We start from the raw sequence: 72089 nt of genomic DNA on the forward strand, positions 1-72089 counted from the left end.
GGAAACCCTCCTCTTTGAAGGTGCCCCTGGAGGAGAAGGCGCAGGTTAGGGTGCTGGTCGAACGAGTGGTCCAGCTTATCCGTGACGGGGTCACCGGTATGGATCTCTTGGAGGTTTTCCTTCAAGCCTGAGATCATCCGATGTGGATGTATTCGGGTCTTGACAACACCACTCGGATTCACCCGGAGGAGGTCGATGACGACACACTGGAGAAGTGGCTGTCGGGCATCACCGGAAACAAGGACAACCCCAGGGGAGCCAGGAGAGTTCCTCCATTCGACCAGTCCCATGAACCAGAAAAGGTATGATTCTGAGCTTTTGATTGTAATCTGAATTCACTCGCGCAGCTGTCTATACTGCGTTGACTGACTTTATTCTTCCTGCTTTTTTCAGGCCCTTATCGAAATGTATTCAATGCCCAATGGAGAGCAAGAGCAAGACCTGGAAGGAGAGGCGAGCGGCGGCGACAGTGGCGAATGGTATTCTGACGGTGAAGGGGACAAAGAAAGCGACGGCCCAAGTGACAAAGAAGAAGTCGAGTCGCCTCCTCGCAGGGAGAGGCGATCCAAGCTTGACCAAGAACGACAGAGCGCCCGTGAAAAGGTGATTGCTCAGGCTGGTCAGTCTTCAAAGCTTCCTCGGACCTCTTCACCAACCCCAACTGAAAAAGCGTCAAAGCATCCCAAAGTTACAGAGTAGAAGCCTCGGAAGGCGTTGCCGAAGATTAAGATTGACATCCCCGTCGCTTCTGCGTGAGTGTCTCCCTTTGTATTCACTCGACGCCCCGTGCTGTTTGTTTTTTCTTGATTTAACCAGACAAACTTTGGAACTGGCAGCGCTGCTACTTCCGGGACCTCAGCTTACAGGGACGAGGATGAGGTAATGGAGGATGCGGTCACTTCCAATCTGGGTATGATTTCTGACATTCTGTCTTTATTTGGTCGACTCAACTGCAATGTGTACCATTGGGTGATGTGATTTTGGCGATTGATCTTTGAACAGCTCCTAACATTATTGACCTCCCCGATGATGATGATGAAGAGCCTGAGAGGCCTTTGACGAGGAAAAATAGGGAAGCTCCTGCAAGCAAGGTGCCACAGTCGATGCTGAGGGCGGAACCAGTCGTTCAGGACACTGGTGATGCCAATTGGGGTTCTGTTACCTTCTCTGTACCATTGTCGAGTGCCTTGCCTTCTTCGTCGACTGCTCAGGCCCCTGCCGAACCACCTTCAGTTTTTGCGACCCATCATGTCCCAGAGGACGAAGTGAATGCTGCCAAGGAAGCCATACGCCAGGCGGGCATTATGATGGAGAAGATGAAGACGGTGCGGGATGCCAGTCAGGTCGCCTACGACGCCAGCTCGGCTCTCCAAAGCAACATTCAGGTTAGTTGGTCACCGCTTGTTCTGTTAGGATATGCTATCTGAAGACTCTCTTTCCAAAAAATCTTTGCATCTGTACACCCACTGGGTGCGTCGATTGAATTTTTGAACTAGTGGGGGCACGCTGAGTGCACCCACTGGGTGTAGTCCCCGAGACTACGGTGGACTGCTGGCAGTCGACTGTAGTCTTTGTATTTTGATTCTTTCACTCAATCTGGTCTGGCCGCGTCGAGTGTAAACCGAACCGGTAGTTTGTCTCTTCTACTCGGTCTGGGCGAGTGGGATCAGAACCGGCGGGGGCACGCCAAGTGCACCCACTGGGTGTAGTCCCCGAGACCGTGGTCGACTGCTGGCAGTCGACTATGGTCTGAGTTCTATGGTCTGAGTTCTTCTTTCTCTCTTTTTTTACTCCCTGCACTCGACTCCGGCGGGCCGGTCGAGTGGGATCAGAACCGGTGGGGGCACGCTGAGTGCACCCACTGGGTGTAGTCCCCGAGACTATGGTGGACTGGGGGCAGTCGACCGTAGTCTTAGTATTTATTGTCTTTGTCGTTTTTCGCTGTAAAATAACTTCTCCTCCCTGATTGCAGAAATCTTGTGATCTTGGAGCTCGCTTTGCTGACTTGGAGAAACAGCAGATCCAACTAAACCTTGACTTGGAATTGGCCAAGACAGAGCTACAAAAGGCCAAGGACGCCGCCAATGGTAAGACGAGCTTGTCGACTGGTTTGTCTTAGGCTTGAGTACCCTTCCGCTCTTTCTAAATCAAGCACCATTTTTTGCAGAAAAACTGAGAGAAGCTCTGGCGAAGAAGGATCAGGATTTGGCTGCTGCTCAAAAGGAAGCTGACGATAGAACCGCTCTGGCTGAACAGAAACTGGCTTCAGTCAGCCAATTGGAAGAAGAGAACACCAAGATGAAATCTGCTCTGAACGAAGCCAACAAGGAGTGCACGCGCTTGAAGAAGGACAATCTCAACCTGTACGAGAAGATGGAAGGCATCGCTCGTAGGAGGGATGATCTGGAGAGCTATCTGAGGAGCCTTGCCAAGAAGTTGTTCATCAAGCTTGAAGGTATACATTTTGTTCCGACTGATGTTTTTTTTGTCGACTCATCATACGAAAATTGACTTATCCTTGGATCGTGAATGCAGAGTTTTGCTAGAACTTCGAGGAGGAGACTGGGCGGATTGAGCCAGGTTTGGACCCAATCAATTCTCCCGTGAAAGATGAAACTGCCATGAATCTGCTCCGACTGGAATCCCGCATCGACGGTGTTGTGGACTACTTGGCTCGACTGAAGGTCGCTATGTCACGGATCGACACGGCACTTTGGCCAGAGGCCACGTTCCAGAATGATCTTGAGTCCCTGATGACTCGACTTAATGAGATCCCTGATCAAGTGCAGGAGTGGAAGAAATCTTCTGCCCGGTGGCTCTGTCTTTGGTTCGTGTCCACTGCAAGGAGGTGCGACAAGATAAGCTGGCAGCAATCAAGGTCGCCAACACCCAGAGGCATGACTTCTGATCTTTTATGGAGACTTTTATTGCTGCAGCCACTCGGATCGCCGACAGCGTCGGCCTGGACGAGTTCATCAAGCCTGCCAGTCCTCCTCCTGCGGAGTGAACAAACTTTTATGCCGCACCTTAAATTTGCCTCGGAATGCCGAGTGGTTTTTGTAACCGTTAAACTCTTTTGGGCTGAATGCCCGAGCACTTTGATCTGTGGTCTGGAACCTTTAGGATTTATCTGAACTTGGTTTATTGTTGAATATCTTCATGAATCCTCCATCGAGTGGAACTCGTTCTTCACTCGAGACAACTTTTGTATTTGTGGCGCAGCTCCGAAGGAGAAGGTAGCAGTCGACCTGCACCTCGTCGTCCTTGCGGGTCGGTGATGGACCGCACGTTGTGTTTGTGGCGGAGCTTCGAAGGAGAAGGTGGCAGTCGACCTGCACCTCGTCGTCCTTGCGGAGTGGGATGGAGCACACGTTGTATTTGTGGCGAAGCTCCCAAGGAGAAGGTGGCAGTCGACCTGCACCTCGCCGTCCTTGCGGATTGAGATGGAGCGCACGTTGTATTTGTGGCGAAGCTCCCAAGGAGAAGGTGGCAGTCGACCTGCACCTCGTCGTCCTTGCAGATTGAGATGGAGCACACGTTGTATTTGTGGCGAAGCTCCCAAGGAGAAGGTGGCAGTCGACCTGCACCTCGTCGTCCTTGCGGATTGGGATGTGTTTCGTACTTAGGCGAGTACTGGACTGCAGCTAAGCCCCCGAGTGGGAGGGTTGCTCTCCACTCGGTAGGATTTTTCAAACTTAGGCGAGTACTGGACCGCAGCTAAGCCCCCGAGTGGGAGGCTGGCTCACCACTCGGTAGGATTTTCAAATACTTAGGCGAGTACTGGACTGCAGCTAAGCCCCCGTGTGGGAGGGTCGCTCTCCACTCGGTAGGATTTTTAGAACTTAGGCGAGTACTGGACTGCAGCTAAGCCCCCAAGTGGGAGGGTCGCTCACCACTCGGTAGGATTTTCAAATACTTAGGCGAGTACTAGACTGCAGCTAAGCCCCCGAGTGGGAGGGTCGCTCTCCACTCGGTAGGATTTTTCAAACTTAGGCGAGTACTTGGACTGCAGCTAAGCCCCCGAGTGGGAGGGTCTCTCACCACTCGGTAGGATTTTCAAATACTTAGGCGAGTACTGGACTACAGCTAAGCCCCCGAGTGGGAGGGTCGCTCACCACTCGGTAGGATTTTCAAATACTTAGGCGAGTACTCGACTGCAGCTAAGCCCCCGAGTGGGAGGGTCGCTCTCCACTCGGTAGGATTTTTCAAACTTAGGCGAGTTCTGGACTGCAGCTAAGCCCCCGAGTGAGAGGCTGGCTCACCACTTGGTAGGATTTTCTAATACTTAGGCGAGTACTGGACTGCAGCTAAGCCCCCGAGTGGGAGGGTCGCTCACCACTCGGTAGGATTTTCAAATACTTAGGCGAGTATTGGACTGCAGCTAAGCCCCCGAGTGAGAGGCTGGCTCGCCACTCGGTAGGATTTCAAATACTTAGGCGAGTACTGGACTGCAGCTAAGCCCCTGAGTGAGAGGCTGGCTCACCACTCGGTAGGATTTTCAAATACTTAGGTGAGTACTGGACTGCAGCTAAGCCCCCGAGTGGGAGGGTCGCTCACCACTCGGTAGGATTTTCAAATACTTAGGCGAGTACTGGACTGCAGCTAAGCCCCCGAGTGGGAGTGTTGCTCTCCACTCGGTAGGATTTTTCAAACTTAGGCGAGTTCTGGACTGCAGCTAAGCCCCCGAGTGAGAGGCTGGCTCGCCACTCGGTAGGATTTTCAAATACTTAGGCGAGTACTGGACTACAGCTAAGCCCCCGAGTGGGAGGGTCGCTCACCACTCAGTAGGATTTTCAAATACTTAGGCGAGTATTGGACTGCAGCTAAGCCCCCGAGGGAGAGGCTGGCTCGCCACTCGGTAGGATTTTCAAATACTTAGGCGAGTACTGGACTGCAGCTAAGCCCCCGAGTGGGAGGCTGGCTCACCACTCGGTAGGATTTTCAAATACTTAGGCGAGTACTGGACTGCAGCTAAGCCCCCCGAGTGAGAGTCTGGCTCACCACTCGGTAGGATTTTCAAACACTTAGGCGAAACGGGTTCGCAGCTAAGCCCCCGAGTGGGAGGCTAGCTCACTAATCGGTAGGAAATTATTTTACAAACTTAAGCGAAACGGGTTTGCAGCTAAGCCACCCACTGGGGGATTTCTCACGCAAACAAAAACGGTACCAATCACTAGGAAAATTACAACGCTCTTGTCTTTGATAAATAAACTACAGGAGTTTTTCTCATTACATCTCATCCGAGTGAGAATTCAAGTATAAAAGGGGCGGAGCTACTCCACATTCAAGGCTCGTGGCTCATCAATCTGGCGATTGACATTATAAAGGTTATACGCTCCATTGTGGAGGACTCTGGTGACTATGAAGGGACCTTCCCAAGTAGGAGCGAGTTTGTGTGGTTTCTGCTGATCCACTCGGGGGACCAAGTCTCCTTCTTGGAAGGCTCGACTCTTCACATTTCTGGCATGGAATCGACGCAAGTCTTGCTGATAGATGGTCGATCGGATCATGGCCATTTCTCTTTCTTCTTCCAGGAGGTCGACTGCGTCCTGTCGGGCTTGTTCTGCTTCATCTTTAGAGTAGAGCTCGACTCGGGGTGCGTTGTGAAGCAGGTCACTCGGCAAAACTGCTTCGGCTCCGTAGACCAGAAAGAATGGGGTTCTTCCAGTCTATCGGTTCGGGGTTGTCCTCAATCCCCAAAGAACTGATGGAAGCTCGTCGACCCATGCACCTACTGCGTGCTTGAGATCGCGCATCAGTCGGGGTTTTAGTCCTTTGAGAATTAAGCCATTTGATCTTTCCGCTTGTCCATTCGACTGGGGGTGAGCGACTGAAGCGTAGTCGACTCGTGTGCCTTGAGAGGCGCAAAAGGCTCTGAATTTGTCAGAATCGAAGTTTGACCCATTGTCAGTGATGATGCTGTGCGGAACTCCATATCTGAATATCAACTCTCTGATGAAACTGATAGCAGTGCAACCATCAAGATTCTTGATAGGCTTAGCTTCGATCCATTTGGTGAACTTGTCGACTGCCACTAGCACATGAGTGAAACCGCTTCTGCCCGTTCTCAGTGGTCCAACCATGTCCAGTCCCCAAATAGCGAAGGGCCAGACGAGTGGAATGGTTTTCAGGGCTGACGCGGGTTTGTGCGACATATTGGAGTAAACCTGACATCCTTCACATTTGTTGACTATCTCCTTCGCCATTTAATTCGCCCTTGGCCAGTAGAATCCTGCTCGGTATGCTTTAGCCACAATGGTCCGAGAGGACGCATGATGACCACAGGTCCCCGAGTGGATATCATCAAGGATTATCTGACCTTCTTCTGGTGTTATACACTTCTGACTGACTCCAGTCGCACTTTCTCTATACAGCTGTCCCTTTATGAGTGTAAAGGCCTTGGATCGATGGACGATCTGTCGAGCCTCTTCTTCGTCTTCTGGGAGTTCTTTCCTTAGGATGTACGCGATGTACGGTACTGTCCAGTCGGGAGTGATGACCAAAACTTCCATGATCAGGTTGACCACAGCTGGAACTTCAACTTCAATCGGATCCGTGGCACTTTTTGGCTGCGGGGCTTCTTCAGTGAAGGGATCCTCCTGAACTGATGGTGTGTGGTTGTGTTCCAAAAACACATTGCTGGGGATGGCTTCTCTTTTGGAACCTATTTTCGCCAAATCATCAGCTGCTTGATTTTTTAGTAGGGGTATGTGATGAAGTTCTAACCCCTCGAATTTCTTCTCCAGCTTTCTCACTTCATTGCAATAACCAGTCATGGCCGGACTTCTGACGTCCCACTCCTTCATCACTTGATTAACCACCAAATCTGAATCACCATAGACCATGAGGCAACGGACGCCGAGTGAAATGGCCATGCGCAACCCATATAAAAGTGCTTCATATTCTGCTTCGTTATTGGAGGAATCAAAGTGGATTTGAAGAACATATCTGAGCTTATCTCCTCGGGGGGAGACCAATACTACCCCGGCACCAGAACCATTCAGCATTTTGGAACCGTCGAAGAACATGGTCCAATGCTTCGAGTAAACCTGAGCCGGCAGTTGTTGTTCAATCCACTCGGCAACGAAATCTGCTATTGCTTGGGACTTGATAGCTTTCTTTGCCTCAAACTTGATATCTAGAGGAAGGAGTTCAATCGCCCATTTTGCCACTCGACCAGTTGCATCTCCGTTGTGCAGAATCTCTGACAATGGAGCGTCGCTGACGACTATAATGGAATGGTCAGAGAAGTAATGTGCAACCTTCTTCGTGGTCATATAAATCCCATATACAAGCTGATAATGAGGATATCTTTGCTTCGACGGGGTCAAGACTTCAGAAATATAATATACTGGGCGCTGAAATTTGAAGGCTTTTCCTTCTTCTTCCCGCTTGACTGTAAGTACTGTACTGACGACTTGTCCCGTGGCTGTGATGTAAAGCAGCAAAGGCTCTTTGCTGACCGGGGCAGCAAGCATCGGTTGGGTGGAGAGCAGAGCTTTGAGCTCTGCAAACGCTGCATCAGCTTCAGGAGTCCACTCGAACTTGTCTGACTTCTTCATCAATCAGTAAAGAGGCAATGCCTTTTCACCGAGATGAGAGATGAATCGACTTAAAGCGGCCAAGCAACCAGTAAGCTTCTGGACGTCGTGCACTCGCATAGGACCTTTCATTCAGAGTATAGTACCGACTTTTTCTGGATTGGCGTCGATTCCTCGTTCGGAAACGAGAAAACCGAGTAACTTTCCGCAAGGAACTCCGAATGTGCACTTTGATGGATTAAGCTTGATATCATACCTCCTGAGGTTGGCGAAGGTTTCAGCAAGGTCAGTCAGCAGGTTGGAACCTTTCCATGATTTGACCACAATATCATCCATGTATGCTTCCACATTCCGACTGATTTGAGTGAGCAAACACTTCTGAATCATCCTCATGAATGTGGCTCCGACATTCTTGAGGCCGAACGGCATGTTAACATAATAGAAGCACCCGAATGGAGTGATGAAAGCTGTTTTGATCTCGTCAGGTCCATACAGACGGATCTGATGGTACCCGGAATAGGCGTCTAAAAAAGACAGTCGCTCACATCCCGCAGTCGAGTCGACTATCTGGTCGATGTGGGGGAGAGGAAAATGATCTTTTGGGCATGCCCGATTGATATGTTAAAGTCAATGCACATGCGAAGTGACTTGTCCTTCTTGGGGACCATGACAACGTTGGCGAGCCACTCGGAGTGGTAGATCTCTCGGATGAACTCCGCTGCTAAGAGCCGAGCCACCTCCTCACAAATAGCCTTTCTCTTCTGGACGGCGGACCGTCGGAGATGTTCTTTGACAGGTTTTACTTTTGAGTCGACTCGTAGGCGGTGCTCAGCCAGCCCCCTGGGAACACCCGACATGTCAGAAGGCTTCCATGTGAAAATGTCCCAGTTCTCACGGAGGAACTGGATGAGCGCTTCTTCCTATTTGGAGTCGAGTGTTGTTGAGATATGAGTCGGAGCAGCACTGGGATCGGTCGGGTGAATGTGAGCCGGCTTCGTTTCGCTAGACGACTGAAAAGCTGATTCTGTAGCAGGCTTCTTGGCTCGCAACAAATCACTCGGGTCTGCAGTCTTCTAGTATTCCTGCAGCTCCACCACTGCCATCTGAGCGTCAGCGATCTTTGAACCTTTCTGAAAACACTCTTCTGCTTTCTTCCGATTTCCCGTAACAGTGATCACACCTTTGGGACCAGGCATCTTCAATTTGAGATACACATAACATGGTCGAGCCATGAAGCGTGCATAAGCCGGCCTGCCCAAAATAGCGTGATAAGCACTCTGGAAATCCACAACCTCGAACGTCAACTTTTCTTTGCGGTAATTCTTGGAATCACCGAAAACCACATCAAGAGTAATTTGGCCGAGCGACTCAGCCTTCTTCCCAGGAATGACTCCATGGAAACTCATGTTGCTGGTATTGAGTCTGGACATCGGAATGCCCATCCCTTTCAGCGTCTCAGCATATAGTATGTTCAAACCACTGCCACCGTCCATCAAGACTTTGGTCAGTCGAGTGCCTTCAACAACTGGGTCAACCACCAAAGCTTGCCTCCCAGGGGTGGCAATGTGCGTTGGATGATCGGACTAGTCGAATGTGATGGCAGTCTGAGAACACTTCAGATAACTGGGTGTCGCCGGAGCAACCGTATTCACCTCACACTTGATAACTTTCAGTCGACTTTTGCTTTCAACATCAGCAAAAATCATCAAGGTGGAATTGACCTGGGGGTATCCATCATCACTGTCTTCCTTGTCCTCAACTTTGTCCGACTCCTTTTCCTTATCTTTGGGCTGTTTGCCCTGGAACTGCTGGATCAAGAGCCGACACTATCGAGTGGTATGTTTTGGGTAAATGAACTTACCCTCTTCATCTTTCTTGATGTGGATGTGACATGGCAAATCCAACGCATCATTTCCGTCTTGGTCTTTAACTTTCTTGGGGTTCTGTCAGAGTAAATAGCCATGGGTAGCCTAGCCGTCTCCCCCTGGCCCTTGTGAAAAAAGTTATGAGCCCGCCCGGCTCTCAAGAATCAAAGACATGGGGCCGCCTTCCCCTCGCTGGCTGCCACCCAGGCCGGTTCTCGGAAGGCGGTCCGACTTTAGCCCTCATGAGAAGGCCGACTCCAAGAAGCCGGCCATGAGAAGGCCGACTCCAAGAAGCTGGCTCCCCATAAAGCGGTCCAGACCGTACCCACAAAAGTTTGCACCCACCTAACGGCGGTGCGACGGGGCGTGGCTACAAAAGAGCCTGCCACCCCCGAATCCCGGAGCACGCCTGGCACAGTGCGCCGTACGGGGTAGGCATGACCCGTACGGCGCAGCACTGTTGCCATGTTGACCCTGGCATCACCCACGACGGGCCGCCAGCGTGGCCCACAGGCGGTGGGCCCCTTTGAGCAGAGAGACGCCCGAAGGCGGCCACGCCTCCAACCAGTCGGCCCGAGACAGAGCCGGCTCCCCGCAGCCGGCTTGCCACCTCCCTCGAAGAAGACGCCCTATTAAGGAGACAAGACGCGGTAAGGCCACAGCGATCGCCTGATAGGCGGCGGTACTGTAGCCACGCTTACCACGATGAAGCTCACGTCAACAAGATGAAGCCACAGTAAGCAGCCGCCGACCAGGCCCTGGACAGTGGGGCCTGCCTGTCGACCAAGGGGCCGGCAGCCGGCGGGACCCACCAGCCGGTGGGCCCCAGCAGCCGGCGCAGAAGCCGGCGAGCGCAGTCACAGATGGCTGGGCCCCGCGCCCAGTCGGATTACCATTGTACCCCCGGGGGGTAGGCCTATATAAACCCCCCGGAGCACCCATGCAAAGGGTTCGACCCCCGCTAGTTCTAGACACCACACAGGGAGTAGAAGCAGGCTAGCCGTGCCCTTCTTCCTCCTCCCCCCAAACAGCTCAAGGAGCGTTGTGTAGCTACTTGATTCGTCTAGTGAGCATGCGGAGACCCTGCAAAGCAGCAGTAGGGGTGTTATCTCCACGGAGAGCCCCGAAGCTGGCTAAGATCTGCCGGCGTGCATGTCTTCGCCTTATCCCGCTTCCAGGCACCGGCGATGTCTTACTGGTTCCCACAATGATAAGCCACCCGTTGGCATATGTCGCACCTACCACCCCCTACATTTGGCGCCCACCATGGGGCCAGGTGCACCGTCGTCCGGAGACCTGTTCTGGACGGGAATCTTCTTCCTCCCCCGCGAGCGTAGCCAGCCCGGCACGGCCGATGGCGCTTGCCACGACGCGCTGCAAGGCGTCACCAGCGTCTGCGCGGCAAGCGGCCTCGCCGACCTCCTCGACGAAACTCTCATCTCCGACGAGCTCGCCTCCGATGCGGGCACCGACCACCTCGCCAACCTTCTCGGCCAGCTCCATGTCTCCAGCGAGCCCGCTGCGGACCTGGAGTCGGTTGGCTCCACCGACCCGACGCCTGTCAACTCCGACACAGCCTCCTACGACACCTTCCCCAGCAACGTCACGATCTACAACGACCCGCTTCCTCGAGCCGACGGCTGCGATGCTGTCACCACCGAACTGATGGTTGTCAGCCACGACGGCCCGGCCGACGAGAGCGCCCGCGACACCTCGCGCACGGCGGCCCACGACTTGACCGCTCCCCTCCCAGCTGATGCCGACGACGAAGCACTGGAGGCACGCCGCCTCGCCCTCCTCGCAGAGGGCCGGAGGCTGGCTTCCGTAAGACGCCTCACTGAGGCCTATCAGCGCGAAGCTGACCGTGCCGCCTTCGGCACGCCGGCCCCGGGCGGGCCAAGCCGGGCCGGCCTTGTCAAGCAACGCGGCGCTGTCATCGCCGACATGCTGGGAGTCGACCGCCCGGTCTATGCCACTCTGCTCGAGAACTTGCGTGCCGCCCAGGCGGCTGTAGATGAGTTGGACGGCTTGGAGGCCGAAGACCTCCCCCACGTGACCCGGCGCATCCAGCAATTGATTGACGCAGCCGCGCAGCGACACGAAGCCGACACCCGCGCGGAAAGCCCTCCCCCGCGCCGAGAGCACGGTGCGACGTCCCGGACGACGACTACGAGCAACACCTGCGCGCGACGCGAGAAGGAGCCGGTTGCCAGCCGCAGCCGGACCCCGATCTCCATCGAGCGAGACGCGGACGGTCATCCCCGAGCCATGGAATGGCGGGGCGACCCGCCTCCGCCTCCGCCCCGTGGGGAGAGATATCCTGCCCCGCCGCCAGTGGCGCACCCGACTCTCAGCGACCGGCTGGGCCGCCGCGAAGGAATCGGCGAGAACGACGCCCGCCATCGGATCGACCGCCTGGCGCGATCCCTGGCGTTGGAAGAAGAAGATGATGTCGGCCCGCCTTGTTTCGGCCCCCGCATCCGCGACGAGCCCTTTCCCAAAGGGTTCTCACTCCCAAGAGACACTCCCAAGTACAATGGCTCCGTGAAGCCAGAAGATTGGTTGATCGACTACTCCACGGCGGTTAGCATAGCCAACGGCAACCGGCGCGTTGCCGTGAAGTACGTGCCCCTCATGCTGCAAGGCACGGCGCGGACCTGGCTCAATAGCCTCAAGCCGCGTAGCGTCAACAGCTGGCTAGATTTCACAGAAGCCTTCATCCGCAACTTCACCACAACCTACAAGCGGGCTCCCAAGCCCAGACAGCTCTCCTTGTGCGTACAAGGCCCCGCCGAGTCCACTCGTGATTACCTCACACGTTGGGCCGAGCTCCGCAACTCCTGTGAAGGGGTGCACGAGGTGCAAGCCATAGAATACTTCACAGCCGGATGCCGAGAAGGCACCCTCCTCAAGCACAAGCTCCTCTGCGACGAGCCGGCTACCCTCGACGAGCTTCTGGACATAGCGGACAAGTACGCCACCGCCGACTCCTCGATGAAGACCGAGCTTCGGGTAGACGCGTCCGGAAAGGTACTCAACCCGGTACTCAACCCGACGATTCCGGCCGACACCCCAACTCGAACGACCACAAGCGCAAGGGCCCCGCGCCGCCTCCCGCCAGCCGGCAGGTGGCCACAGTCGAAGATGCGCCGCCTGAAGAACGACCGGCGCCCAAGAAGCCCAAGGGCGGCAGGCCGGCTTGGCAGCCCGCCTTCTCCTACGAGCAAACCCTCGACGCCCCTTGCAAGTTCCATAGCGGCGCGAAGCCGTCCAACCACACGACCCGGAAGTGCCATTGGCTCACCCGAATCTCTAAGGGCGAGGGGCTCGTGCCGCCTCCGCCTGCCGGCCCGCCGCCTCCGCCTCCGCCGCCTCCGGCCGCTCGGCCCGCAGTCGGAGCAGTGCATGACGAGTTCCCTGATGAGCAAGCAACCTACATCGTCTTTACAAGCCAGCCCGAAGACCGGCGCAGCAAACACCGAGAGCGCCAGGAAGTTGGCGTGGTCGCTGCCAACCCCGCTGGACACATGCATTGGTCAAAAAATCCCATCAGCTGTAGCCGAGCCGACCATCCGGAGGTGATGCCGTCTCCCGGCTCTTATGCTTTGGTCCTGGAAGCCACCCTTGCAACGGACAGATGCGCCGCCCGCTTCTCCCGTGTGTTGATAGATGGCGGGAGCAGCATCAACATCCTGTATCGTGACACCCTGGAGAAGCTAAACGTCAAGACAAAGCAGCTCACGCCCACTCGGACAGTGTTCCACGGCATCGTACCCGGCTTGTCCTGCGCCCCCATTGGCAAAATCAAGATTGATGTACTTTTTGGGGACAAGGAGCATTTCCGCCAGGAAGCGATCTGGTTTGAAGTGGTGGACCTGGAGAGCCCTTACCATGCATTGCTGGGCCGACCTGCCTTGGCCAAATTCATGGCAGTTCCCCACTATGCATACTTCAAGATGAAGATACCAAGCACCAAAGGCGTCATCACCGTAGCCGGTGATTACAAGAAGTCCTCCGAGTGCGCAGCGGCCAGCAGCCGGCTGGCCGAGTCCCTTGTGATTGCCGAAGAGAAGAAGATGCTGGACCGAGTCGTGGCTATAGCCGGCAAGCAGTCGGCCGTGTCCCCCGACCCCAAGGAGCATGATGCTCAAGGATCTTTCCAGCCGGCCAAGGAGACGAAGAAGATACCTCTTGACCCCGAGCATCCAGAGAGGTTTGCCGTCATCGGGGCAAACCTGAACAGCAAATAGGAAGGCGAGCTCGCCGATTTCCTCCGTGAGAATCGGGACATCTTTGCATGGTCCCCCAAGGACATGCCGGGTGTTCCGAGGAAATTCGCCGAGCACAAACTGCACGTTCGAGAAGACGCAAAGCCAGTCAGACAACCCCTTCGCCGACTGTCGGAGGAGAAACGCAGGATTGTAGGGGAGGAGATAGCCCGGCTCTTGGCGTCCGGCTTCTTCATGGAAGTTTTCTTTCCAGAGTGGCTCGCCAACCCGGTCCTTGTGCTAAAGAAGAACAACAAGTGGCGCATGTGTATAGACTACACAAGTCTCAACAAGGCCTACCCCAAAGATCCCTTTGCCCTGCCAAGGATAGACCAAGTGATAGACTCCACAGCCGGATGCGAGCTGTTGAGTTTTTTGGATGCTTACTCCGGATACCATCAGATAAAGCTGAATCCGGACGACCGCCTGAAGACCGCCTTCATCACGCCGTTCGGAGCCTTCTGCTATCTGACTATGACATTCGGCTTGAGAAATGCCGGTGCCACCTTTCAGCGTTGCATGCAGAAGTGCTTCCTCAAGTAGCTCGGCAGGAATGCTCACGTTTATGTGGACGACATCATGGTGAAGACGGAGAAACGCGGCACCCTGCTGGGAGACCTCAAGGAAACGTTTGAGAACCTACGCCGGTTCCAAATCAAGCTTAACCCCGAGAAATGCGTGTTCGGGGTGCCAGCCGGCCAGCTCCTATGCTTCCTGGTCTCCGAACGGGGCATCGAATGCAACCCGGTGAAGATCAAGGCCATCGAGAGAATGGCGATCCCTACCAAGCTTCGAGACATTCAGAAGTTCACCGGGTGCTTGGCCTCCCTGAACCGCTTCATCAGCCGGCTCGGAGAGAAAGCTCTCCCCCTCTACCGCCTCATGAAGAAGAGCACTCACTTCGAGTGGAACGACCAGGCCGACCAAGATTTTCACGAGCTGAAGAAGATGCTGGCCACGCCGCCTGTCCTCGCGGCGCCGACTGAGAAAGAGCCCATGCTCCTTTACATCGCCGCAACCAGCCGGGTGGTCAGCACCGTCATCGTAGTCCAGCGCCCAGAAGAAGGCCGAGCCTAGCCGGTCCAGAGGCTGGTGTATTATTTGAGCGAGGTGCTGTCCGCCTCAAAGCAGAACTACCCGCACTACCAAAAGATGTGTTACGGCGTGTACTTCACCGCCAAGAAGCTGAAGCCCTACTTTCAAGAGCATCCCGTCACGGTCGTATGCACTGCCCCCTAGCCGAGATCATAGTCAGCCGGGATGCATCCGGCCGGGTGGCAAAATGGGCCATCGAGCTGGCCCCCTACACGATCTTCTACCAACCCCGCACTGCCATCAAGTTCCAAGCACTGGCCGACTTCCTCGTCGACCGGGCCGAGACCCAGTACCTACCGCCGGCTCCCGACTCCACCCATTGGCGCATGCACTTCGACGGGTCCAAGATGCGCACCGGCTTGGGAGCCGGCGTCGTCCTTACCTCTCCCAAAGGCGACAAGCTCAGATACACGCTACAGATCCACTTTGCCGCCTCCAACAACGTGGCTGAGTACGAGGCGCTCATACACGGGCTCCGGCTTGCCAAAGAACTTGGCATTCGCCGGATCCTATGTTATGGCGACTCGGACCTGGTGGTCTAGCAATCATCCGGCGACTGGGACGCCAAGGACGCGAATATGGCGAGCTACCGTTTCCTGGTCCAACAACTCAGCGGATACTTTGAAGGATGCGAGTTCCTCCACGTACCACGAGCCGACAACGAGCCAGCCGATGCCCTGGCTCGAATAGGCTCCACTCGGCAAGCAATTCCAACCGGCGTCGCTCTACAACGCCTCCTCAAGCCGTCTATCAAGCCGTCTCCGGAATCCAATTCCATCTTCGTGCCGCCTGACCCCGATGCGGCCGGGTCCGGCTCGAAGAATCAAGTAGCCGACCCCAAGACCCCCGTAGCCGGCCCGGCGACTTCGGCAGCCGGCTCGGGGACTTCGGCGGCCGGCTCGGGGACTTCGGCAACTGGCTCGGGGACTGCCACGACCGGCTCGGGGACTGCGGTAGCCGGCCCGGGGACTGCACCAGCACTACAGCCGGCGGCCGACTCCAGCACCTCACCGCCCAGCCCGCCCACCCTGGTGGCAGTAGCCACTTTGGTAGTAGAAGAAGTCGCGGCTCCATCATGGGCTCAGTCCATCCTCAACTTCCTAGTAAACCAAGACCTGCCGGCTGACGAAACAGAAGCAAGACAAGTCCAGCGTCGAGCCGGAGCGTACACAATCATCAACAGAGAACTACTCAAGCGCAGCGTCACTGGAATCCTCCAACGGTGCGTCGAGCAAGAGAAGGGCATTGCAATCCTCACAGACATTCACCAAGGAGAATGCGGCCACCATGCGGCCTCAAGATCACTTGTCACCAAAGCCTTCCGCCATGGTTTCTTCTGGCCGACTGCTTTGGATGACACCAAAGAATTAGTCAAACATTGCAAGGGATGCCAACTCTTCAGCTCCAAGCAACACGTGCCGGCTTCGGCACTCAAGACCATTCCCCTCACTTGGTCCTTTGCCGTTTGGGGATTGGACATGGTGGGCCCATTCAAGACGGCGCGCGGTGGCATGACGCATTTGCTCGTCGCCGTGGACAAATTCACCAAGTGGATTGAGGCAAAGCCGATCAAGAAGCTGAATGGGCCGACTACCGTGACGTTCATCACAGACATAACAACTTGGTACGGCGTGCCGCACAGCATCATCACCGACAATGGCACGAATTTTGCCAAAGGAGCCTTGGCATGTTTCTGCGCAGCCCAAGGTATCTGGCTGGACTTAGCATCCGTCGCCCACCCGCAGTCAAACGGCCAGGTCGAGCGAGCCAACGACCTCATCCTCTCCGGTATCAAGCCTCGACTGGTCGTACCTCTGGAGCGCTCAGCCGGCTGTTGGCTCGATGAGCTGCCGGCTGTCCTTTGGAGTCTGCGCACTACACCAAACAAGTCAACCGGCTTCACCCCTTTCTTCCTTGTGTATGGTGCCGAGGCGGTCATCCCAACTGACATCGAGTTCGCCTCGCCTCGGGTAACCATGTACACGGAAGCGGAGGCCAAGGAAGCACGAGAAGACGGCGTCGACCTGCTGGAAGAAAGCTGGCTGTTAGCCCTCAGCTGGTCTGCAATCTACCAGCAGGGTTTGCGCCGCTACCACAGCCGGAAGGTCAGGCCAAGATCTTTCCAAGAGGCCGATCTTGTGCTCCGGCTGATACAGCGAACAGCCGGCCATCACAAGCTCTCAGCCCCTTGGGAAGGCCCCTTCGTCATCAGCAGAGCTCTAGGCAACGACTCCTACTACCTGATCGACGCACAGAAGCCAAAGGCGCGCAAGAGAGACGACTCCAGCAAGGAGTCGGAACGACCATGGAACGCCAACCTCCTCCGAAGATTTTACAGTTGAAATGCAGTATGTACCGCGCTAACTTTTGTATTAAGTACAAGACAATAGGCTTCCCGAGGAGGGCTCGGGGACTGCCATCCCTTATTTATGAATGAACAGTATCATGCTTATGACCTTGTCGTGTCATTTACTTATTCCGTCCAGCACCGAGTTCGACTAGTCGGCTCGGGGACTCACCGACTGGAGTTATGTTAGAAGTCCTACCCGCAGTCAGACAAGTAGTGTGCCGGCTCCCAAGCCTTCTCTTGCCAAAAGTCGCAGTTCGAAGAACCGGCTGTCCGGCTGGCAAGAGTTAAAGGCAGGAACGGGCGCCCACACGAAAAACGGCTAGGGACTAACGGACTAATATAACAAAAGCCGGTTTTTCTCACACTGCCGAATAGCTACCAGAGTAGCCGGCCGGCCGGTTTCCATTCACTTCACTTCAATCCAAGAAAGCTCAAGTACTTGCCTCCCCAAAGAGGGAAGACGACAAAGGAAAAAAGCCTAAGGATAAAAAGCATACGCGAATGGAAACCAAACATGCACATGATAATATTTACATAAAAAGACCTCCGAGAGGCCAGCATTCAACATAGTTTGGATACACCCCCAGTGGGTGGAACTGCAAAAACTTAACAAAGATTGTTCAAAGACAACAAGGCAGGAAAGATAAAGACGGCAGGTCAAGCTGGCGGAGCGGCCGACGAGCCAGATTGGTTGGCGGAGACGGTCGTGCCGGCTGAAGGAGCGGCCGGCTGGCGAACCTCGGCTTTGTCGCCGCCTCCCGCAGAGGGCGCACTTCCACGCGCCTCGTTGCTGGAGGCGCGGTCGGCCTGAGGTCGGCCGGTTGTTCCACCAGCCGGCTCGACGTCTTCGCCGTCCTCCTCTTCGTCATCCTCGCCTTCGTCGCTGGAGGCAATCTCCTCTGCCGAGTCCTCGCCCACCGCCGGGTTCAGCCCGAACCACTCCTCCGGCTGAGCAACACCGTCATCATCGATTTCGGGTGCGAAAACGCTGATGTCGGTGCACTCGGCGATCGTCGAAGCTCGCTGGGCGATAGCCGGCCTCACCTCCTCCAGCTCCGCGTCGGCCTCCATCCGCCAAGTGCACAGCTGGTCCAGGCTCAGCCCAGGGTACCAAGCCCGAATGAACTCCAACGCCCGCCCGGCTCCGAGGCGGGCCGCCGACGCCTTCCAAGCCTCAAAGCGACCAACTGCGACCTCCAGCCAGTCGGCAGTTCGGCTTGGGGTGCGGGGGATCGTCTCGCCGGGCCAGAGGGCGGCCAACACTTGCGCCCCGGCACCTTGGAGCCGGCGAAGCATCCGATGAGCCGGCTGCAACCGCGCCTGGATAGCCAGGAGCTGCTCCTCAAGTGTCCGGTTCGCATCCGGCGCGATGTTGACTCCCGCCTGTCGACGCGCCTCGCGATGGGCCTCAATGCTTTGGGCGGCGAAGGCGGAGTAGCCGGGGAAGTAGTCTGCACCAAAAACAAGCAACAGCTCAAGATAAGTCAAAGAAACCCAAGCGGCAAGGGGCAGGGGAGGGCCGAGGAAGGCAGCTTACCGTCGATCAAGTCCTCGATCCGGCCGAAGCCTTCGTCCAGGGCTCGCCGGGTCTCAGACCAACTCGCCGCCACGATCTCATACTCCGCCATCAAGGCGGCTTCGCTTTCCTGCACCGCCTGCAGGGCCGCTTTGTGGCTCTCCTCTTGGTCGGCCAGCTTCTTGGCTAGGCGATCCCGTTCCTGGACCAAGGCGGCGCACTCGGCCTCCTTGGTATGAAGGGCGGCCTTCGCTTCGCCGAGCTCCTTCCTCAAGTCGGCGTTGGCCCCTCAAGACAAGGAAAAAGAAAAACCAACAAGAAAAGAGTCGTCAAGAAAGATCTGACCCAGCAGTCGGCCCGAATCTCGGGGACTACACCCAGTGGGTGCGCTGACGCGCCCCCACAGGAGACAGACAAGTTTGAGTACTTACTTCGGCTGTCGGCCAGGTCGTCGGTCCTCCGGCTCAGCTCCCGAGCCTGGGAGTTGAAGGCGGCAGCACGAAGGTTGTGGTATTCCTGAAAGTTCAGAAAAAAGCAAAGTAAGATAGCTGTCGAGAAAGATCCGAACCGACTGCGCAGCAGACGGCCCGAATCTCGGGGACTACACCCAGTGGGTGCGCTGACGCGCCCCCACGGAAGAAATTAAGAAAGCAAAGCAGCCGAGAACGAAGGACTCACCCGGATAGTGGCTCGCGTTGACAAGAACTCCTGGGTGAACTGTTGCAGCAGGGCGGCCTGAGCTTGCAGCCGGCTCCGGACCCCTTGAGCCGCCACATTCAGCTCGCCAATTCCCCCGCTGGGAGTCCACTCGGATGTGGCAGTGCTGGCCGCCTCCAGATCTTCCGCCGACTGGCCTGCGCCCGCGGCTCGGCGCAACTCCGGCGGAGCGGCGCCTCCCCCTGCGCGCCGGCCCGTCGCTGGCTGCACCTCGAGGCCGGCTCTGTTCTCCGACTCACCTTCGGCCGGCTCCCCTGGCGCCGCTGACGATTGACCGCCTTGGCCCGCTCCGGTTGGCGCTGTTGGTGGCGCTCTCCCCGCCAAGGCCACGGGGTCCTCCCCCCTCTCCAACAACGGCGGGTCTTGGACGATCTCCTCCGCCAAGGGCAATGGGGTGTCAGGGGCTACGGCTCGGAGAGGAATGGCGAGCAGCGGAGGCTGGCTGCGCGAGCTTTCCGCCTCCGTCTCCGCGGTAGCCGCCTCCGTCTGGGCCTTGGCTACCACGTCGGCCTGCTCCCTCGCCGCCTGGGCGGCCGCCTTCTCCGCCGCCTCGCGCTCCTCCCGCGCTTCGCGGGCGTTCCGCTCTGTGGCCTCCCTAAGATCGGCGCGGGGGTCCACGCGGCGGGAGCTCGAAGACCCTCTAGCTGGCCCCACGACGGAGCCGCCCAGGCCCCGCTCAAGGGAAAGCGGCGCCCTGTCCAGCAAGCGAGGAAAAGTTAAGAAGAATATTCGAAGAGAAAGAGAATGATGACGAGAATGCGGCAAGGCAATTGAAGACTTACGCAGAGACCGCCTGGGGCTGCTTCACCGCCTTGCGGAAGCGGGCCGCCTCGTCTCACTTTGTCGCCGCGGTGGAGGGCTTGGACTTCTTCGGCCGACTGCCGAAGAGGCCTAGAGCGGCCCGGCGCTTCTGCGCGCCGCCAGCAGCCGGCGCGGCAGACGAGCCCGCGCCCTGTTGGTCGGCCGCCGGTTGGCCACGCGGGGCGACTTCGGCTTTGAAATCGTCCGGCCAGTCCTCGAAGCTCGCGGTGAACCTTGAGCCTCCAGGCTCGGCGCTGTCCCCCACGACGGCGTCTTCCATGGCGGCCGCCCCCAAGTCCGGGTCGTCAACGTCATCCACCGTGCGGTCGGGGGTGTACTGGCGTTCAATCCCTGCCGCCCCGGCCGGCGGCGCAAGAAGAGGGTTCTGCTCAAAAGAGCTGACTGGTCAGAGGCCGGCCGTCATGAAGCCGGCTGACAACAAAAAGAAGATAAAGAGAGAAACTTACCACGGGCGGAGGATTGGCGCGAGAATACGGCGCCTTGCCATATTGCCAGTCCCCGCCGAGCTTGCAGTTGGCGATGTAATTAACCATGAGCGCCACCTCCGCGTGGGGCATTTCCCATGTGCTCAGCCGGCTTGGGTCGAAGCGGCCGCTCATCTGACACATCATATGGGGTCGGCTTTGGAGAGGGAGAATCCGGCACTCCACGAAGGCGGCCACCAAGTCAGCCCCGCGCAGGCCTTCCGACTGAATCATCACCCAAAGCCGGGAGATGGCGGCATTTCCGGCCGGAGACAGTGACCGGGACCGGAAACTCCACGAGGGCTGCCTCCCAGCCGGCGGGCCGGCTACGTAAGCCGGCAGGTTGATGTAGTCTCCTTGCTCGGCGACGTTCTTCACGTAGAAGTACGATTTTTGCCAGACCTTCACCGACTGGATGAGGGGGATGGGCGGGAACGGGTTGTTCTCGCTCGCCCTCCTCATGGCGATGAAGGCCCCGCAGGGGGAGGGCACGCCGTCGACGACTGTGCCGAGCTTGCTCTGGAAGAACTCCCCCCAGAGCTCCAGCGTGGGGAGCAGCCCCAAGAAGCCCTCGCAGAGGGAGACGAAGGCCGATAGCAGCATCACCGCATTAGGCGTGAGGTGATGCGGCTGGAGGTTGTAGAAGTCGAGGAAGGAGCGCAGAAATCTGCTCGCCGGAAGGCCAAAGCCGCGCAGGCAGTGCGAGCGGAAGACGACCCGCTCGCCCTCCGCCGGCGCCGGCGAGATCTCCGTCGCCGGCGCCAGGAGGACTTGCACGAGGTCGGCGCCGGGCAGGCGCCGAGTCTGGTGGAGGAACTCCACATGGTCTTCATGGACGTTGGAGCCGTCCCACGAGCTTGACAACGCCATGGGAGCGAGGCGGTGTAGAGACGCGACGACGCTGAGCCGGGAAGCTGCGGCGGCAGTGAGAGGAAGAAACGAGGGTTAGGAGGGGCGGAGCGGGAGAGAGCGTGCGAACCTCTGTCGCTCTCCCTCCTCCCCCTACTTATAGGCTCACGTGGCGAAGCCGAGGAGGCGCAGCGTGGGGAAGCGTGGGGATCGATCGTGCCCACTCCCCACGTCCCGCGATTATTGAGCCTTAACGGCGAAACAAAACTGCCTCGAGAAGGCGAGCGGCCCCTGTGGGCCACAGAAGATCCGCGCCCGGACCAAGGCTCATGAGTGGCGGGCCCGGGCTTGCGGCGGCGTCCCGTCGCGCGCGTGCGCTCGCAGGATCCCGCTGCCACATGGCCGGGGGGGGGGGGGGGCCCGTAGTCAGCGCGCAGGTCCCCCCTCCTCCCGCCTGTAAGACGCGGGGCTCTTTGAAGTCGGCATACGCCCGCAAAGCCGGCTCTTCAGGATGGGAAGCTGACCAAGCTTCTCGTCCCCCTGCTCGCCTCGGAGCTCGATCAGCTTCGGGGACTACTGTCGGAGTAAATAGCCATGGGTAGCCTAGCCGGCTCCCCCTGGCCCTTCTGAAAAAAGTTACGAGCCCGCCCGACTCTCAAGAATCAAAGACATGGGGCCGCCTTCCCCTCGCTGGCTGCCACCCAGGCCGGTTCTTGGAAGGCGGTCCAATTTTAGCCCTCATGAGAAGGCCGACTCCAAGAAGCCGGCCATGAGAAGGCCGACTCCAAGAAGCTGGCTCCCCATAAAGCGGTCCAGACCGTACCCACAAAAGTTTGCACCCACCTAACGGCGGTGCGACGGGGCGTGGCTACAGAAGAGCCTGCCACCCCCGAATCCCGGAGCACGCCTGGCATAGTGCGCCGTACGGGGTAGGCATGACCCGTCCGGCGCAGCACTGTTGCCATGTTGACCCTGGCATCACCCACGACGGGCCGCCAGCGTGGCCCACAGGCGGTGGGCCCCTTTGAGCAGAGAGACGCCCGAAGGCGGCCACGCCTCCAACCAGTCGGCCCGAGACAGAGCCGGATCCCCGCAGCCGGCTTGCCGCCTCCCTCGAAGAAGACGCCCCATTAAGGAGACAAGATGCGGTAAGGCCACAGCGATCGCCTGACAGGCGGCGGTACTGTAGCCACGCTTACCACGATGAAGCTCACGTCAACAAGATGAAGCCACAGTAACTAGCCGCCGACCAGGCCCTGGACAGTGGGGCCTGCCTGTCGACCAAGGGGCCGGCAGCCGGCGGGCCCCAGCAGCCAGCGCAGAAGCCGGCGAGCGCAGTCACAGACGGCTGGGCCCCACGCCCAGTCGGATTACCATTGTACCCCCAGGGGGTAGGCCTATATAAACCCCCCGGAGCACCCATGCAAAGGGTTCGACCCCCCGCTAGTTCTAGACACCACAGAGGGAGTAGAAGTAGGCTAGCCATGCCCTTCTTCCTCCTCCCCCCAAACAGCTCAAGGAGCGTTGTGTAGCTACTTGATTCGTCTAGTGAGCATGCGGAGACCCCGCAAAGCAGCAGTAGGGGTGTTATCTCCACAGAGAGCCCCGAAGCTGGGTAAGATCCGCCGGCGTGCATGTCTTTGCCTTATCCCGCTTCCAGGCACCGGCGATGTCTTACTGGTTCCCACAATGATAAGCCACCCGTTGGCATATGTCGAACCTACCACCCGACAGGTTCCAAGGCCCTTTGGGTTTCCCCTTAAACTTTCCTTGAGTCACAGCCAAGGCCTCCCCAGGAGCAGCTGGCTCGGCTTTCCGCTTCTGTTTCCGATTGGAATTTCCTCCTCCCGTTTCTTGGGCGACTGACTTGTGTTTGCCACTCCGAAGTCGATCCTCATCTTCACCATTAGCGTACTTGGTGGCAATCTCCATCATCCGATTCAGAGACATGTCTCCGGTTCGACCGAATTTCAGATTCAGTTCTCTGTACTTGACGCCTTCTTTGAAGGCGCAGACTGCTTGGTGATCAGGTACATTCTCTACCGTGTGATGTAACGTGATCCATCTCTGGATGTAATCCCTCAAAGTTTCATTCGGCTTCTGCACGCAAGACCGCAGTTCCGTCAGCCCTGCCGGTCGCTTGCATGTTCCTTCAAACATGGTGACAAAGACTCGGGCGAGATCTTCCCAAGTGTAAATGCTGCTGGGTGCTAACTGATTCAGCCATGCTCTGGCCGAACCCTCCAACATGAGAGGCAGGTGCTTCATGGCCACTTCATCATTGCCACCGCCAATCTGGACAGCCACTTGGTAGTCTTCAAACCAATTATCGGGCTTGGACTCACTAGTGAACTTACTGACTCCAGTTGCCAACCTGAAGTTGGGAGGAATGACAGCGGCCCTGATGGCTCTACTAAAGCACTCTGGCCCCGAAACATGTACTCTGCTGCTGGTAGGTGCATCTCTGTCGTGACCTTCTCGGTGAGCTCTGTTCCTGTCGACCAAACCTTGAACGAGAATGGATCTCGCATCAAAGCCTGGTTCCCTGGGGTCGACTAGAAACCTTCACCCAACACTATGAGGGCGCCTGTTATCCTGCTGTCGAGGCACATACGATCCACTCCTCGGGGGAGGGGTGGGCACTCGACGTCAATCGTCACGATCGAATCGGTGATCATACTGCTCACGGTTCCCGTACTGATCACGCCGGTCCCCACGTCCCTCACGCCTCGGGGGCGATCTTGGGCTATGAGCCGACTGGACTGTGTCTGTAGCAATGGATCTGCTATGAATCCTGTTCCGCGATTGAGAAACAGCGGAATTCTGGTCTCCTGCTGCCCGGAGTAATGCTCTGATCTGCATCAAGCCTCTACCAGCCTCTGACTGGGAAGGCTGAATCGACTCTGCTATACGGGCTGCAGTTGCTAAATTCTGAATCGGAGTTCGATATACCTGCGGGGGCAGAAAGAGCTGACGTCGACTGGATTCTGGAACCCGTTGTCACGCACGCTCGCCGAGTGCTCGCTAGAGGTTCTCCAGTCGAGTGCGCTCGGCCAAGTTTGCCAGGCGCGCGTCCTCCAAGGCATGAGCCTCGGGGGTTTCTCCAACGATAGGAGTGTGCAGTGCATCCATGTTCCGGCGACGAAGTTCTTCTCTCTGCAGTGACGTGAGAGGCTCGGGAGATATTCCTCATGGGGACGCGACGGGTCGCCTCCACCTGCGCCTCCGTCGGTGCGGGGAAAACCGGGAGGACTGGGCGGTCCATCAACCATCAGAACCTCCGCCGCCGGATCACTGCTGTCGCACTCGGATGCGGTCTCTGCGGAGCCAGTCGACGGGTCGAACAGGCCATAGAGGGATTCGTCGGGCTCGATCACCGTGACTTGAGGGGTGGCCGACTGGCGTGCCACCGCGTGTCTCACCCACCGCTGAAGTCTCGACCGACCGGAGCGCTTGCGCCGGCAGGAAACAGGGAGGGAGGACAACACAGGAGCCGACCGATAATGGGTCGACGGTTCCCGCAAGAGGACGCCACGGACGCACGTGCGAAAGTGCGTTGCCCCGCGGACAGGGAGTGCGTCCACGTCGAGCGGAACCTCCTGAAGCCAAGCGGAGTCGTCGGCGATGAACGTGAGCGCGCCGATACGGATCTCGCGGCCCTCCACCAAAACTCCGCCAGAAACCATGATGATTTGGATCAGAAAAGATCGCAACTCCTCCAACAAATCGCTAAAACACCTGCCCCATGGTGGGCGCCAACTGTCGTGGTTCTAAGTCTGACAGTAATGTTGGGGGGGGGTAGGTATGGAAAGGCAAGATCTTAGCTATGGAGTAGTTGTAAGCACACGAGGTTTACGAGTTCAGGCCCTTCTCGGAGGAAGTAATAGCCCTACGTCTCGGAGCCCGGAGGCGGTCGACTGGATTATGCGTGTATGAATTACAGGGGTGCGAACCCTTTACACTGAGGAGGGGGTGGCTTATATAGAGTTTGCCGGACCCCTCCGGCCCTCAGTTATGCAGGGTTTTCAATACATTAAGGTCGGGCATTACTGGTAACGCCCCTAATAAAGTGCTATGATGACCATAAAAGCTACTTAATGACCGACCGTTAGCGTGCGGAGTGACTTTAGGTCTCCTGGCCGTCGAGTGGCTGGATCTTGGTCGAGTGATTGCTTCTTGGTCGAGTGTCTTCGAGTTTGTCGAGTGGAACACCTCCAAGTCGATTGAAAGGTGATTTCTTCTAGAGATGTCCTTGGGTAGGGCAGTTGGGACAGGTCCATGACCCTACCCTAGGTACATAGCTTCATGAGTGGGAGTGGACATTTTGCTGTTTCTTTCGAATTTTGGGACAATAAGCATCCATGTTTACCCTGGCAACTAAATTTGAATCCATTTTGTATTCCTATATGAATCTTTATAAATCATTCTATGTGTTTTTATATATCTTCAAAAGGACGACAAAGATGTATTCCACTGTCATATATGAATATGGTTTACAAATGCTGATACTCAAATTCAGAAACTAGAATCCAGTTTAAGGTGAATTCAAATATTTGGAACACTTCATGTCCAACTCAAATGTCACACGCAGCATAATGTGTACTCCCATTTAGATATGTACACAAGCAATGTATCAAGATTCAAATACCGAGTCAATCAACCAAGAATGTACGGAACTAACAAACATATAAACACTTATAGAGTATATGGATCAATAATATCAACTAACATACATAAGCCAGGCCGCTGTACTTTTTCTTGGCTACAACAGCATCCTTTTTTATCCAACATCTTGGCCCTTTCCGATGTGTGCCCCTTATGGTCCATCTATACTACTATTGCTGAATGCACATTCAGCCCGATTGGCATATTTGTAGGTCTGGCACAGCAATCCAAATGAAATGTCTCCGAGTCTTATCAATTAATACAGACTTGTGCTCAAATAAAATTACAAACAAAAAAAACAATTATTACATGATCTCTAAAACAAATGGTTTGATTGATTACATGAACAGACAACACAAAGGTTATTCAACTATGGAAAGAACATTTCACCTATGATTTACCAAGTAGGAATTTAATTTCATTTTTTCCTTCAGGACCTTAACAATCTGGTCAGTCTCATCTTGCTTTGTTTTGAAATCCACCAAATATTTAATGGTTGTCTTGTGTACTGCTTGTGATTGTGCTGTTTGCTTCCTCAACATGTCAACTTCATCTCTAAGTGCAGAAGCAGAATCTCTTTCTACCACTAGTTTAGCCTCTAGAGCATCAGCAGTTGGCAATTCATAATGCACGACTGGGCCGGTGCCACTGCTGTGGGATGATGCAACGTACATGGGGACCTCACTCTTTGATCTTGGGCTAACCTGTTTTGCCATTAAAGTTCTGATTGGATTCATAAAAGTTGAAGTTAGCAAAACATCTCAACTGGGAGTTATAACAGCAAACCAGTTAAACAAACAAGGAATTAAAGAGTTTCAATTGGATGCTAAAAAGTAGTTATTAACATCATTGTAACCCGTTGTTGTAGCAGCAAAGCAATTAAACAAACAAGTAGATATTTAAGTTAAGGCAAACAGGTAATTCTTAACAGTAAGTATCAAACACATAGATAGGCGCAGTCTACAATATGATTAACAGGCTGTGCCATTATGTAATCAGTAGCAAACTAAATTAAGCCAAGCAACATAATTGAACAATTTTGCAATAAGTGGCTAACTAAAATTCCGAGAAGCAGGTAACTGAACTTACGCTAGTTCTTTGTATAGGCACACTGCAACTTCTTTTTCGCTTACAAGGTTGTACGAAGGAGTCCATGGCATCAATTGCTTGGATACGCAGTCCCAATACTTCTTTCTTCCCACGCTGCATGGGTAAGTCGAATGGTTAATCTGGTAAGATGGTGTGTCCTTGATATGTTATATGAGGACGTGTAGTCAGACTAGTTGTAGCCAAACACATCACACTGGCTTTTACTATATATTTCATGCGATTACTTTTGGCATATCAAGATCTAAGCAATCTACAATAGGATGAAGAGACTGGCATCCTTCACATTATTGGCGAACTCAGTTCATAGAAACAAGCAATTCAACCATTCTGTGGGTAAATCAAAGGCGCCACTGGAATATTTTTCACTATCCAATCATACACGCAAAAAGGGGCGACGCCACCATAAGGGCTGGTATGGGCGGCCGCCTCAGGTGGCTGGAAAGTGTGCACCTAGTTTGAGTCATCCAGGTTGGCCCGCACTAGTTTTGTTCGTCCCAACGCACGAGCAGGCAATGTAAAAAATGAAGAAAAATGTTTCAGTTTGGATGGGCCAATAACATAAGTGCAAGGCAGGCCCTATAGCAGGCTCGTGGCCCAAACGAGCGCCTCCCATATCGATCGACACCAGGAAAAATCCCAATTCATTCGCTCCAGCCTCCAGTCTGGTTCGCTCCTAACCTAGCCGCCGCTGGACAGACCGACACAACACTTCCTCGCGCCCTCGTTGGAGGGCGGTCGCCAGGCTTCAAGCAAACGGAAGGACAAGAAAATGAAGATCCAACCCTGGGTGTAGCCTGCATGGGAGGCAGCGGCGGCAGCACGGGCATGGCATCGAGCTTGCGCAAACGGACAGTCGCAGCTTGCAAGAGTAGCATGCGTAACGAGGAGGTACATCACATCCCTGATTATATCTAATTCAACTCTTCAATTTCTGGCCAATAGTTAAACCTGACAGTGTTGTAAAACTGCTTGTATGTAGGGAATCTATGAGAAAATGAAACCAATTTCTACTTATTTTATAACTCCCCCAATCAATACTGAACTGACTGAATCTGATGTATCTAATCAAGTTTCCGGTGCAAACATACAAGCTCATGTTGTTCTTGAGCCTAAAGTGTCTAATGAACAGACTGCTAATGAAGGATTTGATGCAAACATTTTACATGCTCCTCGTGATGAACATATAGTGTCTAATGAGGGATCTAATGCAAGCATTTTGCAAGCTCATTGAAGGATTTAGTGTCTAATGATGATCTACTATGTTGAGAGAGATAGAGATTTGCAGGCATTGATGACAAGAAAATTATAGTGCATTTTCATAGCTTGAGGAAACATCGAGGCCATCTACCAGAAAGTCCCCGTATCATGACAACATAGCATAAATACTTTTCTAATATGTTGTTTGAAACTATTGGCATACTTGTGCAGGATAGATATATTGATATGCAGTTTGCGCACTGGTTATACGTGCAATTACACTTTGATATTTTCAGCCAGAGAACGAATAATTCAAGCAGGTACAGACCATGTTTGTAGTCCTTGTACACCATGTTGCATTTTGTGTTTTTTGGTGCTTGCATCATTTAGTGTTTATAATCTGAACTACTTTGGATCATTAGCTAGTTTTCAAAGTGCATGTAGCTTCACATTTCTCAAGTTATGTTGATTTCCGGAGTGCAAGTGCCTTCATATTTTTTAAGTTAAATGTTCGCCCCTGGTAACTTGAATTCGTGGATCAGCCACTACACACAAATCATACACAAATACCAATACAAATTAAATGAAATGTAGGGACTTACGCTGGCTCGTTGTACAGGCTCACTTCAGCTCTGCTTGCGCTTGGGATGTTCCATGTACAAGTTCATGTTACCACTTGCTTGGATGTGCAGGCCTTGTGCTCCTTGCACCCCCCTCTGCATTTTTGACACGGCGAATGGTTGATCAAATAAGAGGAATCGACCTTGATGTTGTACCGGAGGACATATACTTACAAGGTTATACGGGTGTGCAGGATGTGTACCAGATCCCGTAGCACCATCATGCTTCGCTAAAATATGGATTTGCTTGTTTCAGATGATATCTCCAGAAGAAATAAGAGTTAAGGTCAGAGTTGCATAGGCGTGTAAGCTAAGAGAGCAGTGAAAGGATATCCAAACATCGTCGCAACAGTGCACAAGGGAGTGATGTGTGGATACCTAGTTCGGGCCGGTGTTTGGGCATGCTCGCCTAGCTAGAGTGCGGGTCACTTCAGAGGCGTTGAGGCTGATGCACTGGCGTTGGCTGGCCGCGCACGAATGCAGATCTTGAGTGGCAGCGGAGCGCTACGATGCGGTGGACGAGACCGTTGGTGAAGCCCCAACGGCCTCGGGGGGCGGAGGTGCGATGATGTGTTCGGTGAAGTAGCCCCGGTGAGCTGGGAGACGTCGTCGGTGAAGCACACCTGATGCAGTGGAACTCAGTGTCTGTGAGGCAGGTCGGTTGCGGCGGCCGACGTTGTTGGTGGACCACCCGGTGCGGTGGACGAGGGCGTAGATGAGGTAGCTCCGGTGCAGTGGTGAAGCGCGACCGTTGTCTTCGTCGTCATCATCCGGCACAGAGGTGGGGAACGGTGGGGAAAGAGACGAGATGAGGGGCGATTCGAGGGTTGGTGGCGAATTAGGGATTTGAGCAATCTGGGCGTGGAAGGGGACGGTGGAGAAGAGAGATTTTGTAGGGCTGGAATTAGGGCCGCCAGATATTTCAATCCGAAACGTGGAAGCGCGAACTTATATTGTCGTCGTCCTTTTTTGGGGGGGGGGATGGGGGTGGGTGGCTGGGTGCTACGCGTCCGTCCGACACACGTGACCACCCCGATAGGACTACGCTTCGGTGCCTTAAGGCACCTGCCTTTGTGTCCATGACATATGGGCCCAACAGGTGGCTGGCCCACATGTCAGTGACCCAAAGGCAGTTGGCTTTAAGGCACCGAAGCAGCGTCCACCCCGACACGACCCTGGTTTGCCTGGTGCGCCTACATTTGAGAATGCAAATGAATCTTCTTTCATTTGCAAACGAATCTGTATGTATTACCATGCCCGTGTTTTCCTTGCAATAATTAGTCATTCGAAACGAGATACTCCATCCGTTCACTTTTGTAAGTCGTTCAGACAACTTAAAATGAACTGTTTTGCACATTGTCTGAAATGTCTTCAAGGTCTTATAAAAGTGAACAAAGGGAGTACTATAAATTAATTAATGAGGAGTTATTTGAAAAAAAATCGAAATGGTACCCACGCTAACGTGGATTAGAGTGTGTGTCACATAATTAGTTATTTGAATTAGAGTGTGTGTCACGTAGTTAGTTATTTGAATTAGAGTGTGTGTCACGTAGCGATCTCCAATTCTAATGTGGATTTCGTATTTCACTGTATCCATGCTACTTTTTAATACAAATTCATATGTATATGATGAACACCATGGTAGTGAGAAAACTTTTGGATGGATTCAAACATATGACCTACAAAATAGCACAACAAACTGAGTCAATGTCAACTTTTCAAAACTTAGTATGGCATGAATTTGAAATAATTACCCGTATGCCTGGTCCTCGGTTCAAATCTTACAATGTACACTGAATTGAAACATCGATATTAAGTCTCGTACTATGTACATTCAAATGTTGTTTTTAGCCCCCCCCGCACAAACGCTACATACTTCCTGTATCAGTCAATCTTCCTCTCCTAACCACCTTAGGAAGCTATCGGTTTCCAACACACGTTCATTCTTTCTGTCCATGTTTCGATCTCTAAGTCTCTCAACTACACAACCCCTTTTTCCACTCTGTTACCAAATGTATTTACCTCTCACACCCGCCATTGCACCCCATGCCGAGCTCTCTCTCTCTCTCCCCCCTCTCCCTCTCACCCTCTCGCGCTAAATACATGCATTGCCTATCTAGCCCCCCAACCTCTCGTGCATGCGCACGCACGCACATTGTATATCTAGGTCACTCCCTCGAGACCGTCTCACTCTTTCTTCCGCACGGCGGGCCACACTCGCTCAATCTCGCTCTCTTTATCTGAGTCTCGTTTAACCTCGTTTTCTTTCACACACAAATGATGTATCTCCCTGTTCAGGCCTCAATCGACACACTCTATACTCTCTCACGCAGATTGTCTATCTAGGCCAGTCAATCCAAGCCGCCACCACTCTTTCAACCTCATGGTGGGCCACGCTCACTCAATCTCTCTCTCTCTCTCCGTATGTCTCGATTGACCTTGCTCTTTCTCGGACAAAAACGATATATCACCATGTTTGAGCCCAATTCGACCTACTCACATTGTACACTCTCTCACGCACATCGTCTATCTAGTTCACTCTCTCCAACCCGTCTCACTCTTTCGACCGCACAACCATTTAAGTAATTTAGTGTCCCCTTAAGAAAAATAAAGTAAAGTCTAAATCTAAAATTTATAATGATATTTTGAATATTTCACTCAGCGAACAAAAATATTGCCATGCGTACACTTTTTTTCTACCGTGTTCTAATTCTTTTGAGAAAAAAATACTTCCCTACATGCATTGAACAATATTCATGTGAGGAGCAAATTGCTAATATAGGCCGCTAGACTCTACATGCACATTTGTTTAGATGCTTCTGGTGTGTACCGGAGTATTAACAGGAACATTTCACAATATGAGGCTAGCTGCGTGCTCACTTGAAGCTCTAGAAAGATCCTCCCAGCCTTGTTCTGGCACCCAACCGTGGGAGGGAATCCCACTAACCATAACCGTTGGATCAGTAGGGTTCAACTTTGATAAATAGTGGCGATTCAAACCACGGAGGAAATCTATGGCTAGCAAACGATTCTGTGTCACGGCGGGTGGCTATCCAAAGTTTGAAAATTGGTGTACTAGAGAAGATAGAGATACAGTATATTTTTACACGCACATTTTTCCTCCGTGCCGAGACGTGGCACACCCTACCGCGCGGTTTCGGGGTCCTCCCGGGTGGTGCACGCATATATTCTTCCTGACGTGGGATGCCCTACCGCGCGTTTTCTGGGTCCTCCTTGGTCGTAGCGCCGAAGCAAGTAAATAAGTTTTCAAATCACGAAAGACCACCTTTCCCGCCGAGTACATCAGTGAAGCACGGTGGCTAGCTAGTTGGGCTAGTTCGACCGATTAGCTAGGCTGCCGCCACATTTGTTTTTTCACCCCTTTTTTATCTACTTGCCGGCAGGTAAATTTAAATATCCACCGCGGCGTTGCTCTGGTGTTTGGGCGCGGCAGGATTTTTAATTTTTTGATTGACGGGAGCAGGCGCGGCAGCAATTAGTCACGATGACTCCGCCTGTAGCCACTGCTCCCTGATGTGAGAAGTCATCAACTGGTGTGTTACCGTGGTGAAAACCAAAAGATTCCCCGCTCCCTCCGCCTTCCCGTAGATTGCATTGCCTTTCAGCCGTTTCGCCCCCTTTGCTTCCTCTCCCCATTGTTTCTACCTGGTGCCATGGCGGCGCAGCAGATCACGGAGTCCGAGGTGAGGCTCCTGACACAAGAGCTCCATGCCAAGGATGCGGAGCTCAGGGCCAAGGACGTGGAGCTCCGTGAGCTCAAGGAGGAGAGGAGTGCCATGCTCCTCCGTTATGTGCGGGAGTTCACGGAGCTTCAAAAGCGGCAGGCGTCCACCACAAAGATGCTCGAGGCGTTGGCCGCATTGCTGCAGAAAGCGGGAGATACGATAGGCCGTCAGGGGAGCCGGCTGGAGCGCGAGCGGGCCAATCGTGACGAGGTCCAGGATCGCCTCAGCCACTTGGTGAACCAAGTTGCCATGCATGTGTTGCGGTTGCGCGATGCCTACCGTCGTGCCAGCGCGATGATGCCGACCGTCGGGCTAAACCCATTTGACCACCCGGTCGACTTCAACAAGCTGTGGCTTCCTGACCTGGTCTCCTTCTTCACCTATATCTCCGAGGAGCTAAGCCGTCTCTGCGTGATGGTGGGGGCTGAGATGGACAAGGAGGGGTTGCGGGCTGCCGTCGCCGTTGCCGAGCGAATCCTTTCAGGGCTCCGTCACCGGAATCCATTCGTGCCATTGGATGCCGTCTTTGACGAGCTGGCTCCCGTCGACCACGAGTGGGCTCTGCGGGCAGTTGCACCCTGCATCACCAACGTCGTGCGCCTTGAGAAGCAGAGGGACTTCGGTGGTGTTTAGGTGCCCTCTGCATGGGCATGTCCATGTCTCGGCGCAACATGACCGTTGGATCAAACTTAGACGATGCAGATCAGTCACTGTAGCACAAAGCGTGTGGGTGTGTTTGGTTGCATTCTCATCTCAATATAGTTGTTTCCTCTTCGTGTATTTTTGTCAACCTACTAGTGTGGACTCATGCACCCTTCATGGACTCTGCCAAACACCCAAAAGTGGGTCGAGAAGGGAACTTTTGCTCCCATCCCGTGCACCCTTCATACACCCTGCCTAACACTATTCATGCTTCATATGGTTCATGTTTCGTGGAGTGCTGTAGCACCGTACTCTCCGTGCGCTGTGGACCTAGTTCTGTTAACATTGATCTCACCGTCCATTCTCGACCGAACAGTCGAAAAAGCGGTACTATGTTACATATAGGAGTAGTTGACATGCGCACAACATCATTTGTTATCGTCATATCTTACTACACTGGCAACAAGATTGTGTAGTACTGACGTATGAACCACTACGCATGCCTAGTAGTAGGAGCACTGTGTATATTCAAGTGGCTGCCGTGTTTCGCACTCCTCCGTCGTAAGAGTGGAAACGCTTGCTATAATCATTTTTTTCTTCTGAAAAACAGTGGACACGCTCTACCGTGCGGATCCTCCTCCAGCCATGCACTAAATTACTCACTTTCGCCGATGTGTGGGACAGCCAGCATCAGGGTCCACCATCCATGCACTAAATTACTCTATAGTAGAGTGACGGTAGACTACCCCGATCGAAGCACCGCAGTAATGCCCAATGAGCCATCAAATCACAAAACCCCCTCCTTTCCAGCAGTAAGTTGGACGGACGAAGCAACCATCATTTCACTCTTCTCTCTCAGCTTCCTCTCTACCCAACCCTGGCTTCTGCCTCATCTTGTTCCTCATTTCTTCAAGAAAGCCCCGACCTGCTTCTGCCATTGTTCTTCTCTCCCAAAGAAGGAAAGGTGAGCGCATCAATGGTGTTGATTCTGGCCAAGGCCCGGTCATGCAACCCCGAGACTGATCCTATAACTCCCTCTCTTTTCTTCTTTTGGGTTTGTGATTATGGTTTCTTTTCTTTTATTTCTATTTGACAGTTTCTTGATGGACGCTGGAGCACCGGTCGAAGTGATGTCTATGGCTCCGGCCAAAACCGTCGACGCTCGTGGTACGAAGAAGCGCAAGCACCCCGCCGAGACCACCGCAGACAAGCTCAAAGCCATCACCCTGTCCAAGCCCCCCTCTCTGGGATCCCTCATTAAGCAAGTACAGGTAATATCTCTTCTTGATGATCTTTTTCTCGATCTTGATTGTGTTTTTTCATCTAACACGCAGTACTAGTACTAGTAGTACAACTTTTTGGGTGATCTTTCATGTGATTTTTGTGTGCCAAATGACGGTTCTAAATTCCTCTTTTGACCAAAACATGCGAGAGGTTGACACTGATTTCTTATAGATTACTTTCAACTAATCCCTCTGTCCCAAATTTCTTGTCTTAGATTTGTCTAGATACGGATGTATCTAATACTAAAATGTGACTTGATACATCCGTATCTAGACAAATCTAAGACAAGAATTTTGGGATGGAGGGAGTACTTTATGAACATCAATGCTACCTTTTAAGAGGGTATATTTTCCTCAGTAACTTGTGTTATGGATATTGCATGTAATCCCTCTGCTCTCATGCCTTTGAAGACATGTTCTAGTGTCTTTGTTCACTCATTTCTGTGCGTATATGTAGTCATATATGGAGTATAATATCGAAAATCATCTTATATTTCTGAACGGAGGTAGTAATAAAATATGGTTTCTGTTTGAATTAGAACCAGGTCCGCGGGGGAGATGAAGTTCTCAAAGTCATGCCGTGTGAACTGGAAGACCTAATGATGAGTTCTACTGCTGAACTATCCAACTGTTGTGTCCTTATCGCCATGTGTCCTGAACTAGTGTTTTCCTGTAGCATTGTTGTCAGGCGTGTTCTCGAGGTTGTACTTGACCACAACAATTTCCTGGCTGTGCCTTCAATTACGAAGGGTGTGGTTCTTGTAAAGCTTCCCAACAAATCTGATGCGGCATGTCTTCATCATCATGTTTATGAGTGGAAAGACCACTCTGTTAGGTTCTCCAAGGTTGACAAGATGGTGATGGTGCATGTAGACATCTCACACGAAGTCCATGGCCTAGTCAGTTATGCGGGGTTCATTCCGTGGGTCGGTGGAAAAAAATAGTCTGCAGAGTTTAGTTAGTGCAACTTTGCTTGTGTGTAGTAAGTACTATTGTTCAGTACTTGATTTGTGTTTATGAACCCTGTATTGTTTATTAGTACTGCCGCTTTTGGTGTGTGGTCAGTCCTGAGAATGGTCTATGTTAATGTCTGTCCACTCAATTCAGTATGTATATTTTGAAGTATCCATATCATATTTTTTGTGAGGACGGTCTATCAATTATGGTTACACTCCAATATCTGTATGCATTGCAGGGTTTATCGCACCCACCAGGATTTCTAGCCCCATGGATGTTCGCTCCATACGATTTGTCACGACCTTCGGACTGTCCTGCTTGTGGGAGTAGGCGGGGCCCTGCATGCCACGCGTAGTTGGACGATCAATCTTCTGTTTAGTACTTCAACATAGTGATTTCCTGGTAAGGATTCACTCGTGTCACATCAAGTAAATCTTATTGATTTACTATCTAAATCTTATTGATTTAATGTCATGTTTTCTTTCTTTTCCTGCAATTTTACTATGCAGGTTTTGCCATGTGACATTCATCACAGAATAAACCGTTTGGTTTGCTCTACGATGGCTATTTTTGCAGGTTTCACTTCTTATGTCGTGTCAGTAACGATGGCACCGCCCATCACTTATATTATTGGAAAAAATTGGATCAGTCTGTTGTCCGAGTACAAGCTGAATCCCTATGATGAACTGAAGTTTGGTTTAACAAAAACGCCACAATTAGTACTTCTCATGTTTAAAAGAAATGAAGAAAAAGACTAGATCACGTTCACGGATCCTAGTCAAGTTAGAAAGCTGATCATAGCAGACCAGACACGATCGCCGCTGTCTCACACAGATCGAGCACCGGTAGTTGCTCTAGCACTGACAGCGGCAGCAGCTTAGTCTGATCCAGCTGAGGATTGGGCACCGCCCGCGTCAGCGGATCAGTCTGATCTATCGGAGGATCGGACATCGACACCAGCACCTGCTCTGACACTGGCACCAGTTCTACAAGGAGCACCATCTCCGGCAGCAGCAGCGGCTTCGGCACCTGCACCAACACTTGCACTTGCATCTGCTCCGGTCTGTGCAGTTGCACCAGCAACAGACTGGGCTGCAGTTCGGACTTCATATACCAAAGTCCTTACAAAAACCAACATGTCCACCTTCTTGGTAAGCATTGGCCGCCCAAGTGCTTCGTTCTTTTTTCTTTCCATGTTGTTTCACATGATTCACTGTGTTGATCTAACTGTTTGGGTATGTCTTCTTGTTTGCAAACAGAGAATTTCTAGAGCAACGAGGGACTCGTTCAACAATCCGGGCGACCGCGGCCAAGTTTCTCTTACCATGCGCAACCTTGGTGTGAATGAACCTGCTCAATATACCGTAAGTACAAAGGATGGTCGCATGATGATTGATGCTAAAGGATGGTCAAGGTTCAAATCTAAATCATATCTTGCGGTAGGGGATGATGTCAAAATCGAAATTTCTCGGCAAGGAGAGCTGGTGCAAATCAACTTTGAAATTCTTCAATAGAAGCACGCAACTGCTGAACTGATCTATCCTCCGAGAGATTTTGATGTAATAATCTGGCATGGTGAAACAAGTGTCCTATGTGTATAAGTAGCATGACAGTATTATTTATCACATGGTATATCATTGATAGAATTGCAACTCTGATTGCTGGTTAGGAACTGTCGTTCGATTTCATTCCAACCGCTGCTGTGCTTTATTCAATTTTGTGTATTCGCCTTGCGGCAGCATCTAAAACCAGCGCCGTACCGATCGCTTGCATTCTGAAAAGCGCAGAGGTAGAACACATGGGTCCCCAAACATGCAGGGTCGGCCTGCGGCCCAAAGTCCAGAACCGTGAGCCTCTCTGAGTATTATATTCTCAGCTGAACCCCCATAAAAAAAGCTGAACCACCATAATGCCCGTGCATTGCAGAGGGAGTATATTTCTCGGCAAGGTGAGCCTATGATATAAAAGATTTGTATATTTCTTTACAGAGGGAGTATCTCTCTGTCAAAAAATATATTTATGTGTAACTAGTTACTCCTGTCTTTCTATTTCCTTTCGCTGATATGTGGGGCAACTGGCAACGGGGTCCACGTGCCATATGCACAAATTAGAGTGCACAACTTCACGGTAGACACACCCCGATCGTAGCGCTGCAGTAATTCCCAATGAGCCGTCAAATCACAACCCCCCCTTTCTAGCTTTAGCAGTAAGCTGGACGGACGAAGCGGCAATATTTCACTAGGCCTGAATCCCCTTCTCCCTCGTCTGCTTGTTCAGAGAAAACCCCCTCTCGGTGATTGCATAGGGTTTTCTCATGGAGAACCAGGTACGAATTCTTCATCCATCCCCGATAAACCCAAGTCCCTTGGTCGCAGGTAATCCTAGGATGGCAGCCGCCGCCGTTGATGCATTTTTCTTCCTACTGAATCTAGTGTGTTTCATTTGCAGTGCCCAAAGTGCGAGTACCCTACAGGTTTCTGCGCCCTCGGCGAGACGCCACACTTGTTCCTTCTCATCCTAACACATCATTTTGAAACGCGCATAGTATGTTCCTAGAATCCTCTTTTCTATCTGGGAGGGTGGGTTTTTTTTGAACATGATGCGTTCTCATATTATTTTTCCTGCAGTGTATTATTTGCTCTGCCATAACACATGTACTCAAGATGCTCGGCCTTGCCATAACTGAATACACTAGTTTAATGGTCACAGTGTAGACAAGCCATGGATATAAGTTCCGAGTTGGGTTCATGAACCAAGAAGATCGCTGCTTTTTTATGGCTGAACTTGGATAAACTTTCTCAAGTGTTACAGACTGAAAGTTTGCGCACGAATGTTGATGGAAATAGCAGAACCTGGTCTCATCTTCACTGCGATCTTCCACCCCGACGTCGTTCCAATTGTTCATCCATGTTAGTTTTGTATCTAGTTCTTGCTTGTTGCCTCGATTACTTCTTAATCCACCTATTCTGTCTAACTAATCACAATTTAACTTTAGAAGTAGCAACAAATCTCTCACGAAGATGCTACTTCTAACTAATATTTTCTTATAATTGGTGGCACGTGTAGGTTTTTTCAGAGTTAAGCAGTCTGCTCGTTTGTTACTCTGTAATAACTCGGCTGTTACTAATGGCACTGAAGTTGACTGGATCGACATCCACAAGTTCCTACACTTTATTGATCGTCTTGAGGTCCTTGTGGGGCGTTTCAATGGTGGAAGGCCACGTGGGATATGTGTGCCACTGCTGCACTCGTTGAACAGGTCCAACTGTGTCGAGAAACTTATGGTACGAGCTGTTTTCTGTTATATATGTTGTTCATAAACTATTACTTATACACAGTTTTACAGCTGTGATCTTCTTGAAACAGGAACTGCCGAGTTCTATTGTTCATATACAGATGCCTGACCATGGTCGGGTCAGACTTGCGCTTGGTCACAACATGATGTTTATGTCGACCTACTCAATTCCCCTTGGAGGTGAAAAGATACTTATTCATGGGTGGTCTCAAGTAATGAAGGCCCGTCCATCTTGGAGAATAGGACAGAAGATTATGTTCATGCTTTTCCATGGCTCTAAAGCGAATATCCTGTTTATTGACCACGTTGCGAGATGAAGCCGCTTTTTCAGAAGGTTGTGGATACGCGGGGTGGCGCCTGAGCCTTGTCCTGGGGCTTGGCAGCCTCACCCTTGGTTAACTGTAGGCAAAGTAGCACTGTTCGAGGCGTGCTTTGTACGGTTGAACCTGTATAAGTACTCATACTACTTTCAGCTTTGGTTGTTAAGTGCCCCTGCTGGTTTCAGTTAAGGTTGTTAAGTACTCCTGCTGCTTTTATAGTCTGTAGTGTTTCTTCAGTCCTATCTTCCTCCAGCCGCCAAAACCAAACCAGCGCCGGCGGGGCTGCCTGCTTCCGCCTCCCACGGCAGGCTGCGCCTCATCGCACGCATCGCCGCCCCACCGTCTCCTAAATCGTTAACACCGACGTCCTCCGCGCGCTTTGGTGCGCTCGCCGCGGCGCCGCCCTCTCACGTTGTCAACATGGTCAACAAACAACAGGAATCGGCAGAAGTACGTGGAGAGGATGACAGTAGGGGCCCACCATATGGAAAAATAAAATGCTTCCTCCTAGTGTTTTCCTGACATCTGGAACCCACGACATTGTGAGCGTATATAGTCAATAGACAAGAGAACAACACAAGATCGGCTGACACCTGGGACGTAGCTACTCGAGCAGTATTTTTTTGTTTGGTATTGTTGAGACGGAGCAGGGTTTGAACTGGGCTGTGGCCCGTCTAGCCCAGGCTTATATTTTATGTTCACCATGTGACCAGCCCAGCTATTTTTTCTTTGTGAAAATGAGCCCAGTTTATTTTTTCTAAAGAATACCCAATCCAGGCCTACTTATTTTTCTACGCCCTGATGGGCTGCAACTCTTTCAAGACGCCTGCAAATCTTGAAAGTAATATGAAATGGGTTGTAAATATAAAAACAGATGACAAATTGGCAATTACTTTATAATTTCTAAATTTTATTACATTTTGAGATTCCTATTTCACTCGGCATTAACCTAATTTAAATATATCTTCAAAGTAGTTTAAATCTGGCTGGACATTTCGGTATTAAAAATAGTTTGGAACCCACAGAAATATGCGAAATTGGCCCTGGCCAACCAAAAAAACGACTGCAATAAATTGCATAAGAAGTTGCCATGAGCTATATATAAATTATTAAAAAAAGGGAGTGGTCTGAATTGTGGGCCTGTTTAGTTGACGCGTATGCAAGATTTTTTTAGTTATTATATACGTCAACAAACGATTCTAGCAGACATAACCGTTGGATGTCAATCCAACGTCCGTTGTGTTTCTTCAATCTCTGATCTTCTTGCTCCAGCCGCAAAGCAGCACCGACGGGACCGCCTACTCCCGCCTCCCGTGGCCGGCTGTGCTGCCGCGCAGGCCTCAGCGCCCCCTACTACTCCCACTGCTGGCCAGGACATCCCTCTACTCACCCACACCCCCTGTTATTCTGCGGTGACGACAGCCTCACACCGCAGCCGAACCGGTGAATGCTCGTACTCCTCTCCGAGTGGGCATCCACTGCCGCGTCTTCCCCGGCTCCGCGTCGTCCCCTTCCTATGCCTCGCCGTCGTCCACCGCCGTGGTGCTCTCGCCGCGGCGTGGTCAATTTGGTCAACGACCGACTTCCATTGGAAGAGTACTGTACGTGGAGAGGCTGACAGCTGGCTCCATGGCAGCCGCAAGGAAGTGTCTCCTTATTACGCGGAAAATAATTATTCCTCCACCTGACAGCGGGGACCCACCGGACGGGCCACCAGTATTTTGCGAAAAAATCATTTCCCCTGACTGCTGGGACCCACCGGACGGGCCACCGTATTTCGTGAAAAAAACGCCCCCCCCGCTGTCAGCTCGGACCCATCGGAAGTGCCTCCTTATTACGCACAAAAAAATGAATACTCCCCCGACTAGCTGGGACCCACCTTGGTGGGAGGCAGACTTGTGGGCCTACTAAGTTGACCGGGACGAAGGGCTTTGTCAACTTAGTCAATATGAACGATTCTAGCTCCAGTGACCGTACGATGTCCATCCAACGGCCGTAGTGCTTCTTCAACCTCTGGTCTTCTTGCTCCAGCCGCCCAAAGCAGCGCCGGTCGTGCCGCATGCTCCTGCCTCCCGTGGCCGGCTGTGTTGCCGCGGAGGCCTCACCGCCCCCTACTATTCCCACTGCTGGCCAGGCCCTGCGGTGACGGCAGCCTCACACCGCAGCCGAACCAGTGAACCCTCGTACTCCTCTCCGCGCGGGCTTCCGCTGCCGCGTCTTCCCTGGCTCCACGTCGTCCCCTTCCTAGGCCTCGCCGTCGTCCACCGCCGTGGTGCTCTCGGCGCGGCGTGGTCAATGTGGTCAACAACCGAGTTCCATCGGAAGAGTACTGTGCGTGGAGACGCTGACAGCTGGGTCCACGGCCATAGCAAGGAAGTGCCTCCTTATTACGCGCAAAATAATTATTCCTCCACCTGACAGCGGGGACGCACCGGATGGGCCACCGTATTTCGCAAAAAAAACGTTTGCCCCTGACTGCTGGGACCCACCAGCTACATCTTCGCACGCAAGGAAGTGCCTGATAGTCGGGACCCACCTGGTCGAAGCGTACATAGCGTTGTCATTCTGGTCGCGAACGTGTACGTTCATATATACTGGTCGATGTAGAGGCATGCACGTGTCGTAGTAGAGGCGCGCACGTAGCATGTACACGTACATATAGCGGCCAGAGTGCAAGAAAGAAAATATGGCCACGTATGTGTACATACGGGCGGGGTCTCGAATGCCTACTCGCGCATACGTACGACGAGGGCTCGTTGACATGGTTGGTTCGGAACGGAGAAACAACGTCGTCTCATGTTCATGGGGAGGCAACAGAATGCGTCGTGTTCATGGGGAGGCAACGGAATGTGTCGTGTTCATGGGGAGGCAACAGAATGCGTCGTGTTCATCGGGAGGCAACGGAACGCGTGGGAGCCAACCGGCTGGGTCGGAACGGAATGCGTGGTCGTGTTCATCGAGAGGGCTGGGACGGAACAGGCGATGGAAACGAGGCCTGGCGTACCGCACAATGGAAGAAACGGACCTCCTACGTTCGGAACGGGGTCCTGTTGATCGGGAGGGGTCTGGCGTACCACAAAACGGAGGAAACAGACCTCCTACGGTCAAAATGGGGGTCCTGTTGATCGGGAGGGGTGTGGCGTACCGCAAAACGGACGAAACGGACTTGTGTTGGAGTGCTACGGTCGAAACGAGGGTCCTGTTCATCGGGAGCGGTGTGGCGTACCGCAAAACGAGACTCCACGGGATACTGTTGATCTCCACCATCGACCCCCTCCAGCCTCCACGAGCTACTGTTCATCCACCGTCGACCTCCTCCAGCCTCCACCTGCGACTGTTCATCCACGGGCTCCTATTCATCCAGCCTCCACCGCACGCTACTCCACCGGCTACTGTTCAACCAGCCCTCTCCACGGGCTCCTGTTCAACCACCCCTCCACGGGCTACTGTTCATCCTGCCCTCCACCGTCTACTATTCATCCTGCCCTCCACGGGGTGGTCCTGTTCATCCAGCCCTCCACGGGGTCCTGTTCATCCAGCCCCAACCGGCTCGATCGATCGGGGTCCTGTTCATCCAGAGGCAACACCACGAGGTCCTGTTCATCCACCCCCACCGGGAACTGTTCATCCAAACCCTCCGCAAGGCTTACTGTTCATCCAGAGGCAGCATCGATTGGCTTCAGTTAGCAGTAGTAGCGAAGGAATCGCTCGATCGGGTTCAGTTAACAGCCATCGATCGATCGCTCGAGTTTAGTAACGCGTAGCTTGCAGTGCAATCGCTCGGGTTCAGTTAGAGCCCAACGCCTCGCTCGGGTTCAGTTAGAGCCAACGCCTCGCACACACGCGCATACGTGTACGAGAGAAGCATGCATCGCTCGGCCCCCGACCTCCCACCGTAACCGGGAACTCCCTGAAATTTTCCTTGCCCTCGCTTCTACCATGGTTTTTTCTTTCATGGACGGCCCAAAGAATGTCATGCAGCTGCGTCTCCGGCCCGGCCAGGACGAAAAGCCCATTTTCTATCATGATTTTTTGTCATAGAAGTAGGAGCCCACCACATCTATGATGATACCGGGTTTTGTCACAATTATCGTCATAGAAGTGTCATATGTATGACAGAATTTTTTTTTGTTCGGCCCAAAATGTCACGGATGTGTCTTTTTTTGTAGTGTATATCTTTTTGTAATAAATTAGTCAGAGACCGAGAAATTTTTGAGAAGTCCTTAATGAACCTCCTATAAAATCCGGCGTGACTAAGGAAACTTCTTATACCTTTGATGTCCTTGGGGCATGGCATCTTTTCAATAGCATCAACCTTGGCTTTATCAACTTCAATACCTCTTTCAGAAACTTTATGCCCCAAGACAATACCTTCATTAACCATAAAGTGGCACTTTACCCAATTCAAGACAAGATTAGTTTCTTCACATCTCTACAAAACTCGATCAATGTTGCTTAAGCAATCATCAAAAGAAGATCCATAGACGGAGAAATCGTCCATGAAAACCTCACAAATCTTTTCACAGAAGTCAGAGAATATAGCCATCATGCATCTTTGAAAGGTAGTAGGTGCATTACATAAACCAAAAGGCATACGTCTATAAGCAAAAGTACAAAAAGGGCAAGTAAAAGTAGTCTTTGGTTGATCCTTGGCTCACACAGGTATTTTAGAGAAACCAGAATAACCATCTAGAAAGCAAAAATGTGTATGTTTGGATAATCTTTCTAGCATTTGATCAATAAGAGGTAAGGGGTAATGATCCTTTTTAGTGGCCTTATTTAATTTGCGGAAATCAATTACCATCCTATAACCTGTAATAATTCTTTGAGGAATCAATTCATCTTTATCATTAGGAACGACAGTAATACCTCCCTTCTTAGGACACAATGGATAGGACTTACCCACTGACTATCAGCAACGAGATAGATTATACCTGCCTCAAGGATCTTTAGTATTTCCTTTCTTACTACTTCTTTCATTTTAGGATTCAGCCGTCGTTGATGATCACGAACTGGTTTAGCATCTTCTTCCAAATTTATTTTATGTTGACATAGAGTGGGACTAATGCCCTTAAGATCATCAAGAGTATACCCAATAGCAGCACGGTGCTTCTTCAGAGTTTTCAATAATCTCTCTTCCTCATGCTCTGAAAGGTTAGTACTAATAATAACATGATATATCTTTTTCTCATCAAGATAAGCATATTTAAGAGTAGCAGGCAACGGTTTAAGCTCAAACACGGGATCACCCTTGGGTGGAGGAGGATACCCTAAGATTTCAACATGTAAATTGTTTTTCAGAATAGGTTCCTGTTTAAAGAATACTTAATCTATTTCCCTTCTTTCATTCATAAACATATCATTTTCATGGTCTACCAAATATTGTTCTAAAGGATCACTAGGAGGTACGGCAATAGAAGCAAGACCAATAATTTCATCCTTACTAGGTAATTCTTCTTCACGGTGTTGTCTACTAAATTTAGAGAAATTAAATTCATGAGACATATCATCTAAACCGATAGTAACAACATCCTTTTTGCAATCTATCTTAGCATTAACAGTGTTTAAGAAGGGTCTACCAAATATAATGGGACAAAATCTATCTTGTGGGGAACCAAGAACAAGAAAATTAGCAGGATATTTAGTTTTCCCACACAAGACTTCAACATCTCTAACAATTCCCATTGGTGAAATAGTATCTCTATTGGCAAGTTTAATTGTGACATCAATATCTTCGATCTCAGCAGGTGCAATATCGTGCATAATTTCTTTGTATAAGTCATAAGGTATTGCACTAGCACTAGCACCCATATCACATAAGCCATGATAACAATGATCTCTTATTTTAACAGAAATAACAGGCATGCCTACCATAGGTCTGTTTTTATCTTTTACACAAGGTTTAGAAATTCTAGCAGTCTCATCAAGGAAATGAATAACATGCCCATCAATATTATCAAACAAGAGATCTTTAACAATAGCAATATCAGGTTCAACTTTAATTTGCTCAGGAGATGTATAAGTTTTAATATTGCTTTTATGAACCACGGTTGAAGCTTTAGCATGATCTTTTATCCTAACAGGAAAAGGTGGTTTCTCAACATAAGCGGTAGGAACAATAGGATCATTATAAGTGATAGTCTTTTCTTCAACTTTAATAGGTGCAGCTACTTTTACTTCTATGGGAGGATGATATTTAAACCACTTCTCCTTGGGGAGATCAACATAAGTAGCAAAAGATTCACAGAAATAAGCTACTATCTCAGAGTCAAGTCCATATTTAGTGCTAAATTTACAGGAAACATCGGTATCCATAAAAGATTTAACACAATCAAACTTAGGTGTCATACCTGACTCCTTACCTTCGTCGAGGTCCCAATCTTCAGAGTTGCGTTTAATTCTTTCCAATAAATCCCATTTGAATTCAATAGTCTTCTCATAAAAGAGCCAGCACAAGAAGTATCGAGCATGGTGCGATTGTTATCAGAAAGCCGAGCATATAAATTTTGAATAATCATCTCTCTTGAGAGCTCATGATTGGGGCATGAATATAACATTGATTTAAGCCTCCCCCAAGCTTGAGCGATGCTTTCTTCTTCGTGAGGCCAAAAATTATATATATATAATTGCGATCACGATGAACAAGATGCATAGGATAAAACTTCTGATGAAATTTCAATTTCAATCGTTTGTAGTTCCATGACCCCGTATCATCACATAGCCTATACCATGTTAATGCATCTTCCTTCAAAGATAAAGGGAAGACCTTCTTTTTAATAACATCTCCGTGTACACCTGCAAGCTTAAATAATCTACAAACTTCATCCACATATATTAGGTGCTCATCAGGATGCGTTGTTCCGTCTCCTACAAAAGGATTAGCTAGCAGTTTTTCTATCATACCCGAAGGAATTTCAAAGCAGACATTTTCATTTTTAGTAGGTTCAGTAGGTTGAGGAGCAACTCTTTGCTCTACTGGTCAGGGTGAAGATACCCCGAACAAGCCCCTTAGAGGATTACTTTCCATAGTAACAAGTGACAGTAAATTTCAGCACACTATATAAATTTGCCTTACCAAATTCCACCTACCAAAGGAGCTTCACTCCCCGGCAACGGCGCCAGAAAAGAGTCTTGATGACCCACAAGTATAGGGGATCTATCGTAGTCCTTTCGATAAGTAAGAGTGTCAAACCCAACGAGGAGCAGAAGGAAATGATAAGCGGTTTCCAGCAAGGTATTCTCTGCAAGTACTGAAATAAGTGGTAACAGATAGTTTTGTGATAGGATAATTTGTAACGAGCAACAAGTAACAAAAGTAAATAAAGTGCAGCAAGGTGGCCCAATCCTTTTTGTAGCAAAGGACAAGCCTGGACAAACTCTTATATAGAGAAAAGCGCCACTGAGGACACATGGGAATATCGTCAAGCTAGTTTTCATCACGTTCATATGATTCGCGTTCGGTACTTTGATAATTTGGTATGTGGGTGGACCGGTGCTTGGGTACTGTCCTTACATGGACAAGCATCCCACTTATGATTAACCACTATTGCAAGCATCCGCAACTACAACAAAAGTATTAAGGTAAACCTAATCATAGCATGAAACATATGGATCCAAATCAGCCCCTTATGAAGCAACACATAAACTAGGGTTTAAGCTTCTGTCACTCTAGCAACCCATCATCTACTTATTACTTCCCAATGCCTTCCTCTATGCCCAAATAATGGTGAAGTGTTATGTAGTCGACGTTCACATAACACCACTAGTGGAGAGACAACATACATCCCATCAAAATATCGAACGAATACCAAATTCACATGACTACTAATAGCAAGACTTCTCCCATGTCCTCAGGAACTAACGTAACTACTCACAAAGCATAATCATGTTCATAATCAGAGGGGTATTAATATGCATATAGGATTTGAACATACGATCTTCCACCAAATAAACCAACTAGCATCAACTACAACGAGTAATTAACACTAGTAGCAACCTACTAGTACCAATCCCGGAATTGGAGACAAGAATTGGATACAAGAGATGAACTAGGGTTTTGAGAGGAGATGGTGCTGGTGAAGATGTTGATGGAGATTGCCCTCTCCCGATGAGGGGAGCATTGGTGATGACGATGGTGATGATTTCCCCCTCCCGGAGGGAAGTTTCCCCGGCCGAACAGCTCTGCCGGAGCCCTAGATTGGATCCGCCAAGGTTCCGCCTCGTGGCGGCGGAGTATCGTCCGAGGAGATGGCTTATGATTTTTTCCTCATCGAAAGACTCCATATAGTAGAAGATGGCCATTGTAGGGCCACCAGGGGGCCCACGAGGTAGGAGGGCACGCCCAGGGGGGTAGGGCGCGCCCCCACCCTTGTGGGCAGGGTGTGGCCCCCTTGGTGAACTTCTTGCGCTCAGTATTTTTTATATATTCTGAAAACGTCTTCCGTGAAGTTTCAGGACTTTTGGAGTTGTGCAGAATAGGTCTCTAATATTTGCTTCTTTTCCATCCCAAAATCCTAGCTGCCGGCATTCTCCCTCTTTATGTAAACCTTGTAAAATAAGAGAGAATAGGCATAAGTATTGTGACATAATGTGTAATAACAGCCCATAATGCAATAAATATCGATATAAAAGCATGATGCAAAATGGACGTATCAGGCATCTTAAGCTTAAGGTAAGCGTAATGCGGTATTGCATTAAAACGAGCGAAGGCCGTTCTTCTGAGTAGCGCTTCATAGCCGCTTCGGAATGGAGCGATGTCGAAGGTTAACTTTTCACTTCGGAAGTTGTCGGGAGAACCGAATACAACCTCTAGTACTAGAGAGCCCGTGTAGCGGGCCTCTGAGCCTGGTATTACTCCTTTAAAGGTAGTATTGCTTTGGCTGATTCTTGTCGGGTCTATCCCCATTTTGCGGTCTGTGTCCTGATATATCAGATTAAGACTACCTCCGCCGTCCATAAGGACTCGGGTGAGATGGTATCCGCCAATTATTGGGTCTAGTACCAAGGCAGCCGATCCTCCATGCCGGATACTAGTTGGGTGATCCCTACGATCAAAGGTGATCGGGTTGGCCGACCAGGGGTTGAACTTGGGGGTGACGGGCTCTATGGCGCATGTGCCTCGAAGTGCGCGTTTGCTCCTCCTCTTCGTTACGTGAATCATGTTCACTGTTTTGACCTCTGGTGGGAATTTTTTCTGTCCCCCAGTGTTCGGGTGGCAAGGCTCATCCTCGTCTTCATTTGGTGTCTCCCTCCCCTTGTGGTCGGTGTTTAGCTTGCCGGCCTTCTTGAAGAACCAGCATTCCCTGTTGGTGTGATTTGCCGGTTTGTCGGAGGTGCCATGAATCTGACATAATCTGTCTAGAATCTTGTTTAGGCTGGACGGTCCATCTCTGCTGCCTTTAAATGGCTTTTTCCGTTCACCGGGTCAAGAGCTCCTGAATCCGGCGTTTACCACCGTGTTGTCTGGTCTGTCTTCCTTGTTTCGACGCTTGCTTTTATTGCGTCGTGGTTTTCCATTGCCATCCCTAACTTCGGATGTGCCTGGGTCGCTGGTGCCGCTACGGGCCAGCCAACTATCTTCGCCCGCGCAAAAGCGGGTCATAAGGCTTGTTAGGGCTGCCATTGTCCTTGGTTTCTCCTGGCCGAGGTGTCTGGCGAGCCATTCGTCCTGGACACTGTGTTTGAAAGCCGCTAAGGCTTTGGCGTCCGGGCAGTCGACAATTTGATTCTTCTTAGTGAGGAATCTGTTGCTATTGAATTATATGACTTAGATCGTCTGCATCCGGAGGTCGGACATAGGTCCCTTGAAAATTAGCCCTAAAAGCATCTTCGAGCTCTTTCCAACTTCCAATTGAGTTTTCGGGGAGGCTCTTCAGCCAGTGCCGAGCTGGTCCTTTCAACTTGAGGGATGAGTATTTGATGGCGTGGAGATCATCTCCGCGAGCCATGTGGATATGAAGGATAAAGTCCTCAATCCAGACCCCAGGGTCTGTCGTTCCGTCGTATGCCTCTATGTTCACGGGTTTGAATCCTTCGGGAAATTCGTGATCCAGCACCTCATCGGTGAAGCATAGGGGGTGTGCGGCACCCCTGTGTTTGGATGTGCCATGGTGTTCTGACGGTTGTAGTGTTCTGTTTTGATTCTATGCCGGAGTGTGCTTCCTAGATCCATAGATGGATCTGGTCAGAGCGGCTTTTTGGTGCAAGTCCTCACGTAAATCGCGCACTGACTTATGTTTGACATCGTTAGCCGCCCTATCATGGCCATGGGTTGGTCGATCCGGCTGACCGGCCATTTTATTTTTCGGCTGTGTAGGCTCTAAAGCCTCGTCATCGAATTCAGGCAACAGCTTGCGCTTTGGATAGCTCTTTGTGTGGGAACTGCCACCGTACTTTTCTTCAGTCTCAAGCACTTTGTTCCATCTACTGTTGAGTGTATTTGCGCGGCTTTAAGCCTTTGCTTCTGCTTCTTTAGACTCCTCGCAGTGGCAATAAGCCTTCCATGGAGGTTCTCTTGCTCGAAGTGCCTTTCTGGGATGATGTGTGCATCGTCGTCCAGACTGTTCTCCTCTCCGGAGACAGGTTGGTGAGCTTTGCCCTCGGTGTCGCCGTGATTGGGCAATGACTCCGTACTATGTTCGGCATCCGCTGGTCTATCCTGCTCTATCGCTGGGTCCATGTGGTCATCGTTTGCTTTGGAGTCGTCCAGGGTATTATTCTTTCCTGCGTTGTTATCGCTATTTTTGCCGAGGTGGGATTTGGAGCGGCGCCTGCGTCGTCGCTTTGGTTGCTTCTTGAGGGGATTACCCTCCGCTGCATCCTTCCGTTCCTCATCATTGTTTTCTTTGGGTGTATCCACCATGTATATATCGTGTGATGAGGTGGCTGTCCAGCGCCCTGTGGGCAGTGGTTCCTGTTCCTCTCCTGCATCGTCGTCCATACCGTCGATGTCTTCGGAGCCGAAATTAAGCATGTCGGTTAAGTCATCGACAGTGGCTATTAAGTGGGTGGTGGGTGGGGAATGAATTTCTTCTTCGTCCACTTGCCACTCAAGCTAGACATAGTTCGGCCAAGGGTCTCCTGACAAGGAGAGATACCTCAATGAATTTAGTATGTCGCCCAAGGGCGAGTGCTGAAAAATATCCACGGAGGTAAACTCCATGATCAGTGCCCAATCAGACTCGATAGGCACGGACGCAGGCGGTTCGGAGCCTGTGGCCGGGGACGAATCCAAGGGTCCGGCAACATAGGTCTCATAGGGGGTGAAGTCAGTATTCGGTTCTATCGCCGCTGAGTGTGCGGCCTCCGCGGTGGGGTCTATCCACCCGTCCTCGGACGAAACGATCTGCTCCGAATCGAGGGCCGGAGTAGCCACAGGTGTGATCTCCTAGGCACCGTCCGACGGCAGAGCTAAGTCATGCTCGTCGAGACTATGCGGCGCACCTGACATGGGCTCGAATCCGTCGAAGATCAAGTCTCCGCAGATGTCGGCAGTGTAGTTTAAGCTTCCAAACCTGACCTGATGGCCAGGGGCGTAGCTCTCGATCTGCTCCAGATGGCCAAGCGAGTTGGCCCGCAGTACGAAGCCGCCCAATACGAAGATCTGTCTGGGGAGAAAAACCTCATCCAGGATCGCATCGTTGCCGATGATCGAAGGAGCCATCAAGCTTTATGGCGACAACACAGTGGAACTCTCAATGAAAGCACCAATGTCCGTGTCAAAACTGGCGGATCTCGGGTAGGGGGTCCCGAACTGTGCGTCTAAGGCGGATGGTAACAGGAGACGGGGGACACAATGTTTATCCAGGTTCGGGCCCTCTCGATGGAGGTAATACCTTACGTCCTGCTTGATTGATCTTGATGATATGAGTGTTACAAGAGTTGATCTACCACGAGATCATAGAGGCTAAACCCTAGAAGCTAGCCTATGATTCTGATTGTTGTTCTTGTCCTACGGACTAAACCCTCCGGTTTATATAGACATCGGAGGGGGCTAGGGTTATACAGAGTCGGTTACAGGGGAGGAGATCTGCATATCCGAATTGCCAAGCTTGCCTTCCACGCAAAGGAGAGTCCCACCCGGACACGGGACGAAGTCTTCAATCTTGTATCTTCATAGTCCAACAGTCCGACCAAAGTATATAGTCCGGCTGTCCGAGGACCCCCTAATCCAGGACTCCCTCACCAGGTAGGGGTGCACAGTTGTGAGAATCTGGTCTAGCGGCCGGCTTAGCAGTTCCTCATGGCCATGGCTTCTAGAGAAGAATACAACCAAGGGAATGCCGCCGCCTGCAAGCGCGAAGGACGCCGGTGCGGCAACAGGAAAGCTAAGTCATACGAAACCTTAAGCAATTTCCTTTTTATATATGAGGTTATTATCCTCGGAGGTCCTTCCCTATGTATGAAAGCCTGCACGCAAAGGGGCCCTTCTGCAATTGGCAACACCCTTGTCCTGTTTCGAGTCTTCTCAACAGCTCTAGCGGCTGCGTCGAGAGTGGCAGGATAGCCTTCCGCAATTGGCAACGCCTCTCAGTTCTGACTCAAGTCAAGCTCGACAGTTCGAGCAGCCGCGTTGAGAATGGTAAGGTGGCTCGCTCGGTAGCAAGCACACCCGGCAGGCCATTGAGGATCCGTTCTCAAGGTGCTTCCCTAGGTTTACGCGCTGGCAAGCCTTCCCGTTTAACATAGGGTAAACATACAAAGGGGAAGATCGAACAGGAAGATAACACGCATTGTACCAAAAGTGCTGCAGAGTTATATTACATCAATTGTTGCTGCGGTTCTAACTAAAGATAAAAACTGCCTTGGTCATGAACCTACAACGACAGTGGGAGACAGGGTGCCTAATCTCGCTGCTGGCCCTCCACCCTCTCGATTTCACCGATGCGGCTGATGATGGGCTTGATACGCTCCTTAAGCGCCGCGAGGTCCACACCCACTGGCGAGCTGTCCAGCACGGTGTTGAAGTCGAGGCTGGGGTTCCAGTACACCATCTTGGTGAGAACCTTGGTCATGGCACCCTGGCAAAGCCTCCGGGCCTCATTGGCCAGCGAGGCCGCCCGGTTGGCACGAAGCCTCTCCAAGGCACCGACAACACTCTCAAAGAACAAGGTCAAGCTGCAGTTGGTGCTCAAGTTCGGCTCCGGGGCGTACCTCACATCCGGTATCCCCATGGTAGCCAGCTATGTGGTGGCCTTATTAGCAATGACGGCGAGGCGATTTAGCCAGCGGTTCTCGCCTTCCACGTGCTCCTTGTGGGCGAGGGCATCATCCTTCCGCAGCTGCTTCTTAGTCTCCAGGTTCTTGGTCAGGGTCTCCTCCCGGGCCTTGCTCTTCGACAACATCCCCTCGAACCCTCCAGCTTTAGCCTGAGGTCTTTGATGGAATTGTTGGCTTCGGAGAGCTCCCCGGCCCTGCTGAGGACCGCGCCCCGCGCCTCCGTCAGGGCACTGTTGAGCGTGTCCTTCTCCTTGGACATTGCCATGACCTGGTTTTCAGCCCGTCCTGCTCCACCTCCAGCTCCTTCGTCTTGTCGGCGTGAACCTGGGTCTGGGCATTGAGTGCCTCCCCGTGCCTCTGCTCCAGCGCCTGGGTCCGCTCTGCGACGAGCTTCTCCACCTCCTCATCCTTGCCGTGGAGCGTTCTGGCAAGCTTCTCCTCACGCACGGCAAGATCCTCCTCCTCGGAGTTCAGTGCGGCCTGGTGCTGGGCTCGAGCGGCCTCGGCTGCGGCGGCCAAGCTCTCCGCCGTCTCCTGGGTCTTCTCAATATCGTCCTGCTTCATGGTGAGCTCCACCTCGCGCTTGGCCAACTCGCTCTGGGCGACTGTCAGCTCCTCAAAAACTTGGCGGAACCAATTCTGTGTCTCGGCGACGTGCACCTTGAGGTCCACCTCCGCCTTGTCCACCGTTGCTGCCCTGGACTTGGCCTTATCCAGGCGGGCGCGGCGGAGCGCTTGGAGCTTCCGAAAGTTGGCACCCATGGCCTGGAGAAGCCGCTCCACCTGAGAACCATCGCCACCGGTGCTCGGCTCGTCAACAACCTCGAACCCGGTGACGGCAAGCACCTCTTCGTCGAAAACCTCTCCCTCGATGGGCGCCCTAGAGCTCGACGACCAGGGGAGGTGGACGAAGAGATCGTCGCTCACCCTCAGGTACCTGCCAGAGCCAGAGGCAATAGAGGAGGAAGGCTGGTCATCAGCCCCTCCTCCTCGGCAACGGGCTCGCCGGCCTTCCCGGTAGGTCCCTTACCGGCCTCCTCGGCAGTAGCCTTGCCGGGCTCCCCGGCAGGCCCCTTGGCGGCGTCTTCGGCAACACCCTTGGCGGCCTATTCAGCGGCGGTCTTCTCGGCATCCGCCGCGGCGTTCTTGGCGACATCCTCGATAACAATGTCTAGGTCCTCCGGGTCTGCCAGGAGAGGATCTAGGTATCGGAAGGGGGTGAAGCCAAGACCAGGATTCAAGAAGAACATAATAGAAGGGATGGAAGGCGAGTGGCTTACCCGTGCTGGGCTGGGAAGCAGAGGCCCCCTCTTTGCCAGCATCAGGCGCCGAAGTGCGGCCGCCGGTGCCCAAGCCTGCCTCCTCCTCCTCCATGTGCATGGGCTCGGAGCTTGGCGCCCTTGCCGGGGACGCCCCTCGGGGCGGCGTGGTTGACAGAGGCGGCGTGTTGGGGGTAGCCCTCAGGGGCTCCTCCTGCTGCTGTCCTCGCCCTGCGATCGGGGCAAGGTCAGCACCAAGGATCATGCCCTTGGTACACGTCGACAGGAAGTGAGTGGCAAACTTACGTTGGGGACTGCTGTCCGGACTGCTCAGCACCACCAGTGGCGCCTTAGAGGTGCCCGCCGGGGGCTGGCCGCTCGCCAAAGACCTGGCTCTCTTCACCCTCTGGGCTAGTGTCTCCATATCCCTGCCAATACGAAAACAAGTCAGGATGAGAAGTACGATCAGTGGAGTTGAAGATGACTAAAGGAAACGACGCTTACTCGTCCTCCACCTCCTCATCTGCGGCCTTCCTCTTCCTCCTTGGGCTGAGAGACACGAGGTCGAAGAAGACCTCCGTGTCGTCGCCTGCGGGAGGAGGGGAAGCAGGTGGAGGAGGGGAAGCAGACGGGGTTGGGGAACGCTTGGACGAAGAAGAGGCAGATGCTTTCTTCTTCGCCACCGCGGCCTTCACCAATTTCTTCACTGCCGCGGCCCTCGTTTGGCGCGCGGACACCTCCTGGGCGTGTCGGGGTTGCGCAGCCCTGCCGGGCCGAACCGGCTCGCTGGAGCTGGCCCATCACAAGACTCGCCCTTTCCCCGCGGTTGGGGGCTCGACAGCTTCGGCTTCCTCCCCGGACGACTCATCGTCGTCATCCTCGACAAGAGGGGCCTCGGTGCGAGCGCTGCTGGCCTCCCCAGCAGACTCCACCCACTGGGCGAGTTCCTTCTCCTCTGCGGCCGCCGCGGCCTTGTCCTCCATGCCACCGGCGCTGCCGGCCTCCTTAGCGAGCTCCGCCTCCGCCGCCCGCGATCTAGTCCAGCTCCGCCTGAGTGGTGTCTTAGACGAGCCACGACTCGTCGCGGACGTACTTCTCCTCCAGATTATTGGAGAACTTCTGCACCCGCTCCTCCGACGGCACGACCCAGTTGGGGATGGGGCCATGTGCGTTATAGTCTAGCATCATGGTGATGATGTCGTTCCGGCACGAGTTATTGCTCAGCGGGACCGCCCCCACCGGTAACCCAAACCAGGGCCCCTTGGAAACCTTGCCAGCCCTTGCAGCCTTGCCGGACCTCTCGGCCTTGCCGTCGCGGCCCATGTCGAGCTGGAAGAGCCGCTGGCAGAATTGGGCATGCGCCAGCACCGTGAAGTTGTGGTCGAGGCCGCGGCGAAGCCTCATGATATCGGCTGCATTCGTGAAGAGCCAGGCCGGCCTCCCCTTGTTAAGTAACGGAGCGATCAGGCGGCGGATGAAATCTGCCCTGATCATCACAAGGGTGAGCCCGACCTCGGTGAGGCGGAGAATCCGGGTGACGGCGACCTTGAGCTTGTCGTCCTGGGCGTCGATGTCGCCCCAGTCGGGCCTGCGAACTGGCGGCGCCTGGCGAACCCGGCAGAACTCCTGTGGGTCGTCCTCCTCGATCCAGCACCACCGGCTCCGCCATTCTTACCACCTCTCCTTCTGGGCACCATCTAGGTACGCGGCCCCTTTGGACCTCGGGATCCAGGTGATGCAACCAGAGATGGCGCCTCCCCCTGGATGCGAGGGTGAAAGTAGTGGCGGAAGAGCACCGTGTTGGGGATGACTCCGGCGAAGCCCTCACAAAGGTGGGCAAAAAGAGCAATGCATGCCATGACATTTGGGGTAAAATCCAAAAGGTGGAAGCCAAATGTGTGCATGACATCATTGAAGAAATCGGAGAAAGTAGGACAGAGGCCTCAAGAGAAGTAATCGACAAAAAACGGGTACCGATTCGGGGCGGCCTTGGCGCAGTTGGCGGGGACGACACGTGTGGCTGGATGCCCCGTCTCCTCCCCCCTCCCGTCTTGCACCCCCACAGGGGCTTGAAGCTGTCCCGCAGCTCGAACACGTCAACCGTCAAGGGGAAGTAGGTGAGCCGCGTCCGCTGCACCACCAACGCACTCTCCGACGGCTCCGTCGCTCCGGCATCCTTGGCCACTCCTTTACCCTTGGTGGATTTGGGCGTCATGGCGGCTGGGGGGAGCAAGAGACAGAAGACGGCGGAGATGCAGCGGCGGCAAGCGAAAGCAAGAGCTCGAGAAAGAGGAAGGAAGGGGGCGGCGGCTCTGAGATTTGAGAAGACGCAGGGAAGAGGGTAAAGTGAGCAGCACGGCCGTGGTTATTCCTTTTTTATGGGGAAGGCGCGGGCCGCCTCCTCTCCCATTAACCATGATGTGACGCATGCATGCGGAAACCGTCCCACGCATGACCCCCACGTCACGCATGACCCTCCAGATCATGCATTTGACGCGGGGCGTGGGGAAGCGCAGCGGACAAGGAGCTACTGCGGTAGAATCCGCCCACCTGCCCGCGCACCGTTCTGGGCCTAGCCCAACAACACGTCGCGCTTATGTATGGCCCAGGCCCGGGGGCTCCTGTCGGTGTACAAAATTAGGGGCTCTCCTTTTGACCCCTTTACTTGTGCGCGGGCGGTCAGAGCCACGCACCGCGGCCACACTTAGCAGGGCAGAGGAGGGAAGCCGGAGAGAAGCCAAAGCACCAAGGCAAACAAGACAACGCCAAGGCCGAGAGCACAAAGATCAGAGAGACGAAGCAGGTTCCCCCGGCAAGACTCTTGCCGGGGCAGCATCAGCGGCCCCGACAAGACCCTTGCCGGGGCAGCTTGCCCAACACAAGTGGAGCGCGCCACCCTTGAGCCCACGGTCTCCAACATCATCAACCACGTTGGGCCAGGGCTCGGGAGGCACCTCCATGGTGGCATGCAGATCTTTGTGAAGACATAGAATACTCAAGATCAGGTGAGTACCAGAAGACGGCGACCCTTAGCGGGATCCTTGCCGAGGAAGTCCACAAGGCCCCCGGCAAGACCCTTGCCGGGGATGATAGTAAGGCCCCCGGCAAGACCCTTGCCGGGGATGACAGCAAGGCCCCCGGCAAGACCCTTGCTGGGGATGATGGCAATGCCACGGCAGAGACCCTTGCTGGGCCCCCGGCAAGACCCTTGCCGAGGGCATCAGCAGGGCCACTGCCAGACCCGTACCAGCCAAGACTACCACCACTGTTCGCATGCAGCTGCCAGCCCAATCCAGCTGGGCAGACACCTACGTGGCAACATGCAACTTCCAGGACAAATCAGCAGGCACCTGCGTGGCGGCGTGCGGACCTTCATGAAGGCCCTACCACCGTGCCACCTCAGCTGCCTGCCTGTCTACATAACACTGCATGCATCACTAGCCTAGGCGCATGTAGAAGGGAGGAGGAGCGGCGACGGACGGGACGGGCCTCGTTCCCGTCCCCGATAAAGCTAAGGGACACCTAAGCGATGCATTAAATGCATCTTGTCCTGTAATACGGGCGATAAGCTCGCAGTACTATAGGCCTTTCTACCTCCTATGTGACACTGTGGCAGCCCCTTTCGACTATAAAAGGAGGCCTATGGCGTACTGGAGGGGGATTCGACTCTTTTGAAGTACACAACCACCATAGCTAGTTCGAGAGCCCAAGAACACTCAGTACATCCACCAAGCAGGACTAGGGTTTTACGCATCCTCGTGGCCCGAACCTGGGTAAACGATACTTGTGCTGACTGCGAATCCTGCTCTTCTCACGACCTCGCGCCCCGGCAATTGTACGTAGTAGGGATTCTTGTGATCCCATAGGTGTCGTTCCCACCGACAGGGCCTTTTCTTTTTTCCTTTTCTTTTTATGGCCTCTTTTTTTCCTTTTTCTTTATTATTCGTCCCGAGTCTCATCCCGACTTATGGGGGAATCATAGTCTCCATCATACTTTCCTTACTGGGACAATGCTCTAATAATGATGATAATCACACTTTTATTTTCTTACAACTCAAGAAATACAACTCGATACTTAGAACAAAATATGACGCTATGTGAATGCCTCCGGCGGTGTACCGGGATGTGCAATGAATCAAGAGTGACATGTATGAAAAATTATGAACGGTGGCTTTGCCACAAATACGATGTCAACTACATGATCATGCAAAGCAATATGACAATGATGGAGCGTGTCATAATAAATGAAATGGTGGAAAGTTGCATGGAAATATATCTCAGAATGGCTATGGAAATGCCATAATAGTTAGGTATGGTGGCTGTTTTGAGGAAGGTAAATGGTGGGTTTATGGTACCGGCGAAAGTTGTGCGGTACTAGAGAGGCTAGCAATGGTGGAAGGGTGAGAGTGCGTATAATCCATGGACTCAACATTAGTCATAAAGAACTCACATACTTATTGCAAAAATCTATTAGTTATCAAAATGAAGTATTACGCGCATGCTCCCAGGGGGATAAATTGGTAGGAAAATACCATCGCTCGTCCCCGACCTTCACTCATAAGGAATACAATCAAAAAATAAATCATGCTCCGACTTCATCATAGAACGGTTCACCATACGTGCATGCTACGGGAATCACAAACTTTAACATAAGTATCTCTCAAATTCACAACTACTCAACTAGCATGACTCTAATATCACCATCTTCATATCTCAAAACAATAATAAAGAATCAAACTTCTCATAGTATTCAATGCATTTTATATGAAAGCTTTTTATTATACCCATCTTGGATGCCTATCATATTAGGACTTGTTTTATAGCCAAAGCAAATTACCATGCTGTTCTAAAAGACCCTCAAAATAATATAAGTGAAGCATGAGAGATCAATAATTTCTATAAAATAAAACCACCACCGTGCTCTAAAAAGATATAAGTGAAGCACTGGAGCAAAATTATCTAGCTCAAAAGATATAAGTGAAGCACATAGAGTATTCTAATAAATTCTGATTCATGTGTGTCTCTCCCAAAAGGTGTGTACATCAAGGATGATTGTGGTTAACTAAAAAGAAAAGACTCAAATCATACAAGATGCTCCAAGCAAAACACATTTCATGTGGTGAATAAAAATATAGCCTCAAGTAAAGTTACCGATAGACGAAGACGAAAGAGGGGATGCCTTCCGGGGCACCCCCAAGCTTAGGCTTTTGGTTGTCCTTGAATTTTAGTTTGGTTTGCCTTGGGAATCCCCAAACTTAGGCTCTTGCCACTCCTTGTTCAAAAATACATCAAATCTTTACCCAAAAACTTGAAAACTTCACAACACAAAACTCAACAGAAAATCTCATGAGCTCCGTTAGTATAAGAAAACAAACCACCACTTTAAGGTACTGTAATGAGCTCCATTAGCATACTTTGTGTTTTTCTCAGCAATATCAAATAGGCTTTACTTGGCACAAACACTAGTTAAAACATAAAAACACAATCATAACAGGGGATAGATGATTTATTTATTACTAAACAGGAACAAAAAGCAAGGAAAAAATAAAATTGGGTTGCCTCCCAACAAGCGCTATCGTTTAACGCCCCTAGCTAGGCATAAAAGCAAGAATAGATCTAGGTATTATCATCTTTGGTATGCAATCCATATGTGGCTCTCATAATAGATTCATAAGGTAATTTAATTTTCTTTCTAGGAAAGTTTTCCATGCCTTTCCTTAACGGAAATTGGAATATAATATTTCATTCTGTCATATCAATAATTGCACCAATCGTTCTAAGGAAAGGTCTACCAAGAATAATAGGACATGTAGGATTGCAATCTGTATCAAGAACAATGAAATATACAGGCACATAATACCTTTTTGCAACAATAAGAACATCATTAATCCTTCCCATAGGTTTCTTAATGGTGTAATCCGCAAGATGCAAATTTAAAGAACAATCATCAAACTCACGGAAACCTAGCACATCACACAAAGTTTTTGGAATTGTGGAAACACTAGCACCCAAATCACATAAAGCATATCATTCATAATCTTTAATCTTAATTTTAAAAGTAGGTTCCCACTCATCATAAAGTTTTCTAGGGATAGAAACTTCAAGCTTTTCTTCATAAGATTGCATTAAAGCATCAATGATATGTTTAGTGTAGGCCTTATTTTGATCATAAGCATGAGGAGAATTTAACACGGATTGCAACAAGGAAATACAATCTATCAAAGAGCAATTATCATAATTAAATTCCTTGAAATCCAAAATAGTGGGTTCATTTCTATGTAAAGTTTTGACCTCTTCAATTCCACTTTTACCAATTTTCTCCGCAAGATCTAAAAACTCCAAATCATTGGGACACCTTTTACCTAAAGTTGAATCATCTCCAGTCCCATCTTTATCAAGATTCATATTGGAAAACAAAGATTTAATAGGAGACACATCATTCACTTTTAGATCTTCATCATTATTATCATGAAAACCAGAAGAACACGCTTTCAGAAAGCAATCTTTTTTAGCACACATCCTAGCAGTTCTTTCTTTGCACTCATCAATGGAAATTCTCATGGCTTTGAGAGACTCATTGATGTCATGATTAGGTGGAATAGATCTAAGTTTCAAAGAATCAACATCAAGAGCAATTTTATCCACGTTCCTAGCCAACTCATCAATCTTAGGCAATTTTTCTTCAAGCAAAGCATTGGAATTCTTTTGCGAATTCATAAATTCTTTAACACTAGTCTCAAAATCAGAGGGCATCTTATTAAAATTTCCATAAGAGTTCTTGTAGGAATTACCATAATTATTAGAAGAATTACTAGGGAACGACCTAGAATTAAAGTTTCCTCTATACGCATTATTACCAAAATTGTTCCTACCAACAAAATTCACATCCATAGATTCATTATTATTCTCAATCAAAGTGGACAAAGGCATATCATTAGGATCAGAAGAAACACTCTTATTAGCAAACAATTTCATAAGTTCATCCATCTTTCCACTCAAAACATTAATCTCTTCAATAGCATGAAATTCTTTACTAGTGGATCTTTCGGTATGCCATTGAGAATAATTAACCATAATATTATCTAGGAGTTTAGTAGCTTCTTGTGACGCCCCCGATTTGACCGTACACTAATCATACACGCAAATGTATACGATCAAGATCAGGGACTCACGGGAAGATATCACAACATAACTCTAGACACAAATTAAAATAATACAAGCTTTATATTACAAGCCAGGGGCCTCGAGGGCTCGAATACATCATCTCGAAAACACAAGAGTCGGCGGAAGCAACAAAATCTGAGTACATACATAAGATAAACAAGTTGCCATAAGATGGCTAGCACAAATTGGCATACAAATCGAAAGAGGCGCATGCCTCCTGCCTGGGACCTCCTAACTACTCCTCGAAGCCGAACTCCATGTAGAATCATCCTCGGGATCCTCTGGCTCCTGGACTCCATCATATGATCGCAATAACCGGGAAAGGGGAAAAAGAAGTAGCAAAGCAACCATGAGTACTCATCCAAAGTACTCACAAGCAAGGATCTACACTACATATGTATTGGTATCAATGAAAAGGGTAGTATATGTGGACTGAATTGCAGAATGCCAGAATAAGAGGGGGATAGCTAGTCCTATCGAAGACTACGCTTCTGGCAGCCTCCATCTTGAAGCAGAAGAAGAGAGTAGATGATAAGTTAATCAAGTATCACCGCATAGCATAATCCTACCCGGCGATCCTCCCCTCGTCGCCCTGTGAGAGAGCGATCACCGGGTTGTATCTGGCACTTGGAAGGGTGTATTTTATTAAGTATCCGGTTCTAGTTGTCATAAGGTCAAGGTACAACTCTGGGTCGTCCTTTTACAGAGGGACACGGGCACGGCTATTCGAATAGATAAACTTCCCTGCAGGGGTACACCACATTTCCCAACACGCTCGATCCTCTTTGGCCGTACACACTTTCCTGGGTCCTACCCGGCCTCGAAAGATCAACAGGTCACAACCGTACCTAGGCACAATAGAGAGGTCAGCATGCCGGTCTAAATCTTATGGCGCAGGGGTCTGGGCCCATCACCCATTGCACACCTGCATGTTGCGCGGGCGGCCGGTAAGCAGACCTAGCCTCCCTAATACAAGAGCAGGCGTTCCAGTCCAATCCGGCGCGCGCCGCTCAGTCGCTGATACCACGACGTTGAGTGCCCATAACTGTTCCCGCGTAGTTGGTTAGTGCGTATTGGCCAGTGGACAGACTCAGATCAAATACCAAGATCTCGTTAAGCGTGTTATTTTGAAGTAACCGCGGCTGCCACCAGGGCCAGGCCCACCTGATGACCCACAAGTATAGGGGATCTATCGTAGTCCTTTTGATAAGTAAGACTGTCGAACCCAACGAGGAGCAGAAGGAAATGATAAGCGGTTTCCAGCAAGGTATTCTCTGCAAGTACTGAAATAAGTGGTAACAGATAGTTTTGTGATAGGATAATTTGTAACGAGAAACAAGTAACAAAAGTAAATAAAGTGCAGCAAGGTGGCCCAATCCTTTTTGTAGCAAAGGACAAGCCTGGACAAACTCTTATATAGAGAAAAGTGCTCCCGAGGACACATGGGAATATCGTCAAGCTAGTTTTCATCACGCTCATATGATTCGCATTTGGTACTTTGATAATCTGATATGTGGGTGGACCGGTGCTTGGGTACTGTCCTTACTTGGACAAGCATCCTACTTATGATTAACCTCTATTGCAAGCATCCGCAACTACAAAAAAAGTATTAAAGTAAACCTAACCATAGCATGAAACATATGGATCCAAATCAGCCCCTTACGAAGCAACGCATTGTAAAATCCCAAATTTTCAATTTGGAATGTTAAACATTAGATCATCATTTCATATCATATTTTATTGCTTTTGGTGGATCCTAGAAATTCTACGCAACTCAAGGACCCTCGGAGAGAGTTGGGGATTTCGTTATTTTCATATTTGAGTTTTCTCAAATTTTAAAATAGGGATCGTTTGATTTTATTTATTTTATCTTCATTTATTTCTGCTATCAAAATATGAGAGAGGGAATAAAATGACTTTCCCAAAATAAAGAAAATATTGAGGATTTAAAAAAATCAAACAAGATTTTATTTTGGTTTTAATTGCTATTTTATTTGAATATAGGAAAAATTGCACGTTTTCAAAAATTGCATTTAGAGCCAAAAAAATGTTCATCCTGTCCTAAATATTTTATTTAGACGGAGAAAATTTGTTTTGGAATTTTTAGATTTTTATTTATTTTTCTAGATTTTTTTAGGCGCAACGGAATTGTTTAAAAAAAACCCGCGCCCGGCTGGGCCAAGGGCCCGGCCGAGCAGGCCGGCCCAGCCAGCCGCCGCCTCCAGCCGGATCGGGACCGAAGTCCTGATCGCCGCCGCCGCCGTGTCCGGGGAGGACACGCCTCCCGAGGCCGACCCCTCCCCCAAGTCGACCTCCCCGCCCCTTTATAACCGTCGCCACCCCCCTGCAAACCCCACACTGCCGCCAGCCACCTGTGCCGCCGCCACCGCTGCCGCACGCCGCCTGCTGCCGCCGTGCGGCTTGCCGCCGCTGCCGCACGCCGCCTGCCGCCGCTGCGCCGCTTGCCGCCGCCCCGGGCCGCCCGGAGCCGCCGCCCCGCCGCCTCGCGCCACCCGCCGCCTTGCCGAAGCCCCACCGGAGAGCCGGCGCCGCCGCCGAGGTAGCCCCTGGCCGGTTTTTGAGAAAAAAGCCGATTCGGTTTTTTTGAAAACCCTAGTTTTCGTTTTTTTAATAAATAGATCGGTTTTTTCCTGGTTTATTTATTTAGCGAGCGCCCGTTCGTCTGTTCGTTTTAACGAACGCGTTTTTTGTTTAGTTTCGTTCGTTAACTGTTCGTCGTTTTTCTTTTTCTTGGATTAAATCCGCGGTTTTTCTGATCGCGATCTCTGATCCGATGTTCGTTCTAGTTTAACTTTTCGCTCGTTTATCGGAATCAGGCGATTCAAGCGCCTGGAGTTTCGTCTCGAAACCCTCTTTCCGTTTAACCAACTCAAACAAGTTTTTGCCACAGTAAAAATTGCCCTAGATCCATAATAGTAAACGAAGCTTGTTTCTTTTGCTGTTTGTCTTCGTTGCTTCATTTGTTTTGATTCTTTTTGCCAACCAGAGTTCTTAAGTTGAACTTTCTGTTTAGATCTTTTGTTCATGTTTTACCTATGCATTAGTTGAGTACTTATTGTATGCTTGTTTGTTTGTGATAGAGTACCCGGAGTGCGCCGCTTGCTACTTCGAATCGCTATAGGTTTCCCGGATCATCAGCAAGGCAAGTAACACTTTGATCATACCTCCTACTACCCAGTTTTATTGCATTAGTTCCAATCCTCACACATTGCATGATTAGGATCTAATTAAATTGTGGGTTTGGGAAGTAGTTGAGGTAGAACCTATTACCTATTTATTATCAAACCTTGGGAGTTACTCTTACGTTTGCTTATTATGCCATGCTATGCTAGTAGACGTGGATTGGGTGAGTGTATCCATGACAGATGTGAGATTGTTAATTAATGGTTTATTTAAGGTGGCAACTTTAACACACATCTGGGCGGATTGAGGCACCTGGGTATTCCAGCGATTGCCTGTTTAGGCACCTGGGTATTCCAGCGATTGCCTGTTTTCTTTTGGACTACCACCCAGGCACAAAGGGATCATGAGATTATTCATACTAGAAACTTCTGTGTGCAGCCACAAGCTACTATGGGCTCTAGCATAGTTGACTAAGTCGTGCGAACTCTTACAGTGGTAGTCTAGAAGATGTAGAGGATGTAGGTTGGTACGGTCTACCCGTTCGTAAGGTGCTAGCGCTTCTGAAAGACTATGTCTCGGTCATCCGTTTCTCAAACACCATGCGGTGCGAGAAAACCAACGGAGGAGATCGAGTCTTGTGGGGAAAAGTGCGCAAACCTCTGCAGAGTGTATAAACTAATCATGATTAGTCATGTCCCCGGTTATGGACATCTTGAGTATCTAGTACCTGGATTATCATGTGAATCTCATCATGTTACTCTAAAGTTAATTGTTGGGTTTTTAAATGATGATGCTTAATTGGGATTGAGAATGCTGTTAACCATTCTCAATGTTTAACAACTACCATGATAGTTAAATAAAATTTATTCCTTTGCAGTAGGGAAAAATTGGCTTTACGCAAAACTGTAACCATAGAGCTTTCCACCAGCCATATACGCATATAGAATAGCTTATTTCATTCCATTACTCTCTATGTGTTACATTGCCAGCATATTCCATGTGCTGACCCGTTTCGGGCTGCAACGTTAATGTTGCAGACTTTTCAGATGACGATTAAGGTGCCTTTAGGTCGTGGTTCTATACTCAGTGATGCCGTTGGAGTTGATGGACTCACTTATCTTCCAAGCCTTCCGCTGTTATTGTTATTAGATGGCCTTAAGCCATATTTATTGTAATAAGTTCTCTTTTGTAGACACTCGATGTAATAAGTGTGTGATTGCTACTCTGTTATAAATTCTTCAAGTACTGTGTGGTGTCAGCATTACTGATCCAGGGATGACACCGAAGCATAGAGATTGGACCGTTTGAGGTCTGGTCGCTACAAGATGGTATCAGAGCACACGCTGACTGTAGGACACGACCACTAATGCTAAAGCCCTAGATCACTACTTACTCTTATCCTTCTGACCTCTCATCTTTTCTACTCTTTTAGGATGGCAGATGCAAGGAACAAGTTCATGCAACCGGATGAAGATACACCCTTCGGACGTCACTTGAAGGAAGTCACTAGATACCTGAATATAGGAGTACCAAGCTTCACCGGAACCTACAATGCCACATTACCTAAAGAAGAGCGCTGGATGATTCAAGTTCAAGTTCCAGGAAGGACGTTCATGCCAGTCACTGAGCCCATAGAGTTTTATTTTGATGCACCAACTTGGAGTTTAGGAAAGAGCATGGAAGCTCACATCACCATGGGACGTATTGGAGAAGTTTACCGCAATGATCTCAAGGATACTATCTACCAGATTTGTGGGCACCGAGATGAGCACTGGGAGATGATCAGCACCAGGAAGGATAGATCAATTGCAGCTTTTATCCAGGAGTTAAACCAGCACATTCGACGTCAGGAGAACCAGATGTGTGCAGATATGGTAGATCTAAAGAAGGCGAGGACAAAAATCAAGGAACTAGAGGAAGAACTCAAGGCTACACGTGAAGATTATGAAGAGGAAATCGAAGTATTAGTGGAGAAAAATGACGATCTGATCAAGAAGATTGGAATATTCATAGGAGACCCTATGAGGGAGTCCTGGATTAGGGGGTGTCCGGATGGCCGGACTATACCTTCAGCCGGACTCCTGGACTATGAAGATACAAGATTGAAGACTTCCTCCCATGTCCGGAAGGGACTTTCCTTGGCGTGGAAGGCAAGCTTGGCGATACGGATATGCAGATCTCCTACCATTGTAACCGAATTTGTGTAACCCTAACCCTCTCCGGTGTCTATATAAACCGGAGGGTTTTAGTCCGTAGGACAACATACACAACAACAATCATACCATAGGCTAGCTTCTAGGGTTTAGCCTCTCCGATCTCGTGGTAGATCTACTCTTGTACTACCCATATCATCAATATTAATCAAGCAGGACGTAGGGTTTTACCTCCATCGAGAGGGCCCGAACCTGGGTAAAACTTTGTGTCCCTTGCCTCCTGTTACCATCCGGCCTAGACGCACAGTTCGGGACCCCCTACCCGAGATCCGCCGGTTTTGACACCAACATTGGTGCTTTTCATTGAGAGTTCCTCTGTGTCATCGCCGTCAGGCTTGATGGCTCCTACGATCATCAATGGCGATGCAATCCAGGGTTAGACCTTCCTCCCCGGACAGATCTTCGTCTTCGGCGGCTTCGCACTGCGGGACAATTCACTTGGCCATCTGGAGCAGATCAAAAACTATGCCCCTGGTCATCAGGTTAGATTTGGAAGTTTAAACTACATGGATGACATCCGCGGGGACTTGATCTTCGACGAATTCGAGCGACCGCCGAGCGCGCCGCACTGTCACGACGAGCATGATCTAGCTCTGCCGCCGAATAGTGCCCTGGAGGCCGCACCCGCATCGACTTCGACCCTTAATTCGGAGCCAACTGCGCCGATCGAGGATGGGTGGTTGGATGCCGCTTCAGGGGCTGCGATCCCAACGGCGATCGAGCCGAACACCAGCCCGCACTTTGCGAGAGCCGTGACTCCAAGGAGCTGGACTCCTCTCCGGACTCCGAACCCTCCGCGCCCCTCCCGATCGAATCCGATTGGGCGCCGATTATGGAGTTTACTGCCGCGGACATCTTTCAGCACTTGCCTTTCGGCGATATTCTGAAGACACTGAAGTCTCTCTCTTTATAAGGAGAGCCCTGGCCGGACTTTGGTCAGCAAGGTTGGGATTCGGACGATGAAGAAATTCAAAGCCCACCCACCACCCACTTTGTAGCCACTGTCGATGACTTAACCGACATGCTCGACTTTGACTGTGAAGACATCGACGGTATGGACGCTGATGAAGGAGACGATGAAGAACCAGTGCCTATCAGGCCCTGGAAAGCCACCTCGTCATATGACATATACATGGTGGACACCCCAAAAGAAGGAGATGGCGATGGAACAGCGGAGGATGACCCCTCCAAGAAACAGCCTAAGCGCCAGCGTCAGCGGCGCCGCTCAAAATCCCGCCAAAACAAATACGGTGATTCCAGCACGGGAGATAATAATACTTCGGAAAGTGCTGAAGAAAACCCCCTCCAGCAAGATTTAGCACAGGAGGATGAAGAAACCAGCCCTCATGAGAGAGCGGCAGACAGAGAGGTCGAGGACGATAATTATATGCCTCCCTCCGAAGACGAGGCAAGCCTCGACGACGACGAATTCATCGTGCCAGAGGATCCCGTCGAGCAAGAGCGTTTTCAACGTAGGCTTATGGCCACGGCAAGAAGCCTCAAGAAAAAACAGCAACAGCTTAGAGCTGATCAAGATTTGCTAGTCGACAGATGGACTGAAGTCCTTGCGGCCGAAGAGCATAAACTCGAACGCCCCTCCAAGAGCTACCCAAAGCGCTGGTTGCTACCCCGATTAGAGGAGGAAGCACTTGATGCGGCCGACCGGCCACCTCGTGGCTGCGACAGAGAGGCCTCTCGGCCCTCCACTCAAGACGCACCCCATACCAAGGCACGGGAATATGTGCCGGACTTACGAGATATGTTGGAGGACAAGGCAAGGCAAACAATATCAATCTACGGATCGCGTGGGTGCCCCACGGCTCGAGACTGTAACCGTCGCGCCGGCCACAAATTTGGCAGGGCCTAACACAGTAGACAAAGCTCATTGGAGCTACATCGTGATATAGCCCAGTACAGAGGCACTGCACACCCACTATGCTTCACAGACGAAATAATGGATCATCAAATCCCCGAGGGTTTCAAACCCATAAACATCGAATCATATGATGGCACAACAGATCCGGCGGTATGGATCGAGGATTATCTCCTTCATATCCACATGGCCCGCGGTGATGATTTCCACGCCATCAAATACCTCCCACTCAAGCTTAAAGGACCAGCTCGACATTGGCTTAACAGCTTGCCAACAGGATCAATCAGTTGTTGGGAGGACCTGGAAGCCGCATTCCTCGACAATTTCCAGGGCACTTATGTGCGACCCCCAGACGCCGATGGCCTAAGTCACGTAATTCAGCAGCCAGAGGAATCGGCTAGACAATTCTGGACACGGTTCCTAACAAAGAAAAATCAAATAGTCGACTGTTCGGACGCTGAGGCCCTAGCAGCCTTCAAGCACAATATCCGTGACGAGTGGCTTGCCCGGCACCTTGGACAGGAAAAGCCGAAGTCTATGGCAACACTCACGACACTCATGACCCGCTTTTGCACGGGAGAAGACAGCTGGCTTGCTCGTAGCAACAATATGACCAAGAACCCTAGTAATTCGGATACCAGGGACAGTAGTGGCAGGTCGCGTCGCAACAAGCAGAAGCGCCGCATTAACGGCGACAATGCTGAGGATACAATAGTTAATGCCGGATTCAGAGGCTCTAAATCCTGTCAGCGGAAAAAGCCATTCAAAAGGAATCCTAGGGGCCCGTCCAGTTTGGACCGAATACTCGACCGCTTGTGCCAGATACATGGCACCCCCGAAAAGCCGGCCAATCACACCAACAGGGATTGTTGGGTGTTCAAGAAGGTAGGCAAGTTAAACGCCGAAAATGAAGACAAGGGGCTGCATAGCGATGATGACGAGGAGCCCCGGCCGCCGAACAACAGTGGATAGAATGGTTTTCCCCCACAAGTGCGGACGGTGAACATGATATACGCAACCCACGTCCCCAAAAGGGAGCGGAAGCGCGCGTTAAGGGACGTATACGCGGTAGAGCCAGTCGCCCCAAAGTTCAACCCATGGTCCTCCTGCCCGATCACCTTTGATCGAAGGGACCATCCCACTAGCATCCGTCATGGCGGATTCGCCGCATTGGTTCTAGACCCAATTATTGACGGATTTCATCTCACTAGAGTCCTTATGGATGGCGGCAGCAGCCTAAACCTGCTTTACCAGGATACAGTGCGGAAAATGGGCATAGATCCCTCGAGGATTAAGCCCACCAAAACGACCTTTAAAGGCGTAATACCAGGTGTAGAGGCCAACTGTACAGGCTCAGTCACACTTGAAGTGGTCTTCAGATCTCCGGATAATTTCTGAAGCGAGGAGTTAATCTTCGACATAGTCCCATTCCGCAGTGGCTATCACGCACTGCTCAGGCGAACCGCATTCGCCAAGTTCAATGCGGTACCGCACTACGCATACCTTAAGCTCAAAATGCCAGGCCCTCGAGGAGTAATTACGGTCAATGGAAACACCGAACGCTCCCTCCGAACGGAGGAGCACACGGCGGCCCTTGCAGTAGAAGTACAAAGCAGCCTCTCTAGGCAGTTCTCCAGTCCGGCCAATAAATGACCGGACACCGTCAAGCGCGCATGGAGTAACCTACAAAAAGAACGCCTAGCACGACCCGAGTAGGCGTAGCAATGCGGCCCCAACCCCAGCCCTCGCAAAAATGCGATACCAGTACTTCGCGTACATAACTATGCTCTAGAAATACCATGGGTATAGGGGGAGGGGCACCATCACGGCACACCCGAAACACGGCTTAAACCGCACCAAGGGCTGCCGATTTTTTAATTTTCTCTTACTTTTAGGACTCGACTCTTCGGAAGGCCTGTTCGGCAGTTCAATTGCCGCACAAACGATGCAAGAACCAGGGAAGCAGACAAGCCATGCCGCATTACGGAACTCCTAGGTGGTATCTATCACGAGCAGTATACCTGTTTCGCATACTATTCCGCAGCTTGCCCCTGGAACGGACATGTTAAATAGTCCAACCTTTTGCTTATCGCATTATTTGTATCGTTCTGCTTTGATCGCAGCCCTCTTTAATAAATAATGCATAGCCTTTGTCTATTTTTGCATTACTCTTTTTTAATATATGTTCCTTAACGACATGTTGCATCCGTACACTTTGGTACGACCAAAATATGCCAGGGGCTTTAGTACCCCTCAATATGGTGTGAGAAGTCCGAACACTTTAACAAGTGCGGCACCCCGAACTTATAGCATTATATGCATCGGCTCCGAATCATGTCTTGGGTCAATAGTTGGGTTTGCCCGGCTCCTATGTTTTGGTGCCTTACGTTCCGCTATATCGGCTAAGGTAGCACTAGGAGAACCACTGCGATTGTGCCCCAGTTGAGCTGGGTCGAGCACCTCAGTGGAGAAAGCTAAAACTGACTGTCATGATGAAGCGAGAGCTGGTCGCTGTTCGAGAGGTTTTTTGAGTCCCTAAAGACTTATGCCGCTTAGAGCGAGGAGCCGGCTCTGTCCGGCCAAGGCGTGGATAGCGCCCCGAACTCGGTCTTCCGAATACAAGGGGCTTCGCCGAAATTTAAAATTATAGAATTCTATGGCTAAGTGAGAGTGTTCATGCATTATAGTCCGATTGCCTTGTTCATTGGGCTGAGTGCCTCCCTCGAAGGACCCAAACATGGGAAAAAGAGCGCTCACGTTTATCCCCGAACACCCCAGCACTAGCGGCACGGGGGCAGAAGCCGATGACTTGCCATCTCTCAGCATTGATAAACGACCGCACAGAAGGTAATATTTTAAATTCCAACAACATTGCTTAGCGCAGATGAACAAGTTTTCAGTGCACAGGACAAAACGAGCAAGTTTCACTCAAAAATTACATCCCTAGAACATTCATCCGCCACAAGGCAGGCACCCTTCAGAACATCCTTATAATAATTCTCGGGCTTGCAATGTTCTTTCCCCGGCGGTGGCCCGTCCTTCACAAGCTTCTCAGCATCCAGCTTGCCCCAGTGCACCTTAGCACGGGCAAGGGCCCTACGGGCACCTTCAATGCAGATGGAGCGCTTGATGACTTCGAGCCTTGGACAGGTCTCCACCAGCCGCCGCACCAGCCCGAAATAGCTCCTAGGCAGAGCCCCTCCAGGCCACAGCCGAACTATGAGGCCCTTCATGGCCTGTTCGGCCGCCTTGTGGAGCTTGACCAGTTGCTTCAACTGGTTGCTCAGGGGCACGGGGTGTCCGGCCTCAGCATACTGAGACCAGAACACCTTCTCTGTCGAGCTGCCCTCCTCGGCTCAATAGAATGTGGCGGCATCCGACACACTCCGGGGAAGATCTGCGAACGCTCCTGGAGAGCTCCGGATTCGGGTAAGTAACAAGTAACTCACATTTATATGTTTTCTTTGCATAAAGAATGCCTTACCTGCCGCTATCTTCTTCACCTCATCATACTCCTGGAGGGTCTTCTGGGATTCGGCCTTGGCAGACTTGGCATTTTCAATAGCCACCGTGAGCTCGGACGCTCGCGTCTTTGAGTCAAGCTCCAAACTCTCATGTTTTTCCATGAGAGCCTGGAGCTCTTGCCGTACCTTGCCAACCTCGGCCTCATACTTCTCCTGCTCGGTGCGCTCCATGGCCGCCCTCTTCTCGGTCTCGCCCAGCGCTTGCTTAAGGGTCGCCACCTCAGACGTGGCCCCTATAATAGCCACGATAATCCTGTCATTTTTTTTGCAATTGCACCTCTTTATATATATTTAAACAAGGTATTTCTTACCTTCATTGTACTCGAGCTGCTTCTTGGCACGCCCGAGCTCTTGCTCGGACCGCTCGAGGTT

This window comes from Triticum urartu, chromosome 4 (genome assembly GCF_003073215.2).
Source record: "Triticum urartu cultivar G1812 chromosome 4, Tu2.1, whole genome shotgun sequence".
In the NCBI taxonomy this organism is placed as follows: domain Eukaryota; kingdom Viridiplantae; phylum Streptophyta; class Magnoliopsida; order Poales; family Poaceae; genus Triticum; species Triticum urartu.